The 72,089-nt window shown below is 44.2% G+C and overlaps 1 protein-coding gene across 1 annotated transcript; it reads right to left on the reverse strand.

Moving 5' to 3' along the window:
- Nucleotides 1–14,343: 14,343 nt before the first annotated feature.
- Nucleotides 14,344–59,674, reverse strand: Kdr (kinase insert domain receptor). Its single transcript, XM_021162949.3, is given in 31 exon segments — nucleotides 14,344–15,976; nucleotides 15,979–16,154; nucleotides 17,856–17,941; nucleotides 18,396–18,495; nucleotides 23,358–23,509; nucleotides 24,952–25,057; nucleotides 25,437–25,536; nucleotides 25,791–25,902; nucleotides 26,044–26,166; nucleotides 28,339–28,436; nucleotides 30,299–30,452; nucleotides 31,050–31,138; nucleotides 31,647–31,760; nucleotides 33,417–33,521; nucleotides 33,875–34,010; nucleotides 34,441–34,547; nucleotides 37,286–37,417; nucleotides 38,182–38,328; nucleotides 40,390–40,731; nucleotides 41,973–42,081; nucleotides 42,972–43,083; nucleotides 43,951–44,107; nucleotides 45,786–45,949; nucleotides 46,036–46,150; nucleotides 47,505–47,682; nucleotides 48,695–48,834; nucleotides 49,343–49,511; nucleotides 49,752–49,882; nucleotides 53,255–53,457; nucleotides 55,374–55,467; nucleotides 59,307–59,674. Coding segments are annotated over 31 exon segments (4,101 nt in total). The 5' UTR covers nucleotides 59,374–59,674; the 3' UTR covers nucleotides 14,344–15,893.
- Between the last annotated feature and the right edge of the window lie 12,415 nt (nucleotides 59,675–72,089).

The following is a 72,089-nucleotide window of genomic DNA, read 5'->3' on the forward strand; positions in this document are numbered from 1 at the left end:
GCAGTGCAGACATCTTTCTCTACTCAGTGTCCCTCCATCTCATAGCAAATACTTCCCATTTGATTGATCCCTACTTAGAGCATTCCTATCGATGCCTAGGCCTGATTAAGGTAAGCTCTTAGAAGCAGACCCTCATGGCATACAGACTCAGCACTATAAACTAGGGTTCTAGCTAACACAAGGATTGTACACATGAAATTGACAAAAGATTCCTATGTATGATTTTTTTTTAAAAATATGAGATATATAGTAACATGAGCAGCATGAAGATCAATGTGTACCAAAATAATAACCGCAAAGTTCATTCCCATCTTAATGCCCAAATCTCAAAAGATATTAATGGGTATTTGTTCTGATATTTGGCCTTAAGTTTCCGTGGGAATGTGCATATGTAAATGTCTATTTGAGTGTGTATGTATATTATGTCTGTAATCATGTTATAATCATAATGGATTTATATACTATAGAATTAATACAGACATGAATATATATTAAGATGTTCTCTATATACTTATATACAGTCGAGCAGCTATAAGCGTGGAGGTATAAGCAAGCGTCTTTGTGGTAGGACATAAAGTCCTCTGGGTGCATGCCCAGGAGGAGTATTGCTGGGTTACATGGTAGTTTCATTTTTATTTTTTCAGGAATCTCCATACTGATGCTTATAGTGGCTTCTCTAGTTCTTCCACCTGAGATGGACAAGGGGTCCTTCTTCCCACAGCCTCACCAAGAGCAGTAGTTCTGATTCCGTACAGTAGCTCTTCCAACTGGGATGAGATAGACTCTCAAAGTGGCTTTAATTTACACATCACCGATGCCTGAAGACATTGAACATAAAAAAACAAAAACAACCAACCAACAAACAAACAAACAAACAAACTGTCACTGGCCACTTATATTTCTTCTTTTGAGAGCACGACTGCTCAGACACTTGCTGTAGGCTGCCAGTCAAACATTAGACACCTTGCCCGAATAGCGCAGAATCCCTGTGGGAAGCCGGTCAGACCAGCCACACTCCTGACCATTTTCATGCCATTAAACAGCCAGTGAGTTAATAACTGCAGTGGTTTATCCCCGTGCCTCCCACTGCTTTGAGTTCTTTGCTCTACAAAGTTCCTGAGCCTGTAAGCTGCCTGTAAGCAAGAGGGGGCCCTTTATCAGAACACCTAAAGATCTCTTTGGAGTTGCTATTACGGCAATGCGGAGTAGCTGGCTCTCCTTAAGTGCTCCATATAGCTTCTACAGGGACACTATCTCTTGAGGGCTCTGGAAATGAGTGCCGTGGCATTTAGATTTCTGTCCATGTCTGCCTCATACCATTCCCACACACATGTTTTTAAATTTTTAATGCTGGGCTGTCTTAAATCACACAAAATGACAATTGATAAGATATGGAGCAAGCTGCCTTTCTTCCAGCATAGTCTGGCTGAGTCGGGCACTGCCTGCCCCACTCCTGTCTGGTCTCTGCCGGCTACAGAGTCTCTTGTTTTCCCACGGACTACACCAGCATCACCACCGTGTTAGATGAAGACGGCCAGGCCACACTGCACCTTTGTGCAGACCCAAAGCCAAATGATTCAGACCTAATTGTCACGGGCTCAGCAGGTCTCAGAGGCCAGCAGGAACCTAGCAGGAACTTTTAATTAAGTATCTGTTGAGAGACTCTTTTGTCATTTAAGGGAAATCATCAAAGCTGCTTCTTAGAAGGATTCGGGTTCTTGATGTTTTCTGTCACTTGCTAGTCGCTAGAAGTCCCAACCGGCCGCTGCAAGACAGCTATGGCGTTCCAGTTTTCAACTGCGCTACATGCAAGCTGAATTTGAAGGGTGGTCATTTCTAGTGTTTACAGATTTCTGACTGAGGGATGCCAGAAGGATCCCAGAAGGATCCCAGAAGAGAAAGAAAATGTCAACTGAGAAAAAGTCAGTTAGCTCAGTGTGCTGGCCGTCTACCCAGAAACACGCTGTGTCGTACAAGCTTGACGGCTCGGCCTTTCTACTGCAGGACAGGATCACTCGTGCAAAGGGAGGAGCCTTCAGACGTTCTAACTCAAAACACCCCAGGCTTTACTTATAACCATCTCTGTATTAGCCCATCATAACTGTAGTTAGGAAGTGGGTCAGAGGCTGGGAGTGAAGGGGGATTGTGGATATCACTGAAGTTTGTTTTATACATGTATGAAAGAGCCACAGCCATGCCCATTGCTTTATCCTAGGCACAAATACGCACATTCTATCCTGAGAGGACAGAGGCTACTTCATAAAATAAATCCCAAGATAGAATTATAAGTATGTCTCCCCACCAGTTCTGTTCTTTTGTCTTCTCAGAAAGTTTCCCAGCAGAGCTGGAGAGATGGCTCAGCAGTTAAGAACACTTGTTGCTCTGGCAGAGGACCTGAGTTTGGTTGCCAGCACCCACGCTATGGCTAACAACCATCTGTGATTGTGGTTACAGGGGATCAGATATTTTCTGGCCTCCTTGGGCATCGGGCATCTACATGGTACACACACACACACACACACACACACCAACACTTGGAAACTCCCAACTTTGGATAGATAATTAACCTGTCTAAATCTCAGTTTCCCTATCTTTACATTGCCAATAACCAAGCTTATAGAATGATGTCCAAGATGTATGACATCTTAGTTCTCGGTATGTGCACTCTTCTGGATACTTAGTGCTATTCCTAGAACAGAGTCATCTCTTAACAATACAGATTGCTTTTGTAGCTGTTATTTATATCAGATTAATACAAGTCATTTCTAAGCATGAAAGATGAGGGCGCACCATTACACTCTCTGCCTCCTGGCGGCTTTAACTGGCTTGTGAATCGATACCTTTAGCTGATTTGCTTATCACCCACTTGGTAGTTTTCTTTACCGGGAACATCTGGCCCTCCCAGGAAACCCACATCATCATGCCAAACCCCAAAGCCCACAGAAAAGGCGCCGAGTTGCACGCCGTATTTAGTCATAATACAACCTTCCAAAACCTCTCTCGCTGCGCAAACAAAAGACCCAAGTGCTGTTGGTCCTGCACAGCTGTGGCTGCCCCCGTCCCTGCTTCCTTGAAAGTTCAGTGTTTGCTGGAACACTGCAAACTCAGCTGCCTAATCCATCATCAGGTGCCATTCTAACAATCTAGCAGGAAAAGATACCTGCCCTCCACTCGGTGCCCCTGGGCAGACTCACAGTAATTTATGAGGCAGTGGAGTACCCCTTCCTTACGACTTAATATGCTTAACAGCTAATTACATCTGTGTAGGGATTACACTTTACATTGTCCAGCTTTATGGAAACAAACCCGGGCTTCCTCAGAGTCCCTGAAATGGCTTCTTATCTTGGGGAGTGAGATTCTTATCGGTGCCATATGTTCCAAGGCCTGGCCAGGTTCCCAATGACCCCAGGAAAGCCTTCTGGGGCCTAATCAGTCTCCAGGCCAGAGGGCTTAAAGCAGGGTCCCAACCTGAAATGAGGGAAAGAGGTCACAGCCAAGGGGGGGGGGGGATACTTCCCTGCCTTCTGTCCTCCATAAACCTGTCAAAGGCAGAGGATCTGGACCAAGAGGACCACACATCAGCTCCTTCCCCAAGTGGCCAGCTCCCCCTAGACCAACCTTCATGCAACATGGAGTTTTTAACATGAAAATCTGGGGGCAGGGGGGAGATAAGATACCTTTCACTAAATTAAAGTGAAGTCTTTGCCTCTCCAGGGGCTCTGTGAAAGGATTCTAGTGACTCTTTTGCTGGAAGAAAGTGGCTTTGGCTTTCTGGCTCAAAGTCACCTACACCTTTCTACCCAGAAAGAAATGAGTTGTAGCTACCAGCTTCTTTTTGCCGTATTGGCTGGCGAGCTAGTTCACCTCACACATATTTTCTCAAGGTTTGGGAGTTTCCCGGCCTTGGCAGCATGCCTTCACTTGGATTCTAACAATTCAGTCACACAACTTTCTTGAAGAAACTCTTGGGGTGGAGGCAGGGGTGCAAAGAGCAGGAAATGTCTCCCTGTGTAAAGAGTCTGAAACTGAGCGACATCACTGGGGCCTTCCAGGCTGTGACTCACAGGTCCACTTCCCTGCTCACCCCAGCCTGGATTCCAGTTCTTGGCCAGGATGTCTCAGCACCTCTTCCTGTCTCCATCCCACTCTGACCCCTAAACAAAGCCAAAGTCTGGAGTCCACTGTGAAGACTCAAGCGTTGTGTGTATACTTGGGCGTCATGTGGAGAAGCAGCTATTGTGAAAACAAACCCTGACTTCCCTGCCCTCAGAAGAACCCCATGCACCCTTCCAAGCATACACTTTGACCGCTCGAAATGGAGATCTTGGTTATTGAGTCTTTAGAAATGACAGGTAGGCTTGGCACATTCCTTCCCATTGATGTTTTCCTTGAGTTCTTATGTACAAAGCAGCAAAGCAGCACGGTCGTAGTAAACACTTTAAATGTATTCCTGCTTTGATCCTTACAGCAGCCTTAGGAGGTGTGCTCTACTATTACCTCCACTTTATGAATGAGGAGACTGAAGCTAAGAGAATTTGCACATGATTACACAGCTAGTAAACTACGGAGCCAGGATGCAAACACAGTCTGTCTCCCTCGAGGCAGATTCTTGGCCTCTGAGAGGATGTGTTCAAAGGCAGCTTGGGGGACTCTTAATCCAACCCTTATTCTTAATGCCTGCCCAACAGCTCTACTGAACACTCACCTCTTCTCCAGGGAGTGGAGCATCCGAAAGGCACAAAGGAAGGGTCGTGTGATGGTGAGACAGATGAGCCAGGCCCTGCCTCGGTCATGGTTTCTGCTGATCTGGCTTTGCCCTTTGAGAAGACAAAAGGAAGCTGGAAGAGTTCCATAGAACCTCTGTGTGTCCTGAAAGGGGGCCCTTGCACAGCCCTCCAATCTTCCCTAGTCGACTTCAAGTTTCTTAGTCATTTGTCATTTTGCAAGGCCCTGCTATTCTGCTGCCTCTGAACCTACTGCACCACCTGATAATTCTTTAATGTGGTTACACTTATTAATTGTCATAGTCCAAGTGGCTGGGTCTCATCAGCTTGGAGACCTTAGGACAACTCCTGCCTTGCTTCACATGACCATCTGGTTACGTAGTGTTGTGGTTTGAAAATGACTACAGGCATCTAAGGATATGCTGAGATGTGGAGAAATAGCCTTCCCCAGGGAAGGGCTACTTGATTATCCAATACCATGTGGTCAGTCCTGAGATCATAGTCATGCGAACAATATTATACAGACTGAGACTGTATGTATAAATTTAGGAGTGTGTGTGTGTGTGTGTAGAGGGGAAAAAGGTAGCAATTAAAAGGTAATAATTACAGAAATAAGTAGAAGCTGTGAATTTGAGAGAGAGAAGTGTGGGATACAGGGGTAAGGGAAAGGGAAGGCTGAAGAGAGGAGAAAGAAGGAGGAAGTGATTCAATTACATCTTAATTTCAGGAATAAACAATAAAAATGCAAAAAGTCACAGAAATCTTCAATAGAATTTACCATAAACCTTATAAATAACTCTTAAAAAATTGGGCTTATTGATAAATTTAATTTGATGAATTAATTACTCATAAAGTACACTGGCTGTTTAACAAAGAGATTTTTAAAAATTGATATGACTCATTTCTAAAAAAAATTGAAATTTTTTAACCAGTTTAAAGCTGTTTGTAAACCATTTTTCATCCAAATTTTATGAAGAGAAATTAGGTTAACTTTTTTTTTCCAGCTTTCAAATCCTGAACAGTAAAGCTCTTCAGAATTCTGAATCTATCACAGAGAGCCTGCCTGGATGATCCCTTAGATTGTTCTTTGTGCTACAAGAACTCTATGTAAGGTTTCAGAACAAATTCCCCCAGAGAGGAGAGAAGAAAAGAGAAAGAGAGGAAAGGAAGGAAGGAAGGAAGGAAGAAAGGTAGGGGAAGGAGAGAGAAGGAGGAAGAGGAGGAGGAAGAAGAAGAGGGAGAAGAGGAGAGGGAGGAGGAGGGGGAGGAGGATTCTACTGAGGTGCTTCATGCAGGGAGCCAATGGAAAGTGAACTATCGATCTTTGAGAACTATTATTTAATAAGATACAGATGCACCTAACTGTACTGTCAGCAACATCATCAAAAGAGCAAAAGAATAGGGGCAGGAGAGACCGGCTCAGTAGTTGAGAGCACTTGTTGCTCTTGCAGAGGACCTGGGTTCAGTTCTCAGCACCCACGTGGTAGCTCATAACCCCTCTGCAGCTCCAGTGACAGGGGATCTGATGCTCTCTTCTAGCCCTTAGGAGAGCATCAGGGACATGCATGGTACACAGACAGACAAACAAAACACTCATACATGTAAAGTCAAAACATGAAACAAAACATAGAAAAAGGAATATGAGAATATCTAACTTCTTCCTAACTAGCATACAGATTAATGGATTTGTCATTACATGTTTACATGTGACGATGTATCCTCCATCTTCAGTCTCTCCTCCGCTCAAACGGCGCCTCTTCTACTCTCATGTCTTAGGTTGTGCTTTTAAACCTAGATCCTGCAGACAAGAGTAAAGCATGCTACTTATCTCTCTGAGTCTAGATTATGCTTCTTAACATGATCTCCAGTTCCCCCCATTTTTCCTATAAACGACATCTTTATCCTTATCATATACCTTCCACCCATCAGTCGTGCACTACAGGCTTTACAGGAATGTTACCTAACCCCACCCAGAAGAAGTTTAGGCTAGAAGTAACTTATTCAAGACCACACATCTAGTTAACAGCACATGGTCTTCCTTGGATGTTACATGTTTGTTACAAGACTGAGCTGAGTGCCCACACTTAGTCACACCCCAGGGGACATATCTTATAGGTAGAGCTGACTTAAAGACAGTTATGTTTAAGCCAATGCATACTAACAAGATTCTTCATGGTACTGGGTCATCTCAACACCTGAACACAAACCCTTCATGTGGTGAGTTGATTTATCATTATAGGACAAGTCAGCTTACCATTTTCCATCAAGAGCAGAAATCCCGTCCTGGTTCTTCATGTGTCTCCGAGGTCATCTATAGATTGGATTCCTGACATAGCTTTGCCTACTGAGGTTTGAACCTTAACAGCCAATCTTCACTTGTAACCTGATGATACGCATACCTAATGGAAGGGTTCATTGTCAAAATTTAATGAGCTCAGACATGAGGTTCAATTCCTGGCATATGGCCAGTGGTCAACATGGCTCTGCCTTTGCATCTGCCTGCATTTGAGTGACAACCTGATGACATATCTATGAAATAAACACAATGAGGGTAAATCCATAACCTACAGTTACCCCCAAAGTTCAGTTACATCATGTCTAAATGTTCTCTAATATGTTTATCACTACTTTGAGTTAATATAGTTAGTCATTGGTTTTGTGTGCAGGTGTGTGGGCATGTGTACCACAGCATTTGTATGGAGGTCAGTTTGTGGGAGTCCATTCTCTCCTTCCAACATGTGGCCCCAGGGATGAGATTCAGGGTCAGCAGGCCTGACGGCAGGTGTCTTCACTTGTTAGACAAGCTTGTTGGATTCTTTGCTGTAACTTTTCATGTGAGCATTATTAGCAAATTCTCTAACATCTTACTTAGGAATGGATTTCAGTCCCTTTATCTTCATCCTCTGAGCTCTTAGCTGGCACAAAGGTCTATAGGCACAGACACCAGGCTGAGTGCTAATGAATTGGGTGGTAAGAGACAAAATAAAAAAATAAAAAAGAGAAGCATCCTTTTTGTTGTTGTTGTTTTTTCCTCTTTCTCTCTTTAGAACAGATTTTCAAGGTATTTTGCCCAGCCACATCAGACAGGACAGATGTGGTCTGATCTATAACATTTGAACGGAAGGAAAATTCAAGTTCACTATTGACCTCAGGTGTCTACTGCTTAAAGGACTTCCAAAGTGATTTATACACGAGTGTATTTCATTTTGTGAATCAGATGTATATAGGGAATGTTGCACACTCCCTCACAATACTTTGAAACAACCAAGGAGAAATTCTTATACGAAACCACTCCGGTTGAGTTTCTAGCAAAACTGATGACAGACATAGAACCTATTTTCTCCGTATTCTGAATTTTCATCTGCTGAAAAGGTTTTGAGTGCAAAACAGTATATTAAATACAGTGTTGTCTTACTGTAACATCAATTCCTACTGCGTTGCTACTCTGCCAACATGAGATTCTTCTCCGGTGCATATAGGACAGTGTCATCTTGCTTTACAGGTATAGTGCAAATTTGCAACAGAAGGTGAATCAGACAAAAGGAAAGTCGGTTTTTTCGGCCTCCAGTGGAAAGGGTCTTACCTCCTGTTTCCTGACTCTAAAATAAGTTTGGGTGCCTATGGTGACTGTGAATTGCAACATCATAGAAAACCCTGAACTCGGTCTGAAATGGGTGAATGGAGAGAGACTGAGCCAGTGAGCAGGCTATGCTCAGTCCATTAGGATAAGACATAAAGACACACATGGAACTCTAGAATAGAGCTGCCGTTCTCTCTATGGATCCTAACCCTTAACTCTTGCAGCTAAGGAGACAATGTTGACCCTTGCCTGTAGGATGTCTGTTTTCTAAGTCAGTCCTTGGTAACTACTATTGGAAACCCTTCATGAGGGTCCTTCTGTGTGTCGTGCCCAGCCCTTCCCTCCCTGATCTCTACTGTGATGTTTATGACTTGCTTTAAGACACTGTGATGATTAATCTTCTCAGCCTCATGGGCTTTAGAATCGCCTAGGAGACCAACCTCTGGGAAAGGCTTAACTAAAGAGGGACCCGCCTTGAATGTGAGCAGCAGCATCCATGAGGTCCAAGACTGAATCAGAAGTAGGATGCAAGCTGAGCAACACCTCTTCTCTCTCTCTCTCTCTCTCTCTCTCTCTCTCTCTCTCTCTCTCTCTCTCCTATGCCTTCTCCTTCATGCTAGATATATCATCAAACCAAAACACACTTCCTGCCTCCACTTACTTCTTCCCCGGCATTTTGCCAGAGCCATATGTAGAAATACCTGGTATGAGGAGCTGTCGCTTTAATGGGTTAGTAAAGCTTCCTCAGTGCCTAATGGCTGAAACATTGTGAGCCTTTTTATAGCTAGAGTCGAATGTAAGCAAAGCAACAAAATTTACTCATTTAAAGTTTAATGCTAAGGGCTGAGTTTGGAGCCCTTCTCTGAACTCAGAGAACTATGAGAAGCCTTGCCTTTCATCAATATATACTACAGGGTTGTTGCTATTGGTGCTACATCGGTACATGCTATAGCATGCTACTATTGGCCAGCGTCCCTGGTAACCAGGGAAGGGACAATGAGTGCTCACTGCTTCTCTTCTATCTAGCTTTACCCTTGGGGTTTCCTTCTCACTTATATTTTCTCTGTGGGATGTGCAGTGTCTCTCTCCAATTCCTGTTATCAGGATAAGATATTTTAGCTTAAAGACAGACAGACAGACAGACAGACAGACACACACACACACACACACTCACTCACAGCACCATGATCCTGTTACACCTATGCTCGCTCCTGAGCTGTGAGTCTGTGTTTCATGTTCTGTCAGCTGCACACAACTGCAGACCCCAACATTGTATATGATTCTTCAAACAAAAAAACTCAGCCCATCTTCCTGGGTTCCATCCCCTACTGCGGTTAGTAGGCACTCTTAAAGTTCATGTGTTAACACATGGTATGCACTCACTGATAAGTAGACATTAGCCCAGAAACTCAGAATACCCAAGATACAATTTGCAAAACACATGAAACTCAAGAAGAAGGAAGACCAAAGCACTGATACTTCGATCCTTCTTAGAAGGGGGAACAAAATACCCATGGAAGGAGTTACAGAGACAAAGTGTAGAGCAGAGACTGAAGGAATGACCATCCAAAGACTGCCCCACCTGGGGATCCATCCCATAAACAACCACCAAACCCAGACACTACTGCAGATGCCAATAAGATTTTGCTGACAGGAGCCTGATATAACTGCTTCCTGTGAGGTTATGCCAGTGCCTGACAAATACAGAAGTGGATGCTCACAGTCATCCATTGGATGGAGCACAGGGTCCCCAGTGAAGAAGCTAGAGAAAGCACCCAAGGAGCTGAAGGGGTCTGCAACCCTATAGGAGGAACAACAATATGAAGTAACCAGTACCCCCAGAACTCCCTGGGACTAAACCACTAATCAAAGAAAACACATGGAGGGACCCATGGCTACAGATGCATATGTAGTAGAGGATGTCCTCGTTGGCCATCAATGGAAGTAGAGGCCCTTGGTCCTGTGAAGGTTCTATGCCCCAGTACAGGGGAATTCCAGGGCCAGGAAGCAGGAGTGGGTGGGTTGGGGAGCAGGGGGAGGGGGATAGGGGATTTTCGTTGAGGAAACTAGGAAAGGGGATAGCATTTGAAATGTAAATAAAGAAAATATCTAATTAAAAAAAAGTTGATGTGTTAAAGGGGTGAGCACATAGCACTGCATTCCACAAAGTCACATGGTGGTGATAATTAGAGGTGAGACTTTTGGGGGCAATTGGATTAGAAGAAATCATGAGATTTAGGCTCCCAGGTGGCATCAATATGCTAAGAGGAGGTAGAAGGGAGGTGTTTGCTAGCCCACTCTCTCTGCCTTGCCTGGGATGTACCTGCATGACCACATCATGCATCAAAAAAGGCCTTCAGCAGAAGCCAGCACTTTGATATTAGACTTCCAAGCCCCTGCCTCATAAGCTAATATCTCTTCTTCATAAACTATGATGTCTGTGGTATTCCGCTGTAGTAACAGAAAATGGATAAGAGGTCCCCTAAAATATCTGCTATAAAAGGGGGGAAGGGCAGAATAAAACTGGGGCAAAAATAAAAGGGAAGAGGCCCAGATATCTGATACTCTTTCCCTTTTTCTTAGCAAGGTGTCTAACATTTGAAAAACCACACAAATGACGTGTAAGAAGACACTGTCATCAACAAATTCATCCATCCTGTGATGGAACATTCTCATAAAAGTAAGTTGGCCTAAAACATTAAGACACATACTGTATGTTTATTTCTTTATATTTAAACTTAAAACATAGACAAACAGCGAAACTGCCGAGGCTGGTGTTTTTGAGGTACCAAAAAGCTAGAAGTTCCCTATTATGGAGAAGAATCTTAGGCGTAACTCAGTGTCTTCTAAGGACATCTACTCGATGTTGTTGACAGTTTATTGCAGCCTTCGTGTTATCAGTAGTCCTGGCTCAAACACTTTCTCCTAATTCCCTGCCCTTATCTCTGAGCGAGACTTCTGGGCTGGAAATGGTGTGTCTTCCACGTCAGCTGCAGGACTGCAGGCCAACCTGGCTGGGGCCAAGCTCTTGTCTCCCCTGCCAGATTCCAGCACATTTCTCCATCCCAGTCAAAACGGAGTAAACAATTTTATTTTGCCTTGTTAATTTCTTTTACATGTAGGAAGAGTCTGCAATGCTCCGCAGGACTGGGCTTCAAGTTGCTGTCAATTTTTTTTTTTTTTACAAATTTTTGTCTACCTCCATCCCTTGGAGAAGCTTTGTTTGAAAGTACAATTTTAATTTTAGTATTAGTGTTAGTATTCATGCGGTGTGTGTTTGGTGTCTGTATCTGCTATCTGTGTATATGTCTTTGTCTGTGTAGATATAAGTGTACGGCGTGTATCTTCAGGTTTCCTTGGAGGCCAGAAGCCATCAGGCTTCTTGGAGCTGATGTTATCAGGTGTGAGTGCTGGCTTATCATATTTGGGTGCTGGGTCATCAAACCTGGGTCCTTTGAAAGAGCAACAAGCTCTTGGCCACCGAGCTAGCTTATCCCTCTAGCATGATTTTATAAACATGGAGTCTAAGCCCTTTTTGAGCTGTGCTTGCTGCCTAATGAAGAACGCAGACAGGCCCACTACTTCTAAACGAGGACAGTTGTGTTGGAAAAGTGTCCAGTTTTTCTAAAGATTTTCTAAGTTTGCCAACATTTTATCGCCCAAGGATGCATCTCCGACTCAGAGGCAGAGAGGAAGATGCTAAGGGAGACAGGAGAGCTCAGTTAAGTTACCTACTTCTAAGCATAACGCTATGGCTTTTTTTTTTCTTCTCTCTTTTCACTGCAGAGGACAAAAGAGTGTTCGTTGAGGAGGAGGCCTGACTAGGGACCAGAAGCTCAAACCTCCCCACAGCTCTCTCCTCTCCTGTGATGTTGTGGAATAGAAAGCTGGCTGCCAGGGGAGTGCAGGCACTAAGGGGGTGGTGGGCAGAGAAACGGAAGGTGAGCAGACAGAGGACACAAGGAAGAGGATGGAGTGAAGGGCATGAAGGAGAGAGAGCAGAAGCCTTGGGGGGTACAGGCAAAGCCGCGCTTCAACATACCAAATGCCTCCACTTAAAAATTTGAACCTAAGACCAAGCAAGAAGCACTCTAAAAAGCTACTGCCATGTCTTCAGTGCAGAGGCAGGAGAGGAGAGGAGACCCAGCTAACAGACATGTGGAAGACAGAGAGCTCGCAGAGGCCACACCCTACCTGTAATCATTCTGCATAGGGTGAGGAAGGCATTCCTCAGAAAGTGTGGAGTTTTGCTTGCATCCAAATTCCTGACATCAGAAACGACGCCAGAAGCCACTTTCAAGAGGCCAAACCTTTTTTTTTTTCCTCTGAAAGGGAAGAAAACTCTGTTTCCTCTGGGGTCTTCCCACCCTGACTAACCCAGGTTCTCTTTCCATTCATTTAGTGGAAGAGGCTGGATAAAAGGGAGGGCGAGGAGCTCCCTGCAAGGCCTGGTTCATGGGTCCCAGCAATGTCCCTGGCTGTTACGAACACACACACACACACACACATACATACACACATATATACACACATATATACATACACACAAATACACACACATACACACACACATACACACACATACACACACACACACATACACACACATACATACATACACACACATACACACAAATACACACACATACATACACACATATATACATACACACATACACACAAATACACACACATACACACACACACATAGACACACATACACACAAATACACACACATACACACACACATAGACACACATACACACACACATACACACACATACATACATACACACACATACACACAAATACACACACATACACACACATACATATACACACATACACACACATACATACACATACATACACACAAATACACACACATACACACACATACATATACACACATACACACACATACATACACACACATACACACACATACATATACACACACATACACACACACATAAACACATATATACATACACACACATACATATACACACACATACACACATATACACACACATAAACACATATACACATACACACACATACATATACACACACATACACACATATACACATACATATACACACACACACATAAACACATATACACATACACACACATACATACATACACACACAGACACACACATACACACACACACAGCTACTTTTTTCATCATAACATTGGGGAGAATGTCTTAGCAAGATAGTAGGGTTGAAAGAGTAATGAAATCTGGATATTTCTCCGACTGCAGGGAGAAGAGTCACACGTCATAAGTAGAACTGCCATGCTGACAGTCTGCTTGCAAAAAATAAAAAATTTAGACCTTGCTTTACTTTGTGTATGAAAAGAAACCTCTGGTGGATGAAAATCTAATAAAAAAAAACCCTAAATTTTGGTGTTACTTTAGATTTGAGGGGAAGTACTTAATAACAAAAGCAAATAAAACCCTGAAAGCTATTTTTTTAAAAAAAAAAAGATAGCCATATTTGATTAGATAAACATTTCAAACTCTTATATTTAAGAAAACATGTCAGTGAAGTCCAGACATGGTAGTGCATGCCTGCAATCTGCACTGTGGAGCTGGAGAGAATAGAACCGGAGCTCTGTGCTATCCTTAGCTACATAGGCAGATAGTGGCCAGCCTAGGCTGAAGACCCTGTCTCTCCCAAACACAAGAAAATCATGGTCAGCATTGCTAGAGGTGGAGACCCAGGCTAGCACCAGGGATTTGCTTTGCTCTTTGTATTCAGACAAAAGCAGTCCCTCAAAATGTCGATAATGGATCTTACACTCTGACTTTAGCTAGACAGTGAAGTGTCCCTGCATCTGCTCCTGGCCTCCAGCTCTGGCCGCTTGCTCCAGGATCTCACACCAGAGATCTGAGGTTCACTGGGAGGCCACACAACTACACATCCCATGGGCTCGGGATGTGACAAGGACGTGTTTCTGTATGAATTATGATTGTAACGAAGATGAGGCATGGAGCTGTTGTGATAAGATGATAACACTGGGTCTCTTTACTCAGAATACGTTTATTGGTTTATAAAGCATATAAACATTTGATGAAATTATTCCTCCTAAGAACAGAGAACAAGGACACATAGAACACACTCACATTATACCTGACTCCTCCTCCTCCTCCGTTTGAGATGAGAGAGACGGTAGGGTATATAGCTGCATATCCCCATGAAAGGATTCCTTCGAGTTTCTCAAAGTTTTGAACAAAACAACACCGGCTGCTGAGAGCATTGTAATCTCTGTCGTGCTACATAATACTGATACAAAAGGTGGGTAGTAAAAAGTTCATTATATATAATATAAAGTTTTAATATATTACATTTGTTCTACATAACAGACTATAAATAGATGTGCCATAGCATGTTTAACAGTCATTGCTCTCAGCTCTTCACACTATGGTACCAAATGAAAAGTATAGTTTCTTTTTTTTTTTTTTTTTTTTGAAAAAACATAAGCACACAGGCAGAAACCAGTAGACATAGTTTTATAGGTTAAAATTCTAAAGAATACAGTAGATGTTATCATAACCTTGGCTAAAAAGTAATTTCGAAATCTGGCTAGTGATTTTCTGGAGAGCGAACCAACCAGTTAAGATTTTTCTGCCATCAGGAAGCCACAAAGCTAAAATACTGAGGACTTGGGGGCCGGACAGGAGTGGAGATAGAGGAAGACCACCAGTCTGAGCCTTTACCGCCACCACTTGACAGAGAACCCTCAGACACTGCCACCAGGGCAGCCACGTGGGTATCAACCCAGCAGAAACCCTGAGTTTCTGTTCTGTTCTCACAGTTCTTCAGCCCGACAGGAGCCTCTGCCGAAGTTCCTCTCTTTTGGTGTTCTGAATTAAGGCACAGCCTGAGAGATGAGGAAGGAGCAAGCTGCATCATTTCCTTCCTGGGGCCAGGCCAGGAGACACGTAAGAGTCCGGAAGGAACTCTCATTAGGAGTAGGAAACGCCACAGGGAACTCGCCTGTAGCCCGACTGTGAAGAGCACGCAAACCTTCCAAAACCAAACTCCTACGGCCGCCTTTGCGTTTCCTGACAGGCCACAAGCCCACCTCCACCAGAGCCAGCACAATGCATCTGCAGGCTCCAACCGCTCTCCGAGCGAGCTTGCGCCTTCCTTCCTCCCAGTCCACATCCCACACTTAACACTTGGCTCATAGCCCACATCCTCCACAAAGCCTCCAAGGTAGACAGACTCGGCTCTGGGACATCTCACCCATCCTCAACACACAAAGCACTAGCATTGCCCATTCGATCCAGTTTCATAGAGGTGTCCGTTGTCTGGGTATGGTCACTTCTTGGAGGACAGAGCCACTGTTTGAACGTCTTTTGCTTTAACTGGTAGTGAGACCACAGCAGGGCACATTATATAGGACTTTTAAATGAATGGAAAAGAGAACAGAGTCAACACATTCTTGGGTCATGGGCATCTTCTCTGGAAATGCCCTGAGGACAAGCTCCTTGCAGTCTGAGGTCCCTCCTCCGAAATGAAAATCAAATGTGGCTACTTCCGGGTGGTGGAAAGAACAACACTTGAAAATCTAAGCAGCACCTCTCTCGTGATTTCCAGGAGTCGGGGGCGGGGCCGTGACAGGACCACTTCCTTTTAAACAGGAGGTGAGCGCAGTGTGGTCCCTGAGTCAGCGTGCACTGCAGCATCCACCATCTTTAAAAGTCCTGCCTCGTCGCTGGAGTACACGGTGGTGTCTGTGTCATCTGAGTGATACCCAGACTGGTAGCCACTGGTCTGGTTGGAGCCTTCCGAGGCCACAGACTCCCTGCTTTTACTGGGCATCATTCCACTGTAGAAGAAACAGCAAGCGAATGAATTGAAAAGGGAAGCCGGCTCATTTGCTTTACACACTCACCAAAGCCCCAGCTCAAGAGTAGAATCCCCCCCAGAGACACTAGCCCCTCTCTCTCATTCCCTAATCAGCCTCAGACAAGGTCTACACTCAGGTACTGACATGAGCTAGTAGTCGCAGATAAGTCCTCTTATTCGGGTCCAAGTCTTTCAAGCTTGAGGGGAGATAAAAGGCCGTTCTGCTGAGGTATGCAGAGCCCCCAACCAATGGAAGAGTTTTACAGCCTTGACGACTGACAAGTTTGTCTATAGGAGTGATAGGAGTCACAGGGTCTCTTTCATGATATTAAACGATATCGGAATGGTCTAAAAATTCATTTGTGGTTTTCCTGTTCAGTCACCTAGGGAGCTAAGTGGTCTGTAAAAGATGTTAATAAATTTGTAGAGGGAGAGAAAAAAAAAGCTAGTGTACAGTCAGGCCAGACATGTCAAAAACTGCTTCTTACTCATCCAAACCGCATTCTTTGGACAATCGGGGGTTCAGTCACTCAGCAGCAATTGGAGAATGTTTCCAGTGACATAGTAGTCATGTCAAAGCTAACAAACGTGGGCTGTGTGGACCGAAAAGCTCGGGCTTTGCCCTAGAAGGGGTCTTATTCTTCTTATTATTCATAATGAAAGCCACAGAGAGAGTCTGTTTACTCTGTGTTCAGATACGGTTTCATGTAAGTTCAAAGAACCACAAGTATGTTTCCCCTCCCGACCCTGCTCTTCACTTCCCACACCAAACCAGTTTGTGTCTCAAACAGTGGCATGACCCTGGCCACCTAATAGCTCTGAGTCACTATTGTTTGAGTCAATGAAAGAAGCATGTGGTTGGTGCCCATGCCTTCTTGCTGGGCCTTAAAGAAAACAGCAAAGTTTACTGTGGCTACTGTTGTTGTTGTATAGACATCACTCAAAAGCCCATGGGGAACCCCATCTCGTACAGCAGCTCTCTGATGTGTACATCAAATCTTGGGTTTCCCTACCTAGAATGAGCCTGCCAGCAAACAAATAACTACTCTTATCCCACTGTTCTTATAAACATAGATTTTCATAAAGATTTTTTTAATATTTAAATCAGGTACATTTATTCAAAGCCTGCATATACCTGTTGAGCCATAAGGAAGAATGGCACGAGTATATTTAATAGTTTTCCCCCAACTGAAAAGGAAGTGATTCAAAGAATCATATTTAAATATATTAAATAAGTGAATATGTATCTATTTACAGTATCATCTTTCTTAATTACAGATAAAGCCATTTAAGTACAGGTTTGACAGTCCATCAGAGTCTGCAAAGTCTTCACTCTTCAGGATCATGGTACCTGTTGACATCTTTGCAGTTTGGCCAGGGCCATCGAAGCCACAGGTCACTCTGCTGGCCTGTATCAGTCTGCTCAGAAGTCCCATAGCCTTCACAAATGTAGTCATTAGAAATTGGCCAAATACTCTAACTTGCTTCAGATTTTTCTTCAGACTCACCAATTTCATGGCTTAGTTTATTTTACTCCTTTATCAAATTGCTAATTTGGAATATTAATGTCATCAACCTCCAAAGGCACCAGAAGAGAAACCACATCTACACTGAAATGTCTTTATTATGCCCTTCCAAAAATACCTATTGAAATATTCTTCCTTAGTTGGCTGAGTCTTACCCAAAAGATGGAGATAATTTGTTCCTGTCTTCCAGAGTTTTCAGCTCTTCTGATGCAAGGACCATCCCACTGTCTGTCTGGCTGTCCTTTTAAGGAGACAGTGAAATGACACAGTGAGTGTGCACATGACCAGCTACTTTAAACTCCTTTCTCAATCCATCTAGCTGACAATAGGACTCAATGTCGTGCCAAAGAGGGTATGGCAGCCAGCGACTGTGTAAGCCACAAAGGAAGCAAATGCTTGGAGGAAGTAGACTTGGGCTAAGGAGAGAGGAAAGGTCAGGATGTTGGCGTCTCCTTCTCTCTGCACATCGACAACATTTGCACTTGAGTGAAGTTGGACGCATAGTTAGACTATCCTGAACCTTGGTCCAGGTGCCTTTCATATGGCAAAACTAAAGATCGACCTCCCCCACGGCACATATACTCAAGGACAGCCTTAATAAGGTTCCAAAACTCAAGTGCTTAGGCTAATATTTATCTAGCTAGTATTTCACCCCAAATATTATCTTTATGACTATTTTTAAAAGATGTACTTACATCTGGGATCACTTTTACTTCTGGTTCCTCCAATGGGATATCTTCAAATGTTTTTACACTCACTGGCCGGCTCTTTCGCTTACTGTTCTGGAGATAATGACTGCAAGAGAACAAATATTTATTTGTATTTGGGTGGTAGTATATTTGGATATGGATGCCTCAAGTGATACCTAAGTTCATTTATCTTTCAACCACAAGTTGAACAGCAACCTTCAAAACATCCTTTGGTAGAAGAAAAACAAAATTCAAAAAGAATATTTTTTCTGCTAGCACGCATGGAAGGCTTAATTTCCTGTGAAAGTCCATTTAAAAGTATAATAGAACTGAGAAGGGTAAAGGAGACCTGGGCCTTGGAATTGTGCTTCTGGGGCTCAGTGCTGAACTAAAGACAAGGGCAGTTGACTCAACAGCAGGGCACTGACTACATGGGATTCCTCAGGTGATCTCTTGATGTACTCCGGCATGCTTCCCTTTCTCTAGCCATCTCCAAAGAGAGGTGTTCTACACAGTATTCAGTATTATTCAGTATTCACAGGCCATCATGGGCAAGGGAAACACCTTTGGTATCCCTAGATGCTGGATACTGTGCTTGGCAGTGATCTCAAGTCAGCTTCTTTCTTCTACGTGAACTACAGATCTAAGGCACAGAGGGAGGTGGGCTGGGTCTTACCCAGGCACCCTTTTAGCCCACGTAGTTGCTTATTTCAGAAAAGGACAGTGGCTTCAGAGTCTCAAGACACTTTGCATAGCTTTAAGTCTAACCCTCAGTACAGGAATAGAGTCAAGCCTTTGCTGCTCCATTTTAAATGCTTGTAGGCAAGAGCTATTCTTCAGCAGCATGCAAGGACGGTAAATGTCAAGTTTGCTGTTCTTAGGAAGTGCAAAACCCTATCAACCAGCATTTGCCTCCCTCTTTTGAATTCCAGAAGATCTTCACAGAATGAGACTTGTCAGACAGCACATTACCACTCCCTGGGGCTTGGTCTTCCCTACCACTTGACATTGGGAGAGCCCAGAGATCCTATCAAAGCCTCCAGCAGCCCAATGGGAGATAAGAGAAGCCCCCTGTACAGGAAACATCCATGCAGACAATAAACATATTCTTCACTCTTGTCCCATGACAAGCAGCCTGCTGGCACAGCGCATAAATGCTGGGTCAGAGTTGAAGAATGGAACCTGAGCATCTCTTCCCTTCCCTAAGAGGTCATTTCCTCCCCACACAGAGGAGAGAATGAGGTTCTCAGTGATACCCCAACTCGGGAGAGTCCACAGGAAAGGAGACGGTCCAGGCAATGCAGGGAACAAGCAAAGCCTGCTTCCTGATAAGTCTGGTCTTTAAAAGCAGTGACTGCCAAAGCTGGTTAGCATCATGCCTAGTCACTCGTTCAGGAAGACCTTTGGGAATCTATCACCACTCAGACATTGAGCTGAATGCTCTTCAAACACTGCCTCACAGCATCTCACAGTAACCTCTCCAAAACCTACTTGTCCAAAATCATACAGCTTGAGCCTTAGGCTATAGTTGTGAGGGCCACTGAAAAAGTTTGGGCATGGGATTGGCATGATCAGATCTGCTTTCTAGACAGTTGGCTGTGAAAAGAAGAGAAGACCAGAGGCAGGGAAGCCTGGTAGGAGACTTCACACTTATGTAGAGGAGAATCTGAATAAAGAACAGGAATGTGCATAAGGTTTGGAGCAGTGCCTGGATTCCATAGGTATCCGAGGTGATAACCAGGCAGCATCAGGAGGCAGCGTGGGTATCACACAGCTACCTTAGAAGATCAGATCCTTACATTCTCTGCCCAATGATTTAAAGATGGAATTGGTCCTTCACAAGTGACCAAGTATTTCCTGGCATCTTTCCTTGCATCTGCTCCCCACAGTCTCTCAGACAGATCTCTTATTTCCCACTGAGAGACAAAGAAGCCCATACTCAGTGAGAGAAAGGCAGAACCAGGATTCACACTTAAGTTTGCAGGTTCTAAAGCCCCCATGGGGCTTTTTTCCCTCATCCCATTCCACACCGACTCTCTTGGAGTATCAGGGTGGAAAAGAAAGAAGAGAGTCAAAGACTCATCGCTCAAATCTTGATTAAGCACCTACTACATTCATAGCATTGTTCCCGTTCCCACTCATGCTTTGACCCTGGGGTGAGTCGGTGGGTGGAGTCAGTACCGAGTGTGGAGTAGATGAAAGGTGAAGAAAGAAGACTCCCATTTCAAGGAGTCAAGCATGATGGCCAAGTCAGGAGAGAGCCAGATAGCCAGCAGGCTCTCCCAGGCATTAGTCCATCATAGATATTCAATTACCACAAGCAATTAATCAAAATGAGGAAAATACTGTGTCTCAAAGCCTGGGCTCTGGGAGAGAACTGCAAAGACATCTCTGATAAACTGCTTGGAATGGAAGGTGAAACTCCCAGAGGAAATGACAGAGCAACCACAGATGGTCCACACACGGCCCTCTGAGAGAGACGAGCCCAGTAAATACAGACTTTCTTAAGAGAAGCACACTTGGGGCCAGGGATGATCCATGGTGGGGAGTTGGAGACAAAGTTAAGTCTAGACATAAGTGGCCCTCCCTACCCCCACTCCTCAGCCTCTTCTCAACATAACTGTTGAACAACTATTTTAAAAATAGTCTAAAGGGGCCACAAATCAAGAGGCTGTCTCCCACAGTGATGTCCCTGTCCAACTCTATTTATAATTCAGTGGACTTGAAAAGTATAAGAGGGGGAATCAAAGCGAGACTCAGCTTTTCTACTTGGCTGGAAGCGTGAAAACAGATAAAATATGCCCTGAGAGGTGTCTTAGCCTCAGTGGATTTTCCCCCAGAGAAGCTGAGCCACATGAGAGTCCCGCACTGCTGTGTGCAGTGTGCTCACTCCTCCAGTCTGCACTGTCTTTAATTCAGACCACTGTAAGGTGATGGAGGGCTTTATTACCATAAGAAGCAGCACAGGGGACTCGAGAGGCCATGCAAACAAACGCTTCCAATGTCTGTTTTGTTTTTCAGTTTACGGAGAGCTAAAAGAGAACCTAGTCTGGGAAGTCTCCTTCGAAACTCACAGGCAGAAAATCTGAGCCAAGCTTGGCTGGGCTTAAAGCACGGTGTCACGTCTGTCCACACTTCTAGGGGATAAATGTTAGCAGTCTCTTTTTAGACCCAGTTCACATTGGCACTCCTATTACCCAAACTTGACTTCATCATCTGCTTAGCGAAATATTCTATGAAGCCAGCAAGCCAAGTGCTCTGAACTCTGCTTGGTCACAGGACATGAGGAGGAGGACAGTGTGCTGTCGTCACACGGCTCTCTGGTTAAGGAGAAGGCAACGTAGCATGTCAGAGGAATGATCAAGCCCCAAGGCAGGCAAACCTGAACCAGGAAACTGCATACATGGAAGTTTCACTTCATGACTTTAGACTCTTCCCCTCTGAGAACCTCTCCTTGGAAGGAGGGAAAACGCAGCTAAATAAGAGACCAGAGGACATGGATTCATCTCAGAGCAGGATGGGAAGCAGCTCTCTTGAGAGCTGTCCTCTATGAAGTGCCTTCAAGTGCCTGACACTTAGAAATACATTATAGTATGCAAATTCCCCAAGCAGCGATTCACAAACAGCCATGTGTGTGTGTGTGTGTGTGTGTGTGTGTGTGTGTGTGTGTGTGTGTAGCAGGGGTTGGGTTGGGGAGTGATAGATGATTTGGGACTTGTTACACAGCTGCTAAAAGGCAGACCCAGGCCTCATATCTGGTTCTACCAAATCCTCTTGTCTACACCTTTAATCACACTATTTTGCACTGCCCAACGTGGGTAAGACTCATGTCAGTCTCCAACCTAGAAGATAGTGTCTATCTTGACTAAGTTCTCATACAGGCAAAACAACAACAAAAACAAAATCAAAACAAAACAAAATAAAAACACAAACCCTGAGAATATACAAAAAAAAATTCTTAAACAAACAAAAAAACCATCAACTCTTCTTATTATAAAGGGATGGTAGCTTCTGGTTGACATCTAAGTCTCAGTCTCTCTCTCCCTCTCCCTCTCTCTTTCTGTAGTGCAGGATTCCTGTCATGCAGGATTCCTCAGGGCAAAACATACTTAGGTCTCTCTAACCTCCAGGCAGCGCAGCACCTGGGCCAATGCCTCCCATGGGAAACAGCTGCCTGTTCCTCCTGCAGCTTGGGGACACTGAGGAAGACAAGTCTCTCCCATGCTGACAGGGGTTCTACCAGCAGCAGGACAATGCCCAAAGAAAAGGGACAATGCCAACTTGTCTTAGGCTTGGGAAAGACAATGCTAACATTGCATTGTGGGAAACCCCATCACCATGTGCCTCATGGGCAGGTATTAACTGAGAGCCTAGAGAGCTGCCTGGTCCACGGACCGGGACTGGACTGAGTGACATTTGTTTTCAATAAAGTCAAGCATCCCATTAGGTACACACAATGCTGCAACTCAGACTGGGGAGAGACTTCTGTGCTGTAGTTGCTGGCCCCATGCAGGACACAGCCTATGGCATGCTGCAGCTACACCATAGATCCTTCAGCAGGTTTCCTATTTGCGCAGAATCCTTTCCTGAGTCTCTCCTAAGCCATTTAATTCACCTTAATAAAAGTGTACATGGGGACAATTTTAATACAGATGTCTCAGTAACACAGCTCTCTTTCCCTCTCTCTTTCTTCTCAGAGATTAACGAACTGTGGCATTTTAGCTATTTGCTCCCACAAGGCTTAGAATTCTTAAAGGCAGGGCTGTGCCAGCAACATGGGCCACAGATGGGAGGTGGCTCGGCTCTCCAGACCTTTAGAGAACACTGCCCTCTGAATGTCAGAACTCCAGTTAGCCAGAAGTAGTATGGGACTGCCTAACCAAATGTCTTCCTCCCCCCCATCTCCTGAGCTGGCCTTGAAGCCCCCGCACCCCCTGCCTTGGAGGGGATGCTGGCTATCTCCAGTACCTGATTCCTGCTGTGTTGTCATAATGGAATTTGGGGTCGCACACTTCCTCTTCCTCCATACAGGAAACAGGTGAGGTAGGCAGGGAGAGTCCAGAATCCTCTTCCATGCTCAGTGTCTCTGACATTGGAAGAACAATATAGTCTTTGCCATCCTGAAACAATAAACACAGCATGCTATTGTTATGGCTGCTGTCCTTCAAGGGCCTTTTCATGAAAAACAAAGGGCTGGGGGGTGTTTTTGACTGTGCACTGCTTTCATATCTGAACACAAGACTTCAAGACTGTCTTGGAAGAGGCTTGACAGAAACAAAAGAGCACTTGAAAGGGATGTGTGGAAGAAGGTTAATAAAGGGACTAAGGAAGAATGGGATTAGTAAAGGGACAAGAGGCCATGGTTGCCATGAAGACAAAGCAGGCAATGGCTGTGGATTCCCTGTGAGAACACAAAGCCCAGGAATGAGTTCCCCACCAAGACCTCCACAGGAGCCAGGCCTTCAAAGCGCAGGGCCTCCAGTGGAGCCTCAACATTCCAAGGCAATGGAGAATCAGAAAGCAGTGAAGAGGAAAGCAACACAGAGCAGGATTATAGGAATTCTGGGCAAGGGTAATACAGGCCAATGGTATTTCTCAAGAGAAAGCACAAAACCAAGCTCTCGCATCTGACACACGTAAATGATTGGAAGGTTTGTTCATGAAAATGGATAATATCCTCGCGTGTTCAGAAGGACAAAGGAGTCCATTGGCCCTCACTGTATCAAGGGACGCCTAACAGAGACAACTAACTTTTTAGAGGGCAGAGCTCTGTTGTGGAGCTCTCTTTAGAGTGTGACATTTCACCAAGAGGGTGAAACCCAAGGTCATGGTTTCGCATAATTTTTTATGTTTGGTTTGTTTTGGCCTTGCCTGCAGACTTTACTAAAAATTATATGAAATGCCTTCCATGTCTGAAAGTCTGTAAGTACAGATTTGGCATTTTGTTTTGTTTTGCTTTGCTTTGCTTTGTTTGTTTGCTTGTTTGTTTGAGGTATTCTTTCTATGCTGCCCAAGTTGGCCTCAAACTGGTGGTTGCTTGGGACTATGTATGTATGTTTGGGATTATAATGTAATCCTAGAATGCTAGGATTACAGACATGCACGATCATACTCAGTAGATTTTTTTTTTAATTTTAGAAGAACGTGTGAAGAGATAACAAAAAAAATAAAGAGATAAAAATAAAGAGATAAAAAAAAAATCAGGAGGTGGGGACAGCAAGATGACTCAGTGTGTAAAAGCATCTTCAGCCAAGCCTGATGACGTGAGTTCTCCCCCCCCACCCCCTGGACCCGCATGGTAGAGGAGAGAACAGACTGCTGTAACTTATGAGAAGATGAGAGTTGTCTCTTCTCAAGCTTTGAATCAGGATCTCATCAGTCTAAAGAGCAATTAAGGCTTTTAGGAAGCATTATCGCTCAGAACTGGAAGAGAGAGGCTCCATTTTCAGTGGCTAAGAGAATAACGTAGTGCCGTGTGAACACCCAGGCCATACTCTGTTAGATCACAGACCCTAGACCTGAGGCCTGTTTGTAGAAGCTTCTCAAGTAGAGGGTGACAAACCTGCTGTGCATTTGCTTGCAGGAGATTTCCCAAATGCTCCACCAACTCTGAAAACGAGGGTCTCTGGTTGGGGTCCTCATGCCAGCAGTCCAGCATGGTCTGGTACCTGGACAAGCGAGACACCAGTTTCATTAACTTTGCCATCCTTCCAAGGGCTCATGGTCAAGATAAGTGCTTGAGTGAGAAGCAAAGGACTGAGATGCTACAGAGAGATGTGAAACTATGGGAGACACAGATGCCTGCACTCAGAGGTCCAACCGCCTATGGAAGGGTCTTTTTTATCATTGCTCTCTCAACCTTTAATAAAACCTCTCTGGAGAGGGTACCAAGTAATGCCATGATGGTGCTTGAGCTACCTAAGGAAGGTTCCAAAGACAGAGCTGAACAAACTAGGCCATGGCATAGACTCACACAATGGAAGGCCTCCTTGCCTCCTTAGTGGGAAGAGTTTGTAAGAAAAAAAAAGACGTTTTCCAGAGTCTTACATTTCTGGGGTAGTGTAGTCAGGAGCCCGCATTCTAGTTCCTTCTTTCAGTCTCCTACAAAATTCTTCATCAATCTTGACCCCAGGGTATGGGGAGGCACCTAGCATAAGATAAGAACAGAGCATTGTGGGGTTTGAATCTCTCACAAAAAACCAAAAAGCCTGATTCTTGTACATCCATATCACCAACATAGCTTTCTTGACTTTACCACCTACATCTTCTAAGAAATTCTACTTGACAGGAGGTAACAGACTGAGAGGAAATGACACACAAGGCTCAATGGTTACTATCATCCTATCATCGTACTTGTTCTCAAACCCCCACCCAGGAGGGGGTCAAAGAGAAGTGACTTACCTAAGGAAAATATTTCCCAGAGCAACACACCGAAAGACCACACGTCGCTCTGAATTGTGTATACTCTGTCAAAAATGGTTTCCGGGGCCATCCACTTCAAAGGGAGTCGGGCCTGAGGGGGGAAATATCGAGGCATGAGATCCCAAATTGGCAGGTTTCTAAAGGAAATAGTCCCCTCACTTCTAAACACAAATCCACACAAAGTTGGAATTCCACACCTGAATAGCCACAAGGTTCGCCTTTAGATACCTACATCTCCTTTTCTGACATAATCCGGGTCTTTATAAATGTCCCGGGCCAAGCCGAAGTCACAGATCTTAACCACATTCTTCTCCGATAGGAGAATGTTTCGTGCTGCCAGGTCCCTGTGGATACACTGTGAACAGAAGAATACGTGTGGTAAGTCACTACACAGCTAATCTCTTTCACAGCTGTTGTGACCTCACGCTTAACAACAACAAAAAAAAAGTCCCACATCAGAGAACCAAGTGATTAACAAGGACTAGGGTTGCATTTTATACCAACCCTAAGCGCCTGTGTGTTTCATTGAGACACACATCTGCTTATTCCATAAACAGTCTTGGCCGTTGGAGTTAAATGGCAAAGTTATAGTCTGATGGTGGACACAATATTAAAAAACGTGTCTCCGATCACATCCACACATCCTTTGGCTTGTGCCCTATCTGGCGAAGACTGGGTTAGACTAAGGGGATCCCAGGATAGACTGGTCTTGGATGGATGTATAAAAATCAGGAGCAAAGGTTCTCATTCACCAATGAGAATGCACTTTCTTAGCCTTCTCTTCCATTTGGTATGGAAGCTTGGCTGGATCTGGAGGCAGTACCCACTGGTACTCATCCTACTTCCAAAGTGTTCGATATTACAGTGAAGATGAACCCAGGCAAAGCTGGGCAACACAAGTGGAAGAAACCTCTGGATTCTCAGTTCCTCCAGTGGTCTCTTCTTTCTGTCCTCTAACTTGATCAGCCTGTCAACCACTAAGCAGCTATGTCTCTACGGTCAGAGCTCTCAGCCAAGAGCCTAAGTGCCACCAGAGAGGGAACACGAGCCCCAAGGAGCTTTAGATACAAATGAAAGGTGACACAAGAGTCCCTGGTCCACATGGGAGTGACCATAGAAGCTGGTAATCATTGCCTCTGCCTTATCCGGCACTCCAGGTCTGTACAGCACTCTCCCTCACACCAGAATATCCAGGATGGCATTGTCTAGTGTGACTCAGGAAAACTGGAGAGGCCCCAAGGTAGACAGCGCTCCTACTTGCTTTCAACCAAGGAGCTTCCTTTTCCAGCTGGACAACCAGGTAGTATTCAAAAAAGATCACCCGGTAGGTCCCAGAGAAAAGAAAGGACTCTGGCTCCATCCTCTCCAGTCACAGTATCAATTCCCCCTTCCTGCTGCTGAAAGGAACTACATGGCTCAGGAATGAACTTTGGCCTTTACAAAAATAACAATCTTTGAAAGAGACTCAAAGCCCTCCTCCTTGGGAAGATCCTGTAGGACCCTGGTTCTCTTCCCTTTCCTTGGAAAATAAACGTGCAAGAAATATTCAGCAGAGCTGTGTAAGATCCCAAGGTTCTGGAAGATGTGAGAAACACTAAACTTCAGAGAGGAGAGGGGTAAGGGGCCTTACAATGATAAGGAAAACAAAAGAAATATTAAAGCCTTCTGTTCCCTCAGGAACAGCAGCAAATACATTGCATCAACAGAGAGCTTCTCCTAAATATAATGTGAACCTTTCCTACTGAGTTCCCCACCCCCCACCTTCCCAAGGTCGCCAGGGACTTCCACTAACTGACTCCCACCTCTATGGTGTTTACAACAATATTTGTCACTTGTCACGTCCCACCTCAGCCTTTGTTTGGCCCACTTTCTAATTTTAGCTGTTTTAATCGTCCTCATCTGAAGCAGGGCCTTCCTGCCTTCTAATTACACAAATAACAAGTAACTTTTGGATGGATGGAGACGAATGTAAAACAAATTAAAAATAGATCCACTACACCAAGATATCTACAAGACTCCTCCCATCCCCTCTCCTAGGCCCTTGCTCAAATGTCACATCCTTAGTAAGTCTTCTCATCTACCTTGTTTAACATTGAAGTACACACGTGTTAGCATATGCACATACAAACACACCACTTCCGTATATTCTGCAAGCCCTTCCTGATTTATTTAATTCCACAACATCTATTCCCATTTAGCCTTCCATATTTGTTACTTGGGTATTGAATGTTTCATCAGTCACCAGCACTGTAAACACCGTGAAGAAGCAGAGCTGTCTTGGTTGGCTTGCCAGGAGGCTCTTAGAAGTCTACCCAGCATTTAGTAATTGGTCAATGAATATTAATTATATGAGTTAATTTCATGAAACCTCTAGCCACCTTTTATTAGCAGAAACGGAGCCTCCCTCAGTGGGACACTTAAAAAGACTCCTAAAAGTGGTGCATGATTTTCCAAACCAAACAAAGGGATGTCTGATTTCTAAGCCTGTGACCTGGAGAGAAGGTTTCCTTCCCCTGACCTGTCATACCTTCCTTGATGCCAAGAACTCCATGCCCTTAGCCACTTGGAAGCTGTAACAGATGAGATGCTCCAAGGTCAGGAAGTCCTTGTACAGTTCTTCAGAAGCTGTGAGAAGAGGCAAGAGGACAGAGATGAGTGCTCCCACCAAAGATGAGTGCTCCCACCTGTCCGTAGCTCTGCTTCTAAGTCAGCTACCATGATCCATTTAAGACCTGAGGGTTAATTTCAGGAACCAGAAACAGAACACCTGCCCATTCCCTAAGCCCCAAATTATTTGCCTCTATCAGACTCCTCGGGAAAATAATGTCTTCTCCGTTTTAGTCAAATGGAGCCACTAAACCAGAAGGCAGAGCAAAGGTGAAGTCGGTGCAGACAGCAGGGTGAGAAGAACGATTTTTTAAGGTCTGCTATCTCACGCTGCTGTTGTTCTTTTCCCATGAACCCAGAGGGGGGAAACAATAGCTCATATTAAGAACTCTAAAAATAAAACAACAATATTCAGGGTCATCAAATCTTTTCTCTCCAGGCTTTGTCCTGGAACAAAGACCAGAGTTCAAACTACAGTCTACAACAGAAAACTAAAAATACCAGAAAGAGATTTATTTCTCTCACTTTCAGACTTAAGACGTGTGGTAAGCACATGAAATCTGGCCCGTCGGGGGTTGGTGGGGGCTTTCCTCCAAGAAGAGGAGCGAGTGACAGCAGACATGAAAGATGAATTTACATAAGTTGGTAGTATGTATTACAGTCAACGGATACAAATAAACACTGGGGGGCTCCTGGAGATTTTGAAATGACCTCCTAGCTTAGGCCAGAGGAGATAAGGCTTACTGTCTCCTTCCTGGACACAAGACCAGAGTAAACACAAACTTATTTGTCATAACAGCCTTATTAGTATTAATAAGGATGAGACTTCTTCCTTGGGCGAGGTTTACAGGGCTCTGGAGGAGCAGTGAAGGCCTTTTCATTTCCCAGATACAGAAATGGAGGCAAAGTCCAGGCCTGCAATTCCAAGCCATTTCACCTCAGCTCCTTTCAATTCCTTGGGTCTCCAGCTCACCGGCTACCACTTGTAAGCAAGAGGGTATATGAGCCACTTGATTGTAGACTCCATGACATAAGGCCTACACAACTTTCCCATGCCCCTCTAGCCCAAGCCCTAGCCACCAGATGCCTACACAGCTTCTAACAATATGTTAGGTTAAGGTTTATCAGTAGGCTTATGGCAAGGGAAACAGAAATGGGGGTGGTTCGCCTAAACTCACGCTCCCAAGAGCACTAGACAACAGGCATCCCTGACTTTGTCTATACAGTTGGGCCTGCTCCTCCTGAGTCAAGCAGACATACAGTGAGTGTGTCCTCGAGCTGACTGAAGTATGGGAGGTGATGTTGAGGTCCAGCTCCACCCATCAGTAACACTAAAATATTACTGGGATCACAACAACCAAGGGAGACAAGTCTAAAGCATGGCTGGAAGCGAGATTGTTAAGAAGCCAGCTGGAGTGTAGAGGAAACAACAGATGTGTCCTAACCCGCCTTGGTGAAGGTCAGGTAGAGAGAACTGAAGGGGTCTCTGTGTGCTGCTAAGGCACACTACCTACTAGGTCTGGACCACTTATGACAACCAAGACTAGCTAAGCACTAGAAAGCTCCCTTCCCCTTCCAGAGCATAGCAATGAGCCTCTACTGCCAATACATTCTGATCCAGTATCGAACCAGAGTATTGATTTGTTTACTAGTGACAGGTTAGCCCATCAAGTTACCTAGGCTCCTCAGGATAACCCCGTTTTGCCTCCCAATGGAGTTCACTGTCTATTTAGGGATTTCAGGCTTTAGTTAAGCTTGCCTGGACACTGCCTAGGAATTCAGATTTCTTTCAAACACGAAGCTTTTCCCTGTTTCTAAATAGCTTGTCCTCATTGCTTCCTACGAGAATGTGTGTTAGGCATGGGCAGCAAAGCAGGTACCTTCTTCTTCCTCTACATCACTGAGTGATTTCTCCTCCACAAAGCCTGAACTGGCGGAGCTCTGGCTGCTGGTGATGCTGTCCAAACGTCGTTTCAGATCCACGGAGAGCTCCCCAACATAGTCCTTGCCCTGGCGGAAGCGTGCCCCTTTGCTCTGGAAAAGAACGGAATGTGCAAATTCCTTGAATACAAAATGGGTCTCTAGTGCTTTGCAAGGTTACAAACAATTAAAATTATTAAAAAACAAGCAAGACAACTCTAGGAGTCTATGGTCTCGGAGTTGAATTGGGTGGGAAGGGAGGGAGGGGAGGCAAGGTTTAACAGTATTCCCTCTGTAATGCGAAGGTCCTTCTTCAGCATCCAGTAGTAAGTACTTCGTGTTCAGGAATATTCAAACACACTGCCATTAGTGCCCTCTTTACAGAGAGATGTACCCTCCATAGCGCCAAATAGGGCTGGGGGGGGGGGACTGAAGAGACCCACTATAATCCAAGTGTTCCCTCTGCCCCATCCTTACCCTAATTAAATCTAGCACTATAATAATGGGTCAAGAGATTTAAAGTCCCAAAAATAAAATATTAAAAGTACTAATAAATAAAATATTAGGAGCATACAATCCCTAGAAAATAAAAGAGGAAGTTAAGACAACCAATGAACTATGCAAAGAATTTTAACTAAAGACACACGCGTACCACTCTGAGTTTTTCTCTGCTTTACAACATGGCCAGTGCTCAGGTAGAAGACAGCCTACCTTATAGGGAACAAATTCATTTCTCTTGCCCCGTAAGTAAGTTGATAGGTTTCCAAACTTGCAGAATTCCACAATCACCATGAGAGGCCCTGCAAATGACAGAGTGTGTTGAGAAAGGAAAAATGTATTCCACGAACATTTCTCACTGTGTGCCCAGCATACCGATAAGCCCAAAACTGCACACTAGAAGAAGGCTACCTATAACCTTCCATTACAACAGGGCTGTAGAACTCATCCAACACCAACTCCCTCCTATTGAAACTATTTCTTTTCAAAAGGACAATTCTACACGTGTAATCAAAACAGCAGCAATCAGCTGAGATGGCTGCGGGGAGGGAGAAAATGGAGATGACTTGAGAGTCTCCTTTTGAGGTCTGGGATGTTAATCTAACACTTACTATACAAGCACCAAACCATAGCCCCATGATGAGACCATTCTTTAATTCAAAGGACTCTGTAGAATCATTTGATTACAGTGCCCGCCACATTTCTGTGAGACACAGCACATTCAGGAGTCTGCAAAGCATCGCTTCCTTCAGATGCTAACAGAGAGCTGTAAGTCACACTCGGGCAAGCGAAGTCAGAGCAGGTACTCACCTCCCGGCTTGGTGCAGGCGCCTAGGAGGTTCACCACATTGAGATGGTGACCAATGTGGATGAGGATCTTGAGCTCAGACATGAGGGCTCGATGCTCGCTGTGTGTGGCTCCTTCTGCAGATTCAGAATACAGATGAAAACTATTAAGTATGCCCATTGTCACAGGATGATGGCTGCATTTAACTGTGCAACTCACTCTCCCTGGGTAGCACAGCTACAGCTAACTAGGAGAGCAACTACGTGCCTTGAAAAGTCAAATGGAAAGTTGATTCTTAATTAGAGATCAAAGCTTTACTTGAAGCAAACCCCGAATGACTGATGTTTAAAGGACTCTCAGGAGAAGTTTCCTGTAAAGTCGTGAACATATCTGCAATGGAGTCACATCCAGAGTGGCTTTCTAGACAAAACCTGAATTTTCTATTTCATATTTAGTAGGCTGTATAGGGCCTGATCATTTCAGTGCCTCCTGACAGGAAAACAATCCCATACATTAAATAGGCTCAGATCTAGGGACCTCTGAGTTGGCTGGGCCAGTAAAGAAAGACACTTTCCACTAAGCCTAACAACTGAGTTCAAACCCTGGGGCCTACACAGTGGAAGGAGAGAACCGATTCCTGCAAGTTATCCTCTGACTACCATATATATACTGTGGTTTGAATATTTTCTCTCTCTCTCTCTCTCTCTCTCTCTCTCTCTCTCTCTCTCTCTCTCTCTCTCTCTCTCCTTCCATGCCTCTCTTTCACGTGTGCACACACACACACACTCACACACACACACATACACACACACACACACACACTCACACACATAAATGAACATGGTAAATTTGCTCAGGTCCATACTGATACTCCAGTTGCTTTGTACCAGATAAGTAACACAGCAAAGAGCAGCATACAGCAAGGCTGTTTGCCCTTCAGCCTAACAGGGGCTAAGACTGCACTGATGCTGTATGGGTGGCTGCACTTCCCTTTCACAGGCAGACACGGTTCCCACCTCGGGGCCTAATGGCCAATCTCTCTCTCTCTCTCTCTCTCTCTCTCTCTCTCTCTCTCTCTCTCTCTCTCTCTCTGTGTGTGTGTGTGTGTGTCTCTCTCTCTCTCTCTCTGTCTCTCTCTCTCTCTCTCCACCCCCCTCCCCACATCCTTAGCCTCTAGATAGAAAATGTAAGTAGAGGCAGAGAGCTTTGAAAGGTGCAAGACCTACTGGCAAAGGGCATGAGCAGCGGCTTCTCCGTCCATGGAAGCAGTCACAAATGGAGCAGAAGATCTACCTACATTGCCTTCCCTTGTCGGAATGTCAGACTGTGGCTTCATTATGAAAAGATGCTGATTTCTAAAAGGATACCCACATGCCTATCTGTTTGCATAGCCACTCTTACCTTGCAAAGCATCTTCATAGATGAAGTCTGTTGGCCTATTCTAATTCTAGAGAACATTATAGTTTTGCATTCTGCTATTTTCACTGATAGCAAACGCCTCTCCTCATTTCTGAAGCGTTTATAATCATCTCACATAATAATACACTGAGGAACAATTTATTAGAACCAGATATTGCCCCTCCTCCGTGTAACCAGGATCACTAAATAGAATTGTGCAAGTTAGCCCTTGTTTTGAGGTCATGAGGCTCCAAAGGAGAAAACTGTTTTCAATTTGTGCAAAGACAATATAAGCCAGGGGCTTAAAGCCTACCTAGGCAAAGGGCCACTGACACAAGACTCATGTTTAGTGAGGGACAAAACAGAAAGAGAAACATAACGATTTTCCCTTTTACCTTTCAACATCTTGACGGCTACTGTTTTGCAAGTCGCTGTCTTGTCGATTCCAAAAGCATCTGCCTCAATCACTTGGCCGAAGGCACCGCGGCCAAGAGGTTTTCCTAGAACCAATGACAGTGGTATTATAAAATACACTTTGATTGTCACCCTGTCAAAAGACATATGAAGATTCCAATTGGTCAAGAGGATGGTGCATCCCAGTTAGACCCACAGAGCACTTTCCTCCTTTGTTCTGGTTTTTCCATTTGCTTTTCAAAATGCCCTGCTTTGGATGGTTGCACAGGCTCCTTACTACTAGAAAGCTAAATGGATGATTACCCAAAGTCAAGAGATAAAATTAATATTTATAAATCAGAATACATCATCTAAATAGACCCGACCTGTCATTGTCTTAACCGAGAGCTAGATAAGCGGGTAGAAACCTATATCAAGTTAATAGCAGTTGACAACTCACCTAGTTTCAGCCGGTCCCTGGGGAATTCCCACTTGCTGGCATCATAAGGCAAGCGTTCACAGCGCTCATCCAAGGGCAATTCATCTGGATCCATGACAATAGACAAGTAGCCTGTCTTCAGTTCCCCTTCATTGGCCTGGAAAGCATAAATCCTCCCTGTCATACACACAGCCTCTTGTTTGGTTGTTGTTTTGTATGCATATTGTTGTTTAATAAGGGCCTCATTCATGATAATCTCATTTTCCAATAAAACTCATGGTGTTTGAGAGCGCTCCTATTATAATCCTCCTTTTAGTGCCACTTCAGTTTCCAAAAATGAGTTCAGAATAAGGTTTCTAAATCTTAATTACAGTGGACAGTCCAAACCTTTCACCCCTCTGGTGGCTCCCATCAATTAATGCCCACAGTCCACCCAAAGAAAATGGACAAGAATGTTATTGTATTGAGGTAAAAATGTGCCCATTGAGCCAATAACAATGGGAAGAAGCTGCTGAAAGAAGCCCAGTCAGCTTCCATTAATCACAAAAACCAAGACACAAGGGACAGGAGGGAAATTATGTTGTTACCCGCTTAACGGTCCGTAGGACAATGACAAGAAGGAGCCAGAAGAACATGGCAATCACTGCAGTGCCGACGAGGATAATGACTTCCAAGTTGGTCTTTTCCTGGGCACCTGGAAGACACGTTTGAGTGATCAACAGCTGGAAATCTATAGCCTATGGTAGAAGGTGACAAAGGAAGACATGAAGGGAGAAAAGGCAGGACCTCATGTCACCCACTTTTAAGACTCCTAGGGACCAATAGCTCCTTAAGCTGGATAGAGTTCGTACTTTTAAAGAACAACAGAAACACACCACTCATGAAGATATCCAGCAATGAACCACAGGTGTTTACGTGTCTTAAGAGATACATATAGGATGTGTCTGGCGAGAGAACTCTAAGGAAAAAATATACTTCTATTCGTGGGTACTTGAGTCTGGTTTTGTGCTGAGAGTCAACATCTTTGCTTATGTGGCATGGGAAAATTGATTGTTTAGGAATCTACACAAGGAGATAAGTAAAACTCTTTGCCCAGACAGCTACTTGTGACCACATACCTACTATGCGCTGGTCACTTTCAATATATTGCCCTTCTTTACTTTTTCAGTAACTTTCAGTTTTCAGATGAAGAAATATGGTTTGAAAGATTAAGCTACTTGTCTGTGAGATATAGAAACTTGGTGGGCTGTTCAAGGGTTATACTGGATTTGTTCAAATTGAGCTGACCATCCTGTCCCTATGTGGCAGAAGCCTGAAAGAGGAGAAGAGAGAGGAAGACAGGGAAGGGAAGAATAGGTGGGGTAGGGACACAGAGAGAAAGAGAGGGAGAGACAGACAGACAGACAGACAGAGACACAGGCAGACAGAAAGACAAACACAGAGACCGACAGATAGACAGACAGAGACATACACAGAGAGACAGACAGAGACAGAGAGCACCAAGATAAAGGCCTTATGTGTGGAGGGAGCAAGGGAAAGGCTAGCAAGTAAGGCTGTAGGTTGCTCTCCAGAACACATTCCAAGTGGAGAGATACGGGCAGGAGGCTCACAGCACCAAATGCTTAGCACCAGGTGATTAAGAGACAACAATTATCACTTAGGGTCTCAGTCTCTCCTCTCACACTGTGCAGTGTCAGTTGAAATGAGCCTCAAGCTGGGAGGCTTGAAGCCAGAAGCCAGAAGACAAGCAATTAATTAGTTGGCAAAATAAGAGTTACCAGTTGGGAGTGAGCTCTGAGTGCATCTGTAAGTGGATTTGGTTTCTCTGATGTTTCCAGAGAAGTAATGGTTCTACCTGTATGTAAAGGCTTAAAGGCCTACTCATGTAAGAGACAGAAGACAGGTCAAAGATTCAATGGTCTCAATCAGTTTATGTGTGAATAGTCTCATATTAACATCTGACAGATGGACTTCTATAGAAGCATTCAATGTCTACCCTCTCCTCTCCTCTCCTCCCCTCCCCTCCTTTCCCCTCCCCTCCTTTCCCCTCCCCTCCTTTCCCCTCCCCTCCCCTCCCCTCCCCTTCTCTCTCTCTCTCTCTCTCTCTCTCTCTCTCTCTCTCTCTCTCTCTCTCTCTCTCTCTCTCCCTCTCTCTCTTTCCTATCTCCAGGTAAGTCTCCATAGTATCTATGCCACTGTGCCCACATAGGCATGATAACCTAATGCAGATGGCTAGTGGGTGGAGGCAGAGTACCAGAGAGAACTGGTGGGTGCATCCTCCCTGGGGTTGGCACCAAGCCATGAACCACTTTGGTAGTGACAGAACTAACATGCACTTTGGCATCTCCAGTTGCAGGTGCAGTTTATAGAATCCTAACCATCTTAGAGATTTGAGAGCATGCTAGTGGCTCTAGTTGCAGTACTGGACATGGTGAGTTGGACAGATGAAAGGGGCCAACATTTAGACTTGGAGATGTTAGAATTCTGCCAAACCTACCTCTCTAACCACCCTGAGTCACCCCCTTGCACACCACTCTTTCACTCACACAATAGAGTCACATTGTTCCCTTAGTGTATTACAAAAACAAGATCCAGGAACACTCTTCTGAAGATGAAATGTTCTGACACAGAATACTGACTGAAAAACAAAGGTTAGATTTCATATCGATCATACACACACACACAACACACACATACACACACACACACACGCATGCACACACACACAGCCAGGGGGAACGAAGTTTCCTTTCATATTTCAATTATAACCCCGGATTTTCCACATCATAAAAGCAATCACCTATTAATCATCTATTGTTTATGAGTGAATCTTATCTCTGCTCTGGGAAAAATCCTGAACCTTTGATCCTTGTCACTAGTTGAATAGCAATGCCCAACACCAAATCTATTTTTTCCCCAAGTATATATTGAAGTGTCGTTTCTGTAAGTTAACCATTCAAACAAAGTGAGAATCGAGAACAGAAGGGCATTTCTTACTCATGGCTAATAGTTTTCTCACAGCGAGAACTACGTGGACAGAAAATATGGTACAGACTGAAGCGCGTGCTAATTTTGCTTTCTGGTTAAAAGGACGCAGAGCCATTGAAGACAGATTACAAAGAACATGTGGAGAAACTGTAACTCAGACCTCACAGACAAGTAAGATCTAAAATTTTCTGAGCACCGACCCCTAATTTCATGTGACAGATCCCAGTCAAAAAAGGTAGATACACTGAAAAATATTGTGTAAAACTGCCTTCAGGCTATGTACACTTGTGTGACACTTAAATGAACATCTCAGAGACGAGGCTTAACAACCACGAGTGTCACCATGAGTCACCCACAAGGCATCCTACTCAAAGTATGTGCAGCTATGTCCAAAGCGATCTAATTGCCAGAGACCATCTGATGAGACTATGACATCACACCGACCTTCTATTATGAAGAGTGTCTCCGCTCTTGCACAGCCAAGGACATTGCAGGCCTGGCAGGTGTAGAGGCCTCCATCCTCCTTCCTCACCCTGCGGATAGTCAGGTTCCGGTTCCCATCTCTCAGTACAATGCCTAAAGGAAGAAGGAAATTCTTGCTTTATTTCTGATGGGATGCTTTGTCCATGGCATTAAAAATAAAGACTAGTTGCTGCCCTTTATCTCAGACCATTACCTAACTCTAAAGAGGTGCACAGCGTTGACTACTGACTGCTCTCCCATGGGATCTACATGCAAACTCAACTGGACTCCAAACAAGCTGCTTGTGACTCTGAAATGAGCCAGACCCTGTACCCACATTTGTGTGTTCCACGGGAGGGCATGCAAGTGTATAGAGGCCAGAGGTCAATGTGAGGTGGCTGCTTTATTGCTTTCTGCCTTATTCTTTGGCGACAGGCTCTCTCTCTCTCTCTCTCTCTCTCTCTCTCTCTCTCTCTCTCTCTCTCTCTCTCTTCTCTCTCTCTCCTTTCTCTCCTCTCTCTCTCTCTCTCTCTCTCTCTCTCTCTCTCTCTCTCTCTCTCTCTCTCTCTCTGAATCTGGAGCTTGATGACTCAGCTAGACTGGCAAATGAACTCCAAGGAGGCATTTGCCTTCCCATCCCCCCACCCTGCCCCTTAATACTGAGATTCCAGAAGGATGCTGAGTCTAGCTTTCTACCTGGCTTCTAGAGATGAGAATGCTGTGGTGCTTGTGCTAGTGTGGCAAGCATTTCACTGAGTCATTTTTTTTGCCTTCTGTCTACCTTGAAACAAGCCAATAAGTGATAGAAGTCATACCTAGCATCCATCAGAAAAATAGACAAGAGAAATAGACAAGAGAAATAGACAAGTTCCACTCACCTGAATCTTCTACCAGGGTCTCATTGTCTTTGAACCATGTAATGTGTGGGGTAGGATTTCCAGATGCTGGGCAAGTCACTTCGATGGTCTCGCCAATGGTTGTCGTCTGATTCTCCAGATTTCCAGTGATCATGGGTGCCATGCGCTCTGTGCACATAAAAGGAAAATTGTAGAGCCCACGGTTCAAACAGCTTTCATGTCCTGTGACTATTAAACGGTTCTAAACCTCATAAGCAGGAGCCCATTAATAAAGCAAGCTCAAACTACACCGAACTTGGCAAACAGCAACCTTGTTGGATGAGTGAAGTCAAACAAAATAAGAAAGGACACTTCAGACAGACACAGAAGCTTTTAAATATTCACATTAGCCACCCCACATGCAAATCACACAATACTTGGGAATCTTTGGGGATTGTTTTATTCAGGTTAGAGGATTTATTTTCCTCCAATTCCACAAGGCTTTCCCTAAGAGTAACTTCTTCTCTGGAAAGTTGTACCCTCTAAGAGTAAAATTCACGTTTTCCCTTAGGAAAGGCAAAACTTCAGGACAATTATGTAAGGAGTGACTTACATAACTTTGGATAACTATATCATTTCTAATATTTACTGTCAGTCACATATAATGAGAGCCACGCCATTAGCCTTATTTTTATGTGATGTGATTGCAGTCCAGGTTAAGCACCTTACCCAAGCCCCTATAACTAAGTAAATGGTTGAGATAATAATAGAATCTGATGGGCCTAAAAGTCCTGCATGGTTTCCACTAAAACACAAACCAAACAATAATATCCTACGAAAAGCCAAGGCCATTTGTCTACATGGACAGCAAAGCATGAGCTTTCCCATGCTCCTGAAAATCACCCAACTGCAGTAGAAACATTGATGAACATCAGAAAGAATCGTGTTGAGAGAATCCCCTTCCACACTTAGCAGAACGTGGTCATTTCCACCATGTACTATATATATCAGAGTTTAAACAAGTGCACTTGGCTCTGGCCTACTTCCAAGAACAGAGTTTTGGAAACAACAGAGGCATCCTTATAGACGCATACCCACTGACTGTGATGGGAAACTTCCTGGTCATGGCTAAGCCCAGAGCTCCCTTCTCAGCACTTTCTAAACTCTCCCTCATCTGGATCAGCTACTGTTTCCCTGATATAACGGGTCCTATGTGTGGTGTAATCTCTAGGGTCTTGGGAACAACTTCACTCAGAAACATCTGTCCTTCTGTCCCCAAGTTTTTTAATAACAATCATATGTTAGCATCTATTTTCAAACACCCCTTCAGATAAGCCAAAGCACTCAAAAATGATATTCATGTAAAATGTTGATGTAGATTAGTTAGCCTGGGCAGTTCACCTTTCTCACACTATAAACCAGAGAAGATGCACATCACAAGAACTTCAGAGAGCACAACAAAGAAAGGAGAAAATGGCAGGAAAAAAGCACAGAGATATAAACTCACCTAAACTCACCAGATATCCTCAGAGCAGAGATTGCCCAGGTTTTGTGCAAAGTACAAGGTTAGACAAGACAGGCTAGCATCCCCACAGGAAATGTGAAAGTGTTTTTTTTTTCTAATCCCAAACTTAACTCACTGAACTTCACCTACTGCAGACCACATAGGCTACCAGAGAAGTACAGGCAATGAGTGTGGCACCCCTTCCGTGGAATCTTCTAGATCTTAAATTTAGACCTTCATCACACTTTTCATGAAGCAGGTATCCCACTGACCACCTTGTATGTGCCAGTGTGTTCTATGACTAAAATTACGGCAGTAAGCAAGCAAAGATCAATTTTTATCCCCAGGAGTTGGAGACCCCACAATGGTACGATCACCCGGTATTTGCCTATAGTCCCATCCTCTCCTTCTGGGTCATCACTTTGAGCTTCTGACCCTCTCTTTGCTAATAGTATTACACACATGTGCTAACTTTAATCATTTGAATGTCCAAGGATGCCACAGGAAGTTCTCTGGATTTAAGCTAATCCCTTGCACATACTAGTAGTGACATCATCTTAAACACTAGAAAGAGTCAAGCTGTCTTCTAATTTTAATGTATTACCTCACCACTGTTAGCTTTGCTCTGCTTCCAGGAGTGTGCCAGCCTACTAAAAAAGCTCCCAGAGGCCTGTACTATGCACACAACACTCAAACACACTACATTTAAGGCATTGCAATTCTGTCACCCAGGGATGCCTCCATACCTAGGATGATGAGCTGTTTGACCAGGCAATGTCTTTTCTTGGTCTTCTTATCTTGAGCAGAGCAGACATAGTCGCCTTGGTCCTGCAGAGAGGCATTCTGGAATGCCACAATCAAGATGTCATTTGTGCTGTTAGAAAACATGGTGCCATTCAGTTTCCAAAGAGCATCCAAGTTCTTGCAAACTGGTGTGAGTGATTCGCCCATGTGGACGGATGTTGCCTGTGAGCCAAGCTTGTACCACGTGAGGTTCTCAAACGTATTTCTGTCTGCAGTGCACAACAGAGACACACTCTCCTGCTCAGTTGGCTGGGCAGCAGGTTGCACAGTAATTTCAGGACCCCCTGAAATGTAAAGCCATAGTTAGTGGATAGTGACTTAAGTTGGTGTATGACACAATTGTCTTCTTGCTGCTATGATGAACTAAGAAACAGCTCTTGCAGTCCCAAGTCATTACTACAAAGACAGAGCCAGATTAGACAATTCATTTTGCAAAATGTATTATTTGGGAATGTGAAATTAATTTTCCCCAAGTATTCCCTGCATTTGACTTTGAGTTCTGGATATGGTTTCCAAGATGAAAAAAAAAAAAGCCCAACAAAACAAAACAAAAAGATTAAAGCAGGGCATTTAATCACCACATGGAATCTTTAATGATGCCTTCTTATTAATACATGATATGAAAACTACATTTATTATAAGTAATTAGCTCAGACTAAAATATCTGAGCCAGTACAATCAGCTCAAATTTACCCATAAAACTAGGCTGCAGTGACAAACTCTGGAGTGTAGAAAAGCAGAGGCCAGTGACTTAACATCATTTCCATACTCTAGAAGCCCAGGCCCGGGTACTGTTCTATCACAAGCCCACGGATAACTTCACGAACCCCAGCAAGTCATGAATCACACTGACTGGCAAGCAAGACAAGCCACGCCTGTATTGGCTGGTTTGGGGTGTCAACTTGACACAGGCTGGAGTTATCACAGAGAAAGGAGCTTCAGCTGGGGAAGTGCCTCCATGAGATCCAGCTGTGGGGCATTTTCTCAATGAGTGATCAAAGAGGGAGGGCCCCTTGTGGGTGATACCATCCCTGAGCTGGCAGTTCTTGGGTTCTATAAGAGGGCAGGCTGAGCAAGCCAGGGGAAGCAAGCCAGTAAAAAAACATCCCTCCATGGCCTCTCTGCATCAGCTCTTGCTTCCTGCCCTGCTTGAGTTCTAGTCTTGACTTCCTTTGGTGATGAACAGCAGTATGGAAGTGTATGCTGAATAAACCCTTTCCTCCCCAACTTGCTTCTTGGTCATGATGTTTGTGAAGGAATAGAAACCCTGACTAAGACAACACCCAACATGGGACTTGCGGCTTAAAGCACAAGTGGAAACCTTCTCTGACCAGTGATAGGATAGCACATGAACTCTCACACGAGCCCAGGGCCTGCATGAGCAGCTTTAACGTCTTACCGTCAAGTCCTAGCTACACACCACGCCACTTGCACAAATTCCAAAGACAACCGAGGTCCTCACAACTTATTAGCACCCACTTTCTGAGGGTGCCCCGCCCCACCCTCTAAAGAGGTCTCTACTCACTGATCACATGGAAGGAGATGACCCTCTCTCCTCGTCCCGCTTTGTTGACGGCTTCACATTTGTACAACGCTGACACGTTGGCAGCTTGGATGACCAGCGTACTTACAGTCTGTGAACGTACAAGACCCAAGCCATGAACAATGCAGGCTGAATATGTGTGCGCACGCAAACACACACACACACACACACACACACACACACAGACTGACTATTCATCAGCACCCACAGCTGCTAAGAACTGCCTTTGCCATTCATGGTACCACCCTGCCCATCGGCAAAGGTAAACAGCTCTAACCAGGCAGTTAGACAGGGGTTGCAAAAGTGCTTTGGAAATCCTCGAGGATTCACTTTAATGAATAAACATAACTGACACTTTTCCTTTATCATGTGCATAGAGTCAGAATTACTTTTCAACAAGTGAATACACTAAATGGTATTATGTGCTTCGTTTCTCTTCCATGAACTGCTAGTAAGCTATGGGTACCGTGGGGTTTTCCCTTCTCCTTTTACATAAGTAGATATTAATTGTGCAAAATAGCAGGCTTTGTTAGGACATTTTTATACATGTATATAATAGATTATATCCACTCCCAGTGATTTTGTCTTCCCCACCCCACAGTCCAAATGATCTCTCTCCTCTTCCCAAATAGTCTTCTCTACTTCTGTTGTGTTTTATTTTATCTTGACTCGTATGTAAGAAAATCATATGTGTCAAACTTACTTTGTCAAACTTACTTTGCTTCATTTGATGATCTCATCTTTCTGCAAATGGCATAAGTTTGTTCCTCTTTAAGATTGGAGGTGTGTGTGTGTGTGTGTAACTCACACTTTCTTGATCTACCTAGGTGGACTCTGTAACTTGGATGTTATAGATGACATCACACATACTGGTTATTAACCTCCAATATACCTTTGATATACCTTTGCATGTTATTGTACCGCCTTCTATTCAGAGGTAAGGATTAGAGAGAGAATCAAAATCAAAAAGTTTAAGCTCACTTTGTTTTTTCCTTCAATCAGGGCATATTGGTTTTTGGTGACTTCGATCTTGTTTCCCCCCTGGAAATCCTCCACGTGTCTCCATTCTTTACAAGCATACGGGCTTGTTTGGCTGGAAGAGGGAGAAAGCACAGCAAGAAAGCACAGCATGTCAAGATTTGACTTCTCTCTCATTCAGGAGTACCGGAAAGGGTCAGCCTCTGGTTATCACGTTCCTAGTGATAACTCTCGACACACGCGAACACTTCGCAGAACTTGGCGCCAATTAAAAATAGATGCCTACACACAACAGTGCTAAGGTCCTGAGGATACAGGAGGGAAGCAGCTATTCTGGGAACAAGTCTCCATTCATAAATTGGATCGACAAGACAATTCAAGCTCACTTAGTTCAAAGGAAGGTAAGGAAACTTGGAAGCCATTGGGGCTTCTTAAAAGTCACCTCTCTGGGACTGACTGCGGGCTTTTGTTTAGGAAATGGCCAGCAGTGGAGGAAGAAACTTGGGTTTGCTATTTCAAAAACAACAACAGGAAGTGGAATGCTTAGGGTGGTAGGTTGAAGGTGGTGGCTGTTGTTTTCCCTAAGGATGTCTGCACTTGTGGTAGACCTTGATAAGCCTGGGCCTGAGACTCTTGAGGCCTGGGCTAGGTTTATCACTGCCTCGCATCCACCAGCACTTCCTCTGAGAGATGGACATTCCCACAGATAAGGAGGAGCAGTGTGGTCCTCTGCAGTCCACAGACAGAAGATGATCCGATGATTGGCATCTAGCAAATGCAGCAAGTAGTATCCCTTTGGAAAGGAGCCCACCAGGGCTAACTAAGGAGAAAGAGCATAGTGGGGTATGGGGAATGAGTCCAAGTACCATTGAAAGGGTGACCTCCTTGGAGACAGCCTTCCAGGTTTCGATGGAACCCTGGCATGGCTTGGCAAGAAGGGACGCATGATGGCAAGCGAAACAGAGTCCACAGCCCCACTCACCCGGGCCTGTAGGAGCAGGCTTCTTCTAGCTGCCAGTACCATTGGATGTGGTGCAGTGGAGGGTTGGCGTAGACTGTGCATGTCAATGTCTGCATGGTCCCATATTGGTAGGAATCCATAGGAGAGATCAAGGCTTTCTCACCGATCTGGGGTGGGACTGGAGATAGATAGAAAAGACAACCTGTGAACTGCCCGATTGCTTTGAGGAATAAAGGGGATTTCAGCAACCAGATCTGCCTTATATACTCATATGATTTTGCTTCTGCTTGCTTTTCTGTAGGACATCTAGACTTGGAGACAGAAGACCTGAACTCTTAGGCTCTCATAACCCTAAAACCCTGATAAGCCAAGTGACTTCAGGCCAGCTATACATTCCCATGCCACACTCTCTCATTCTTATATGAGAGATGTTGTTCTCCATGCCCTACAGTCCAGCAAGAAGGGGGTGAGAGGGTACAGAGAGAAAGCAGTTGGAATGATGCAGCAAAGACATTTATTGTATGCCCAGTCTTGCTGAGGTGCTCCCCGCTGACTTTCAGTTCTCGTTATCATGGCTATGGCTTTCACTTTACACATGAGAGGAAATGGGAAAATATTAAAAGATTTGCCCAAGGGCATCATATATAGCAGTTCATATATAGCAAGATCCTGGACAAAGGTAGACACGGGCTTTGGAGCAGAAGCTTGGCTTCTGTATGTACCGCGCACAGCAAGGGAAATGCTAGGGTGTACTGAAAGTGGTGACTTGGTGAAGTGGAGCGATGGGGTTGCCCCCTGTCTGCCTCTCTGTCTTTGCTGCCCGATTATTTTCTTCTTTTCCCTGTATTTAATCAGCTTCTGCCATCCTCCCCTCTCTTGCAATCCCCTTTATCCATGCTGCTTCTAAGCAGTCTTCCCAGAGCCTGTTATCTTTAAAAAATACTCCCTAGAGGAAAAAAGAAATGAAACCATGCTCAGAAAAACACACAGAGGAGGATCGAGACGCGTGGGCAGTACGTTCCTGGACTGAGACAACTGCTTGACGTTTTAATGTGTGGTGCCAGTAAGAAGGACAAAGAGTTACACCCGCAGCATGCCTCTGCGTTTGGAGCAAAATATTAATCTATTTACGGGGGGAGAAAAGTGCTGTAGTCAAATAATCTAGTTAAATCCTGGATACTCTTGTCTCTCCCATCAGAGAAGACAATAGCCATTAGCCTATGAAGATTCTAAGGAAGTCCTGTAAGAAAGACACTTTAAGTCAGTCCGGTACCTGCTACACTTACCTGAACTCAAATACTTAATTATAACATTCAGTCTGGGAAAGTAAAGTTTAAAACACTCTTAAATCAAAAGCTTACAGTCTTTCCTGACCTCTGACTGTGGACAGCAAGTTATTCAGTGATCCTGGACTCCACAGGTCTCCTGTGTGGAGTTCTGCCACGCATCTGCATCAAAGCATCTAAATCTTCAGACTAAAACATCACACAAAACACGAGGAGGGTCTCCTAAGTCTTCATTCTATATAGCTTTGTAGACAGGAGCAACAGGAGCTCACAAAGCTTTGAGTGAGCCCAGAGGCATTTGGTTAGGGGGTACCATCTCCTCTCACCTTGCAGGTGACCACCAACAGAACCTTCACATGAGTTATCAAGGAAGCATGGCCCACAGGATGGCAGACCACATCTCATTTCAAATCCACCTCCCTGGGTCATTTCTCATTTTCTTAATGCACTGGCCCCGTTAATGATGCAGATGACATAACAGGAGACAATAGAATGATGGGAGATGAGTGAAGATGCACTCTTTCTCTTCTTTAGCAAACTTTTGACAGAGGAGACACTGAATGGACTCACCATTCACAACCAGAGAGACCATGTGGCTCTGTTTCTCCATTGAAATGGGGTTGGTGAGGATGACCGTGTAGTTTCCTGCATCTCTTTCAGTCACTTCCATGATGGTGAGTTCATCGCCAACAATCATTGTGTAGTTGGACTCAATGGGCCTTCCATTTCTGTACCTAAGGGAGACAATCACAGGAGGTAGTGCAATAGAAGGATTTGACCTCATGCGTATCAATGCTTTGCTTTTATTTCCAGTAGTTACCATTTGATATCAGGAGCTGGATAACTGAGATACTTCACAGGGATTCGGACTTGGCTGCCCACTGTGACTTCCACCAAAGATTTCATCCCGCTACCAAAAGCAATAAAAGGTTTTGCTAGAAGAAAATGAAAGCAGTGGTTCTCATAAATGCCAAGTTACTGTAAATGTCCCTTTGGTTTGGATTTTTAATCATGTATGTACCGCCATCCTGAGAGTCCCCACACTATCCACAACAGTCACATTTCAGCTCACACACACACACATTCTAGGGTTTGTCAGCATTGTCAACTCACTAGTGCTCTCTCATGAGCCTTGAGCATTCTATCCTCCACACAGCCTTCACTACCACCACTGACCCCCACTCCCAGACCAGTGCCCATACCTTACCCTCGGCGCCCATGACACCCTCTACCCAACTCTGCATGTTGATTGTCCCAACACTCCTCAGACCTTCTCTCTTTACAAATCCCCTCTTCTGTCTAGTCTCAGAAGAGGGGATTTAAAGCATCAGTTCCAAATACAAACTTTCAGCCCCAGCCTGACTTCTCTGGGTACCAGGTTTACATATATCCAACATCTCCACCTGGATGTTTAATGGGCATCACCAAAGGAACACACTCAATGCTGTTCTCCATAGCCCATCCAGTCCCCTTCATTTAGTGATGCCACTGTTCAGTTGCTTGTGTTAAAGCTCAAATCATCTCTACTTTTTCACTGACAATGAATCAACCAGTAAGTACTTCTGGTTACACCTCATAATATACCCAAGATCCTTTTTCTTCTTATTCACCCCCACCAACACAGACACACACACACACATATCCTTGTCCAAGTCTTCCACCATCTCTCACCTGGATTCGAACTATCAACCTCCTAACTGTACTCCCCTCTTCTCCCTTCACTTCCTTACAGTAGCTTGATGATAGACCACTTGCCTAGCGTGTGCAAGACTTTTACATCGCAAACACGTGAATTACAAGGTAATCCTATAGAGGCACAAGTTAGAGCTCTAGTATGCACAAATTATCTTAACTGAGACATTTACATGAATGATAGGGTATAACTGAAAAATTGGGTGATTCATCTAAAGCTACACAGAAAGCACTGAATCTGGGTTTCCCCAATTTGGGAAGTTCATGCTTATTTAACTAAGCCCCTTAGCCTTCCTTATGGTAAACTAAAGTCTTTAAAAACATGCCCTCATATTTGCTAACACTCCACTTACAATAATAATGATAATCTCAGAAACGGCCATAACAAATAGGACCTAGTGAGCACTTACCATTTTAAAGTTGAGATTTTGAATCCAAGTCCCTGACTCTAAAGGTATGCTGTTGATCGCTAGGTCTTGTGCCCTCATTAACAAGAACTCAAAAGTACCTTGTAAATGAACAAGGTACTAACCTACATTGCTGTAAGACATCTCTCTCCCCCAGGCACAGTGTATTATCAAGAAGATGGTCGCTTACTGTGAACTCGGACAAATGTTCTATTTCTCTTGATCATCCGTCCACTGGATGCTACACAGGTGTATTCCCCTTGGTCACTCTTGGTCACACTTTCTATTGTCAAGGTGCTCAAAAACATCTTCGCCACAGTCCCAGGAAAGGGTTTCACATCCCGGTTTACAATCTTCTTATGATGAGGCTGAGAAGCAAAAACAGAGTCTAGTAAATGTTCACGTCCCAGCAGAGCACTGTCCAATAGCTCCTAAAGACCCACGGAACCAAACCCTGTCCCCTGGTGAACACAACTATTAATAATAGAGACTATAAACACCACATGCATACTGGGATTCAGGCGAAATGAGTGAAAGTTGAAAAAGGTGAAGTTGAGGAAGGATGCTGAGGCCTTCTTCACCTAATGAGAATGAGGTGTGTGTAGAGTGTGGAATCAAATACAACTGGTTAAAGAGAAATGTGACCTAGGTCACCTCTTAAAGGGAAAAATAGATCAAGGGCTTTAGAGAACATAGAAGTAGAGTAATGTCAAAAGATTAAGACCCTGGTCAGGACCGACATGCACAGGACAACTGCAGCAGTGTGGGCTGGGTCTCCCAGCATAACACCTTTTCATGGGTGCTATGCAGTCTGTCATTGTCCTATATGAAAGTGTGGATGCACTAGAGTGTGTGTGTGTGTGTGTCTGTATGTGAGTTGTTTGTGTGAGTGTGTGTGTTTGTATGTTTGTGTATGTGTCAGGTGTGTGTGTGCATGTATGAGTGTGTGTACATGTATTTGTATGTATGAGTGCATGTGTTTGTATGTCTGAGTGTGTGTGTGTGTTTGTATGTCTGAGTGTGTGTATGTGTATTTTTTGTTTGTTTGTTTGTTTGTTTGGAGACAGGGTTTCTCTGTGTAGTCCTGGCTGTCCTGGAACTCATTTTGTAGACCAGGCTGGCCTTGAACTCAGAAATCTGCCTGCCTCTGCCTCCCAAGTGCACCACCATCACCCAGTGTTATGTGTATTTGTATGTATGAGTGTGTATGTTTGTATGTATGAGTGTGTGTGTATGTATAAGTGTATATAAGTTGTGTGTGTTGTGTGTGTGTTTTAAAGTCTTAATAGTTTATCTGACCAGAGAGGACCCTATATCTCTTATGAAACCTTCCTTAGGACTTATCATCCAAGTACTCAGGCTTTGAGTTGTCAGCGTTACCTTTGAAGGTGGCGAGTGCCAGCTGAAGTCAAGCCCCACATTGAGCTCCGTTCTTGCTGTACAATTTAAGACAAGTTTTTCTCCGGCAGATAGCTCAATTTCATGAGGGGGGCTCAGAATCACATCATAAATCCTATATCCTGGAGCAAGCAAATGATAAAAACAGAAGGTAAGATGGAAAAGAAATCTAGGACTCGGCCCACATCTTTTAAGTGGCGCAGAGCGTGTGACATCATTTTCCTCGGGGACCACACTGCTTCTTGATGGCTTTCGGAAGGCGGTTTATAGTGATTTACAAATCTCTATCTTCAGCATTTCAAAAATGCTGTAGTAACCCAGGGAATAATAAAGTCTAGATACAATGAAAAGGCCTGGTGCCAAGCTGTGCTCTCAATATTGAATTTTCACAAAATGAGCTCCTCTACTGGAACTGTTTTCATCCTTGGTCTTGACAAGAGAGGAGAAGCCCCGGTTACAATGGTTTGCTGGTGAAGAAGAGTATTAGGAAAAAGCTAACCGTAATCTGCGCTAGAATCCTTTTCCATATCTCTTGCCTTTTACCCTACACCTTGCTCGCCAGGATACTCACGTAGAAAGCCACTCTTTATTGTATGATATTAATAATATGGAAAGGAGACATCCACTTACCTACAACCACAACTATGTACATGATAGACTGATAGGTTTCGTCATTGATCTTTGCCTCACAGAAGACCATGCCGGCATAGCTGATCATGGAACTGGGGAGAGTAAAGCCTATCTCGCTGTCCCAGGAAATTCTGTTTCCATCCGGAACAAATCTCTTTTCTGGATACCTCTGATTAGCAAACAGAGAGACAACAAATATTTAACCCAGCACTGTCCAAATTCAATGGCCAATGAAGGACCATATTACTTTCAAGAACCTAAGTTGGTTTGACTTTTAATGTGCTGTTGACCCTCCCTATGGGATCTTTGCAATTCACTGTTGGCATGGTATTGAAAGTGGGAAGCTCATCTCCAAAAAAGGCTTACAGCTATGGAAATGGATGCAGTGACTGAAAACGAGGTAACTCACAGCGCAAAGGGACACGTTGAGGTTTGAAATCGACCCTCGGCACGGGATCACCACAGTTTTGTTCTTGTTCTCGGTGATGTACACGATGCCATGCTGGTCACTGACAGAGGCGATGAATGGTGACCTGTAATCTAGAAGAAGAGGGAATTCTCCTAGTGAATTATTAGCAGGAAAGTTAAGTAGTCTTTGGGTCCATGAACTCTAACTGAATGACAGAATGGCTGTCATTGACAACTTGCATGAATGTGGACATCCACAGGCTAGGCTGCACATAGCTATCTGGCTCTAAAGATGTGATCAAGGAGGCCAGAGAAACACATACACACAGACACAGAAACAGACAGACAGAGAGACACAGACAGACAGACAGAGAGAAAGTGAAGGAAGACACCAACAAAGTAACTTAGCTTCTTCCACATGGAATATTACCAGGTAGAATCTATTTTAATAGTCCATGCTTTAATAGATTTTTTTTTTCCGAGACAGGGTTTCTCTGTATAGCCCTGGCTGTCCTGGATCTCACTCTGTAGACCAGGCTGGCCTCTGCCTCCCAAGTGCTGGGATTAAAGGCGTGTGCCACCACCGCCTGGCCTAATAGATTATTTTTACATAAAATAAAATATTTCATTTAAGACCATACACTTAAACTCTGAGTTTTATGATGATAAAAGTTCATGGTTTTCCATTAGGAAAGTAATGTAAATGACAAAAAAAAAAAAAAAAAAAAGGATCTTTAAACTAAGAGAAAATAACAATGATTTGATTGTTTTGATTTCAGATGATTCAGTAATTCAGAAGAATGGTCTTTATAATAATCTTAAGTCTGTGAGGACTGTAGATAAGAGTCTTTATAAAGCAATATTTCATAGCCACTACATTTAGTTCAAGATTTAGCACTTATTCACATCTATGACAATAAGTATTAGGAAAAACACAATTCCAAAGATTGAGATGAAAGCCAGAGAGGTTTTGATATCTTTCAGACGCCATTCACACAGTTTTAATACATGTCTGGGAGTAACTTCATCCCCTAGAGACAGAACATATGGTCTGGAGCCGCTGCTACTTGAAATCGCAGAGATAACACCTCACCTCCTAACCCCCACCCCTCTGATCAAGCCTTTTCAGAGGTGAAGAAAGAGTTAATGAAACCAAGGGGAAGAAGAGTAACTAACTCCTTTCAACAGCAAAAGCCTGATTTCCTTCCCAGCTGGAAAGCAGAGAGATGCGGCTAGCTTCACTCCCCACATGCCATCACCATTATCCTGCACAGCCAAGGCCAGCTTCCTGGCTCCATCCACCACTAGATGGGTCAGAGGACTGAGGAAGTAAGAGGGGATGCTAAAGACCTATCCACTGGGAATACTACATTCAATGCTTTCTTTCCTGTTGTTAAATTTCATGAGCAAACTCTTGAATAGCTCAACTCTGAAACCTAAGCTGAGGCAGGAGCAGAATTTTATGGTATATCCAGAGGCACCAAGGATACAAGCAGACGGTGCTAGAAACCAGCGCTTGTTACTCCTGCCTCTCCTCCATGGACATGGTAATGGAATAGTTCATGACTTGCTTCATTCAAAGCAAGCCTTGAGAAGCTAAATTCACCTCTTGACTTAAGACTAAAGCTATGCCGTAAGCTATTTCAGTAACCCTAAAGGGGAAGTAAACAAAAGAATACCAAACAACCACGCAGCCTCCCAAAATAAAACATTTATTGTAAGCCACGAAATGACTTTTCTCATGTCTCCAGGTTTCCTGACTCGGGGAGAAGGAAGTATCGAGATACTGGAGGAGAAGCTCATCTTGAAGCATTTCCAGACAGGCTGAGAGCAGGAAATCCTTGCAGTCTTCTGAGAGAGCCACGTCTCCCAAGACTGTGAGATCAAAAGGAGCCAGGCATTCTCCAAGGTCTGAGCCTTGCCTCCCTCAGCTCTGCAGAGTGAGGAGGGGAGGCACAGAACTCTGTGGTATACTTGGCTTACCCGGAGCAAAAAGAATAGACAATCACTGAGCAGCTCAAGAGCATCGTGGGATATTTGGATATGGCCTCTGGTCTTCCATACACTGACCCTACTGAATGGAAGTGTAGATATGCAAGGGTGGTTGGTGCCCCGGTAAAGATCCTTCCTGCCTGGTGAGTGGCTTTCAGGAAATAAAAAAACCTTAAAGTCATTTTCACCTGTCTCAAATTCCCGGAGACGTAAGGGTACATACAGATGAATAAATGAAATACTTTTATAGATCCATCCTTCTCTGAAAGAAATATAACATTGTATGCCTGTGTCAAATATAATGCAACTCAGGGCTGGAGAGATGGCCTAGCAAATGGGAGCACTGGCTGCTCCTGCAGAGGATCTGGGTTCAGTGCCTAGCACTCACGTGGTGGCTCTGTAACTGCAGGTCCAGGGGATCCAATCCCCACTTCTGACCTTCACGGATAGCATGCACAAACTACACATACATACATGCAAAACTCTCTTTCACACAAAAAAAAAAAAGAAAGAAAGAAATTTAAAAAAAGAGTGACAAAGAAACCTTTACATTCCTGAGAAGCAGATGCTGTTACAGGCAGTGAAGAGAGGTTTGGTTTTTTTTTTTTTTTTCACAAGAAAAGGTGGTGTGCAATTTTTAGAATGTAAAAGAGCTCCTATTCATCCCGTAAACATGGAGTACATGTTACGTTGTAGTTTTTATTATATGGATGCTAAGTTACAAACCTTGATTGCATCACAAAACGAACTTTTTTATGTAAGACAAAAGCTAAGTTCCTTTGACATAAAACTAAAGGTGTCCTGTAAATCAGTTCTAGATCTTTAGCCCTGAAAGGGAAAGTCTATGAAGGAAACCCAAGCAGCTAGCCATCACCTCAAAGTAAGAAATTTGCTATGTCCATGAAGACTGTTCATATCTCCCTGGAGTTGGTCCCAAGCCCTCTCAGTTCACACACGCAAAGACAAGACAGTGTTGTGCTTTGCACATGGGTATGTGAATTTATTTTAATAAAGTGGTAATGTGAAAAGGAAAGATCTTATGGGGGAGGGAGAAAGAAAAAAGAAAAAAAAAAAAAAACAGCCTCTAGAGTCCTTGGCGATTTCCCTATGCATTCCTGTAAAAACCTCCTCCCTGCTCCAGATAACCTATCTCACCACAGAAACCTCTCTATTATTCACCTCCAAGCCTCCGCATTTTCAAAGATCCCAGAGTCTCAAAGAGCAGAAGACATTTTAGGCGTCTCCATAGCTCGTGTCGGGTCCCAAGGAATCACAGAGCAAGGTAGAAAATGAAGCAGGGCTGTCCTAGCCAGAGAAGAGACGAGCAGCTCCAACCAAAACCCAGACTTCTGGTGAGTCCTTCCCTAAGGAAGCCTGGCAGAGAAGCTCCGAGATTTCTAGGGGCAAGCATCTTTTCCAACAAGCCTCTTACTGGACTCAACTCTTCTTGACTCTATCGCATTTACGACATTGGAAGCAGACGGGGGAAGTACATTCTGGCCCACCACTTACCTCGAACATAGACATAAACAGTGGAGGCTATGTCGGCATCCCGATACGAGCACTTGTAGGCTCCAGTATCATTTCCAACCACTCTGGGAATGGTGAGTGTCTTGCAGAAGATACTGTCACCACCGCCGCATTCAGTCACCAATACCCTTTCCTCAGAATCACGCTGAGCATTGGGCCAAAGCCAGTCCAGGTCCCGCTGTCCCCTGAAAAAGTATTCCAGGAAGATATCAATGGTACACTCCATGCCACGGGGCTATGTTTCAGAGAGGCTATGCGTAAGAGAATGAAGGTTTGGTTTTTCACATGCATATAAACTAATCAATAGTCACCTTCAAGATGATAGATGCTGGTGGCAGACAGTCTACAAGGACATGCCACCAAAGATCTCACACTCTGTTTCAGAAATCACCCACGTGGTTATGAGTTTTCTGTTAGCTCATTCATTCATTCATTCATGCAGTCATTCAATAAATATTTTAAGCAATATATGATTGCTAAGCATTATTAAGGACAGAGGACAACTTTGAAGGGACCAAGGATATCATGCTCAGTGGTAGAGTAGTTGCCCAGTGTACACCAGGAAGCAAAAAACTCAGTGCCTTTCTGGAACCTAACTCTAATCGAGGGAGACAGACAATTTAAAAGTACAAGTTGTTGCATAAACGGTGGTGATTTGATACTGTGAAGGAAAATATAAAAGAGGCAAAGGAATTGGACCGAGCTGGCCCTATGCACATCGGGAGGAATAGCATTCCAGGTAGCACCAGTAAGTGTGAAGGACAGACAGGACCCAGGGCACATCTGAAGCATTGAAGAACAGCAACAAAGCTGAAGTCCCTATGTGGGTATAAGCAAGGGAGAGTAAGAATTTAGGACACAGAGAGAAGAAGCACACAGTGCCTTATGAGGGCCACACCAAACAGACTTCTATAGCTTCCAGTCTCCGGAAGGCAGTCAATACAAATAAAACAATGTGACCCACTGAGCCATCATCCAAAGAGCTTAGCACTCACATGAAGTGACAGGATCGTCTGTGCCCGAGCACTCCAGGGTTTTTTTCAGAACTTAAGAAATGTTCCCAGCGTTCCCCAGAGGGAGATCTTAAGTGGGCTTTGTGTCTGAGAATAGGGGGAGGAAACTCTCTGGAAATGCCATGACTTAATGAAGATAAACAGCTCCTGCTGTAGCTTTCTGGGTTTGCTTTCCCCCAAAGACTGGGCATTGGTGACTTTTGTAGACCTTAGATATGAGGCCTGGGTTCTCTCCACATGCAATGATCTACACTAGCCCTGAGTTGTTCTGTGGGTCTCTTGATATTCTTCAAATATGAGGCAACTGCCACAAGCTGCTAGGGCTCTTTTTGCCACCAAGCACTCTCCTCAGATGGCACTATGGCCTAGGCTCATTACTGTCCCCAGCAAAACACACTGCCCTGCAGACGGGTCTTTCATGAATGACCATACTCCCAGCTACACCTCCTCTAAGTTCCTTTCTTGTCTCTCAGTGGAAAAGCAAAACTCAAGGTCCTCTTCTTGCCAAAAGTTCTGTTTCTCACTTTATCCAGCATCAACACTGTGACGTCTTGCTGGCAAGAGGGAAAGAGGCCTAGAACATCAAGCCAGACTATGAAGGTCATGGTCTGAACAGGACATATGGTCAGGAATATTATTGGGTAGATATTAAATTACTAATACAGGCAGAATTTCATTTGTAGAAAACAGCTAAAAAAAAAATGTCCAGAAGCCATTCTGGGTGACTTGAACATGGATAGAATTTTAGCTCTATTCATAAGGATATCTCCTTTGCTTTACTAACTTATCAATAGTTGTGAATGTCAATTACATGCTAGTTTTAGGCACATCTTCTCATGCATGCATGCATATTCCTGTGTATGTTACATTTGTGTAAAATGTTTGTGCATGTGGCTCAGCAAAAGAGTACAGAGGTTTGAAAAGACTTTTTCCATTGTTTCATTATTAAATAGGTTCTTAGAAGTCTCATGATTTATAAACAATTGTAACAATACTATTATACTTCTGCAATAGTGGAAATTGTTGTGACCTCAGTAAACAATGAGTCCTTTCACACAGGAAAGCTGGCTCAAAAAAGGATTCCTTACCTGCAAGTAATCTGAAGGGTTGTATTTGCCAAAATTGTCAGTATGTCTTTTTGTGTGCTGAGCTTGGGGGGATGGAGGGAATCGCCAGGCAAACCTAGAAACAAATTAGAAAAGAGTTGGATCCAATAGGAAAGCCCTTCCATAAACAATGCACACTCCAAGTTTTAAAAGGCCTCTTCAGCAATTCATTGTATAAAGGTGGGATTGACTTTGTCCCAGTCCCAGTTAAAGTTCACAAGCTCTGTCATAACAGGAAGAATGGGCAGATGGTCACAAACCTACACAACAGCTCTGCAATTCACGGCACCAGGGTGGAGTTCCTGTTTTCCTCCGTTGCCAACTTCAAGGTCTTACAAAAGGATACGGGACATTGAAACCTGGTGAACCTCCATCTGATGATTTCAGGCCCTTGGGAAAGGGCCCACTGACATTTCTTGTAAAGCATAGGATGCACAGATCTGACTAAATTGCTGATTAATGAAAACTCCCTGGAGACATCTCTCTACAGCTCGTCTCCATACCCCTGAAAGGGACAGGAGCCACTGTGACCCCGTCCCATTGTCTTTTATCATGCTGTGTACCAGACTTCCTTTGGTATCTGAGCTACAGAAGCTGAGGCAGTGGCTTCTAAAGACAGCACATTTAAGTGGAGGAAAAGGAATTGGGGAAGAGAAATATCTCCCAAGTTCATGCATACATGCATATTCATAAACTCAGAGCAAAACTAAAAATAGTGTAAGTCTAATGAGCAATAGATAGGGGGTCCCAACTCATTAATCAAAGCTCTGAGCTCATACCAATACAAAGCTGGAGACATAAGACACTTGTTACCTAACTGATTGAAATGCAAAAAAGCATCTTGAGAGATACATACCACTGCAGGTCATTACACAGCAAGATAACTAGTTTTCAGTCAACTAACCCATAACATGCAACCGGCTGCTTTAAAAGCATGAAAAAACAGACGTTGCCCACTATGTTAAAGGACACCAAGATCTTCTAGCTCTTAGCTTAAAACGTGAGCTACCTAGTGTGGTGCACACACCTGTAAGCCCAGCATTCTGATGAGTGAGACGAATGGACCGCAAGTTCAAGGCTAGCCTGAGCCACACAGTGAGACTCTGTCTCAGAAGAGAAGAATAACTAATTAATAGCAGGCAGGCATCCAGGCTTTCTAATTCACACTGACTAAGAACAGATGACTCCTAAGACCTCAGCTGGCATTGATGTTGTTGGGCAAATAAGTGAACGTGAACGAAGATGAAGCCATGTCAATAAAGTATTAGCAAAGAGCCAAGGCAAATAGCCAATGCCGTGACACTGTGGCCCTCTGAGAACAGCCAGAGACAGCTGTCCACTGGCTACCTACACAGATGTGCAATAGTCTACAGCCATGCCACCCTGAATACACCCAACCTAATAGGATGTACATATGTTGCTGATACAACTATAGATTTAGTAATTAATGACATATTTTTAAAACATTGGTAATTAAATGACATTAATGAATCTCAGAAGCTAGTTGGCATTGTTAAGGACTTGTGTTTGGGCCATGATTTTAAACTTTACAGTGTGTTTATTCCTAGACCAACAAATTATGCATTTTAAATGGCATTTAAAGTGACTGGATCACAGATGCTCTTGGTCTGCCCTGAGACAGCTATAGAACTGGGTAGTCATATTCAATTAGTCGGCATAATATTTGTCAATATGAAATAAGTCACTGTCCCTAACATAGGCAAGCAGTTAAAATGTTCTTAAACAAGCCTTTCAATAATGGAATCTTACTTTGTTTGAGAAGAAGCAGGAAATGGAAAAACAATTTGTTTGATAAGTAGATTCTAACCATGAGTGAGAAACATTAACCTGCAAACGATCACTGGATACGCTCATCTGATGGACTCACTAGTCAGGCAGATGTGTGAGGGAAATGTAGTGGTAACTAATCATCAACTGCGCCCACGGCACCACCACAGTAAATGACCTTTATTCTTCAGTGCCAGGAAGCGAGTGCAGAGCCTCAGCGCTCTACCGCTGATCTACATGCAAGAGCCACGAAGAGCTTCTCAACTGTCTCTGTAATAACATACAGCCATAGATTCTCTTAGAGTGCAGGCATGTTGGCTATGCTCATCTTTAAAGAATGCCCCATTCCTAAGACATCAAACACAGCACCACAGTATCCTAGGGATATGTCTGCAATCAAATCCAGTCAATGAGGTTATCAATAACTGGAGATTTACATCAGTGACTAATGCTAACCCACCGCCTTTATTAAACCTCATTCATTTTCATCGGCAAGTTTGGGTTCTGTGCTTTAGAAAGCTCATTCTGACTGCAAGAGGTACATATGCTACTATACAATAAAAGCCCTTTTATGTTCAAATCCGATAACCAACATTAATTAATTTGTGCACTGTTATCCTTCCCGCTCAAAGACCAGAAGGAAAAACAACAGCGGCTCTGTCTCTAGACTTCGATGGCACCAATTATAGCCCAATCCAATTAAGCAAGTCACACACTCCAAAAGGGCAACCTCCATCTTATTCAGAGAACGGGATACTGTTAAGCTGCTACACTAGGAATTCTCTGGGCTTTAAAGCAGCTTGCTTCTCTATGGAACCCAGGGCAAGCACATGTTCCAGGCTGTCTTTCTCTTCCCAGAAAAGGGGAGAGTGCAGCCTTCTCAGGAACAAGAGGGCACTCGTGATGGAGCTAGCCTGATGAACCAAGTCATTATGAGGAAAACTCAATAGCTGTAGACAGGCAATCTTGGTGCCTTATGTGTCAGTGCCAATGCTTTTAAGCCATTCGATTCTCTTAGGGTGCAAGGAATGTTTCTGCAGAATTGACTTCTTTTTTCCTGATTCTCCATTCTCCAATGGGTGGATATTGGAAATCTGCAAACTGTGGCTTCAAAAAGGAAATGACAGAGAAATAGAGGAGGAAGAGGAAGAGGGAAAGGGAAGGGAGGGGAAGGGAAGGGAAGGGAAGGGAAGGGAAGGGAAGGGAAGGGAAGGGAAGGGAAGGGAAGGGAAGGGAAGGGAAGGGAAGGGAAGGGAAGGGAAGGGAAGGGAAGGGAAGGGAAGGGAAGGGAAGGGAAGGGAAGGGAAGGGAAGGGAAGGGAAGGGAAGGGAAGGGAAGGGAAGGGAAGGGAAGGGAAGGGAAATTATTGCACAAAAGCCCAAGAGCGAGTGTGTGCCTAACCTTGAAGCAGAGGGCATTTTAAAACAAGAAAAGTGACCTATAACTAGGTGCCAAGCTCAAGAGTTTCTGAAACTTTCAGAGTTTACCCCAGGACCAACGCTTTGGAGTAGTAAGTGGAGAGTTAGTTAGTTTAATACACCTGGAGAAGCTGTCACAGAAGAGAAAGCCGCGCGTCTTCCACCTACCAGCAAAAATAGCATTCTGCATCAAAGAAAGTTGAGGGAGGAAAGTGTTGCTCTGTGAAGAGACCTCACCTCACATAGTCCGTGCGCTTACACGCTGGAGCTAAAGGGGAGCAGAGCCAGAGGCGGATTCCCTGCTCCACTCTAGGGCGGTGGGCAACAGCACGGGGTGGTTGATGCCAGTCGGGCCGCTCGGCTTGAGCTGGCTTCCCAGCGTTTGACCGGCTGTTCCTGCCAGTGGGAGCATCTCCTGCCCCGGCTCAAGGCTCCTTTCCACTCCTGCCTACCTAGCGCCAGGGGCTGTGTCAGCTCCGCAGGACACGCTCCAACCGATGCCCGGGGGGGGGGGGGGGGAGTGAGTAGAATCCTGGCTGAGTCATTTCGGAAGAGTCTTTGAACCTCAGTTTCCCCATTGGTAAGTGAAAGAACACCCAAGGGAGGGTCTCTAGAGCTCTCCCAGTTAGGTCGTCTTCTCTTCTATTCCCACTCTCCGCCCGCCCGCACCCTACTTCTCCGCCTTACTACTAAAGAGTGGGCTCCTTACCCACAGAGGCGGCTCGGGTCTCCACGCAGAACCACAGAGCGACAGCTAGCAGCGCCTTGCTCTCCATCCTGCACCTCGCGCTGGGCACAGAGCCCAGTTCTCAGGCACAGACTCCTTCTCCGTCCCTGGCCCTCAAAGAAGTAAGTCACAGAGGCGGTATGCGCCCCCGCAGCGCAAGACCGGGGAGAGCGCGGAGCACCGGCGCCCTGGCTCCAGCCGCGGCTGCAGCGGTGTCCGCGGAATCGGGTCAGCCAGGTTATCCCGGCTGCGGGACACAGTCTGGGCTTTCAGTCCTGCCGGGTAGCGGTCCGCGCGATCTAAGGAAACACAGCTTACTCTCTTGGGGTCCTGAGGACTCAGTGCAGAAAGAGAGCGCCGGCTAAACACTAGCGAATGGAGGCGGGGTCATTACCGGGAGGGGTGGGGACTCACTGCGTCCGGCCACGCCCCCCACTGGATACCAGGTTTGGGTTTCCCGGTTTCCCACGCCCACTCCCCCACTACCCCGGAACTGTGCCGGGCGGCAAGTCGCATCCGAGAGCAAATCTGGACGCAGCTCGGTTTCTGGTGGAAGTAAAATGTAGCCAGTAATGGGCTCTGAGACACTTGCTTCCCCCAGCAACCCGGAAAGCATCACCAGAAACACGAGGCCCACTGCGCCCTCATTAGGAGCCTGCAAGTGCAGAACTCTCTTCACCGCTGCAGCTGAGAGTCTCAAGGGACCAAAAATCCGCCCGCAGGTGGGAGCATAAAGACACGAACCCCTGAACCTAGATGTACTCGTGGCACCAACTTGCAGTGAGTTGGTCAGTACTTGGAAGTTTTGTTTTATGGTGCTTTGGCCACCGCATCCCCCGCCCCGTCTGAATGTTTTAATTAGAAGATAGGCGCTTATCCAGGTTGCCAACGCCTCTACTGTTTTCTTGTCCATCTGGCAACTTTAAATCGTCCGAAGTTACCTGATTAGCCCTAGAAGACATTTCGGTTGTGAACTCCTGCCTGGCTCGGTCCAGAAAACCCATAGCAAGGAGATGCAGGGAGCTGGCAGTGGTCAGGGCTCCAGGGCAGATGCACAGAGAAGAGCTCCCGGTCCTTCTCCAGTGGCTGCTAGAGTGCTTTTGTCCACCCAGTTCTATGACCACCACGGTCCCCTACAGTAACTTTGGCCAGGCCCCTTTACAGAGCTCACCTTTCAGCCAAGATATGCTTGGGGGAAGAGAAGGGAGAGTTTCTTGCCAGAGGCGCCAGTGTAGGAGCAAAGAGGAAACCCGTCCGGTGTGAACAGTCCCAACCCCCCCCGCCCCCCCCCCCAGCTATGCAGACTTCAGGTAGCGACTAGAGAGGAACGGCAACCTTCACCCCTCTCGTTTTCTTTCCATTCCTTTCCTTCCACGCCTGCGAAATGAAAACAAATATCTTGTGACATGTTTTACTCCTGGCAAAAACCAAAAGCATTTAGAATGATAGTTTAAAGGACAGCCTTTCAGCCAGACAGAGATAAGATTATTGTCTCTACATCGGATCTAAACTACACTGATGTGCACAATTAATGATGTAACGTGATGCTTTTCTTTAAAAAAAAATAAGGGGGAGGGGGGGACAGGGATGCTCCTTTATCACGTGCCTAAGCCTGAAGTATGGTGCCAGAAGCAGGTGGCAAACCCAGGAGGGTTTTTAAAAATCCAGGTTCACTATAAAAAACATTTCAACACATAGTGAATCTATATAATAAAATTATACTTGAAGATCATGGGAATGTTTGGTGTGGGCATCCTCATTTAGCAGAGGCATTGCCTGGTCTGCTCACATTTAGCTTTGTGTATACTCAGCTCCTCACGAATGAAAACTCCGTATGAAGGCTGTTTGGTGTACCTATGGACAACATTCTGAAAGGTTCTGCCCTGTTCTTTTTATCGGTGTTCCACTGGGTGTGTGTCCTCTTATCTAAGAGGTATTTACTTGTGAACAGGGTAGAATGTTTAAGGAAACTTCTCTTGCAGAGAGTAAAACAAACTCAAACAAACCTCAGCAAAAGAGCCAGGGAGGGCTGTCAGATTTGGGTAGAGGGAGAGACGATGGATCCTGGATAGGAGAAGGTAGGTCTTCTCCATCCCGGTGGCCAGACAATGCTTCTCTCGAAGCCTTATTTACAATTCTGGACACTTCCCCTTGTATGTTTTACTTAAGAAGACAGTGTCTCCTCTAATACAAACCAGAACCTGCAGGCCCATGGTAATCGCCCCATTTAGAATTCTTAGAGGAAGCGATGCATCTTTGATTGGCTATGGCACCCAACTTTAACAGGGTCTCAGTGAAATCAGCCTCCTATACTCCCTCCACACACATAGGGAAATACTTTACACTTGTTTTGGGCCTTTTTTTTTTTTTTTAAAGACAAGATTTGTTTTAAAAAGGAAGAAGAAAAGAAAAGGCAAAAAGAGAAGGAAGGAGAGGGATATGGTTCAGTTTGTGAAGTTTCAGTGCAAGCATGAAAACCTGCGTTTGAACTTCCAAACTCACATTTAAAAAGCCAGATGTGGTGCCAAAGCTGTTATTCCAGCGCTGGGGAAGGAGAGATCCGAGGATCCCCAAGGCCCGCCAGCCCAAACTGAGATGAATCAGCTAGTGACCCTCAGGCCAGTGAGAGGCAGTGTCTCCCAGCTGAAGCTCTTGAGAAATGATACTCAAATATACCTCTGGCAGGACCATCAAAACTGGACCTTCACAGAGCATGAGTGGGTGTGCGTGCGCGTGCACACACACACACACACACACACACACACACACGCACACACACTTGTTCAATAGCATTCTCTATTTGACACAGACATAGATGAGCAGTAGGAAATGTTATGAGAAGTCCCCAGAAAGATCCCACTTTATAAATTCCAGGAAGTGCTCGCCCACCGCAAAGGTAGGTGGGAAAGAAGACATCTTTGCTTCTTACATGTTTTTCAAAATAAATAAATAAGTTCACTTTCACAACTACAGTGTGGCACACTACCCTTCCTTTTCTAGTGGCTGCTGTGGTTTCGGTCATTGCCACCAGTCAGTCACATGCTTGCATGGCACTTCCCCATGTTTGCTTCGTGTGTTTTTCTTAAGTTTCTGTTTAGCAGAGCACGTGACTACGTCGATGGCAAGGTGGGCTCAGTTTATAATCTGAGCGCACTCACGACTCTCAGACTTGGCTAGCCCTCGTGCATTGTTCCCTTCTCATCATCGGACTTCTTTCCATTCCCAAGTTTATTTTACTCTGTGTATGGCTTGTGTCTTTAGGAGGAAAAAAAGGCTCAGTTACCTGGAAGTCAGACTCACTTCGCGTGTTCTGTCAGAGTTCAACTCTACTTGACAGTGTGATGAGTGTTTTAATGACTTTCCATTCTTTATGTGAAGCAGACCAAGTTGGTCTCGTCCCTTGCTACCTGCAAAGGAAGAACCTTGGTACTAGGGATCTATGTACCCATGTACTTTCCTATAGTTACTTGGAACTTTTCAAAAAAAAAAAAAAAAGATAAATTGAAATTTTAAAGTAGAGTCTGAGAGATACCTCTGCATTATGGGTGCTCGCTGTCTTTCCACAGGACTCGAGTTTGGTTCCGAGCACCCACAGTGGGCGTCTCACGGCCCATTCCTACAGCTCTGGAGAATCTGTTGCCTTGGTTTCCATGAAAACACACACACACACAATTACACATACACACATATGCTTACCGACATACATATACACACAATTGCTTAAAATAAAATCTTTTTTAAATCAAATAGGTAAAAGATACAGGGAAATTAATTGAAAGTCCACATTGCACCAGAGAAGGGGGCCAGAAAACAGGAGTAGCCAACATTTGAGCAGACACAGTCTGAAAGCTGAACTCCATCTTTGCCTCATCCTTAAGACAGCCATGAAGGTAGCAAGCCCTATCAGCAGACTTGGGGGCAATGAAAACAATTATTCTTGATGGTAAGAGAATGTTCTCCCTCCCTACTTAGATCTGTGCAAAAGGAAAAAGACAGTTACATCGATTTTCTAAGATCCTTTTTTCCCCTCCCCCCCCGAATCATTTTTTAAGATTTATTTATGTAAGTGTGTATTTTGCTTTTATGTTTGTATGTAGACCGCACGTGTGCCTGGTGTTTTCAGACAGAAGAGGGGGTCAGATCTCCTAGAACTGGAGTTACAGATGGTTGTGAGCCACCATGTGGGTGCTGGGAACTGGCTCCAGGGCCTGTGTAGGGATAAGTATTCTTAACAGCTGAGCCATCTCTCCAGCTCCATCTGGCAGATTTTGTTTTCTGCTAGGAGTGCCAATGAAAGTCAAGGGGCCACATTGTAAATGAATAACAAGCAAGTCCATTTAGGAGCACTCTTGATGTGATGGGCATATTCCTTGGTTCATCTATTTACTGCTCAAAATAACTGAATAGAAAATGTAACATTCTCATAGTGTGGGGGAGGGAGTTTAGATGGTTTAAGTAGCTTCCCAATATTTCACAGTTCTAAGTTGCTAAATAAGATTTGTAAAAATAGATGTTAAGCACCCAAGACCTTCAAGCTCACAGTTTTTGACTGGTGACCAATCTCATCCGAGGATAAGGCCAGGTGCATTGAATCAATGCCTGAGGCTGCCTCCTACCTCCCTGCAAGCTTTTCCGTTTCAGTGATAAAACACCACGAACAAAGAAACCTATAGAAGAGAGTTCCTTGAGGTTACCTTTCCAGAGGGCTAGGAGTCTATCATGGCGGGCAGGCATGGCATCGGGAGCAGGAATCTCACAGTGTCAGATACAGCACAATGCAGAGAGAGAACAAGGTAGTAGATGAGGGTTTATAGTCTCAAAGCTTCTATCATGCTTCCTCCTGCCAGGCTGTGCCTCCCAACCTCCCTACAAAAGCTCTCCCAACTGGGAACTAAGTATTCAAATATCTGAGCCCACAGGGGAAATTCTTGTACAAATCACTACATTCCCATAAATGATCTATTTTTCTAGAAAAATGGTGTGCCAAAAGGATGTTAAGGGAGGGGGGACTCTGAGATGCTAACTAAGAAAGAAAGACAAGTTATCAGACTCCTTCCATCCAGGGAAACACGCTCATGTTAGATGTACCTCTTCTATGTAATCTTTAAACCACCAGTCTTCCTCACAAATAGAGGTTTGATCTCTAGAAAACGTGCATGTCTTTTAAAAAACATGCCCTTAGTCATCGTGGACATCTTTCATTATGGAGATAAAGCATGAGACCCAAGTAATGAGCTTGTCCTTCCTTCCTTCCTTCCTTCCTTCCTTCCTTCCTTCCTTCCTTCCTTCCTTCCTTTCTTCCTTCCTTCCTCCCTCCCTCTCTCCCTCCCTCCCTCCCTTCCTTCCTTTCTCTCTTTCTTTCTCTCTTTTCTTTCTTCCTTCCTTTTTTCTACCTTTCTTCCTTCCCTCATCCTTCCTTTTCTTTTCCGTTTATTATTTTATTTCATATGTATGGATCAATCATTTGCTTGCATGTATGTCTATGAACCAAGTGTGTAGTTGATGCCCATGGAGGCCAGAAGAGTTCATCAGATCCCCTGGAACTGAAGTCACGGATGATTGTGAGCCACCTCTGAGTGCCAGGACTTGAACCTAGGTCCTCTGCAAGAACAGCCGTTGCTCTAAACTGTTGAGCCATCTCTCCATCTAGCTTCCTGGAACTCTCCAGTAAAACCCAGCCAAGGAATTAATTAAATTTAAAGGGGTGGCAATTAATACATAGTAAAAATGGTAAAGGGGATAATGATGAATGTTAATAAAATCCATTATGAATGTCTTAATTAAACAGATATTATAAAGATAGTATGGGGTGGGGCTAGCAAGATGGCTCAACAAATAGAAGCTCTTGCTATGAAGCCCGACAACTGAGTTTGAGGCCAGGAACTCACACGGTAGAAGGAGAGAACTGACTCCTACAGGTTGTCCCTGACTTCCACCTGTGGACTGGGCCATGAATGTCTGCACACAGAAAAAAATCAGTAAATGGGAGAAGAGGCAAGTGAGATGACTCAAGGAGAACCTGATGCTCTTGAGATGACCCAGACTCAGTTCTCTGCACCCACAAGATGGTTCATGCCTCCAGTCCTAGGGGACCCAATGCTCCCTTCTGATCTCTATGGGCAGCAGAAATGTCTGCGATGCACTATGACTGTGTAGGCAAAACACTCGTACACATAAAATTTTAAAAAAATTAAAAATGCTTCCTGAAAAATGAATAAGTAAGTGTATAAAAGAAAAACTCAGGATATTAAAATTATATGTATTAGGTAATCCTCTCCCACTGAAGCCAGATAAGACAGGGGGTACCTCCTGCTTCTCAGAGGTGAAGGAGAGATGGGGAGGGGTAAGAGGCAGTGGAGAGAGTTAATCGGAGGAGGGGGGTGTCTGCGATCAGGATATAAAGTAAATAAATGGAAAAATAAAATTATGTCCAACTTTTAAAAAGTTATATGTACTAGCCATGTAAAATGGACTTCATATGCTCACTTGTAAATTCACATTTAAATAATGGTCATATATAATAGGTATAACCAGTCATGTACTAAATGTATACATTATCTTAGGCAATTTGATATAGACTATTTGGTTAGTCACAGAACCAGAGAATTACTCTCCTTTTTCTGTTTGCTCAGCACTTGTGCGACAGGCTTAGGCAAAATTTTCAACAGCAGAGAATAGGTCAGATTCGGCCCTTATTGCTAGTGTGCAGATCCTCTGCGATGTGTTAGTAACGTTGAGAGTGTTTTTCCTCGCTTCTGCTTCTGGTGTGCCTCGTTTCTCCTGCATCTCCTCCCATTCTGAATCACATGTCTCTGGTGCCCACCCACCACAACTTTAATGATACCAGCCTGTTGAAGTATGTAAAACTATCCAATGTCAACAAAGATACAGAGTGACTGTCATTGGTAATAAGGGGAAGACTGGCAGGTCTTATTTTAAATGAGAAAGAAAAACAGTCTTGTAAGATTTGTATGGAGTATGTAAGAAATGTGATTTGCATCTCTTGCCTCTGCCATGTGCAGATTGCAACCATTTTCCAATGTGTTACCCATCTTCCTTCTTAAAGCTTATCAGGTCTTCAAAGGACTGAATTGTACACAAACTTATCTTCTATATTCTAGAGCGGAAACCCGTTATTAACCTCTGCCCAGTATGTCTGCAGCATCTGTCTCAGCATCTGGCTGCTTTTGGAGTCACACCTTGGTTGAGATCTTATCCAACTAGTACCCTTCACTGTCTTGGCTCTTTAGCTCTACCATAAAGACAGGATTTGCCAGATACATCTTGCTTACCCCACACCACCCCTTATAAGAAGAGTGTACGTGCCTGTAGGTTACCCATATGCTGTGATTTGGATGTGAAATGTCCCCTGTTAGGCTCATGTGTTTGAACCCTTGGTCCTCAGCTGATGGCACTATTTGGGAACACTGTGGAGACTGTAGGAAGTGAAGCATCACTGAAGAGAGTGGATCACTAGATTGGAGCTACTCCATAGCCTCCTCCTTCCCATTCACTTCCTGATGCAAGGAGTGCAGCCAGGCGTCCCGAGGTCTTCCTTGCCATGAAACTATATCTCCTTGGAGCTGTAGGCCAGAACAAACCTGTTCTCTCACAAGTTCACGCACAGATGTATAAAGCAATACCGTGTGAAGGCCATGCAGGGATGTGCACGGTGACTAAGCCAGTCTAGTAGTTTGCAATAGTGTTGATGCTTTTTCAGAATAAAGGCAATGCTTTTCAGTAACGTTGCTTGCCCAGCACTGAGAGCTCTTCAATGGCATCACAAAGTTTTGTGTCTCTTGCATATAAATTTAGGCTCCAGATTTCCCAAAATGTTGGCTCACAGTCCCTTGAGACACAAATAAAAAATTCTCCGTGAGCATTGTTTCGGAACGTTCATTTCTAACGTATCACTGCCTCCATGCACGTGATAAGCCAAACCACTCATCGAGGGATGCCTCACAGAGAGAAATGCTCAAATAAAGGGGAAAATACGACTTTGGTTGTATTTGATAATCAGCCAAAAGTAGGTCAGGCTGGGCCTAGGCAGATGAAAGGCTCCAGGGAGTCATTTCATGCATCTGACTGCACAACACAAATAGAAGCTCCAGATGCAGAATGCACAGACCTTGTAGGAAGATGCTGCATGAAAAGCGCTGGGCAGGAAAAATGGTCTTTGGCATGGACTCTACCTTCACCACCACATTTCCACATCCTAAGAACCTTGACCTTGCTACTCCTCAAAGCTTCCTCAGTGCCTTAGGAAAGTCCTCAAAGGAGAAGGTATCTTTCTTCATCCTCTCTCCTCAAATACAGCCACTTCTCCATCTTCATGCCACCCTGCCTATCCTCAGCATGGATCTCATTGTCCATCTGCTTCTGGAGTTACCTCTTATGTGCTGCCTATCCAGCCAGCACTCCTCCTCGCTGGCTTTGGCTCTTTAACTCAACCGTGAGGACAGGATTCACCAGATACATCTTGTTCATCACCTTAGTTAGGCTCAGACAAGACTTTCCCAGGGAACACATTCGCCTGTGTCTTTATCCTCAGGATGTGGATAACCGGCAAGCGAGGCTGGCCAACTCTGAGTCCTCTCATAACTCATGTTTTAGTCTCTGATCCTTGCTAGACATCCTCATGGCTGTATTTCTCCAGATTCGGGCTTTTGCTTTCTCCTTCAGCCTTCCCAAGCTCCGCATCCCTCTATATAGCCTCCAGGGATGGAACTCAGATCTTCAGGCTGGCAGAGCAAGTGGCTTTACCTACAGACCCATCCCACCAACCCCTAAGTTACTTTTGTTGTGTTTTGAGACAGGGTCTCAGTATGTATTCCTGGCTGTCCTGGAACACACTCTGTAAACCAGGCTGGCTTTGAACTCACAGAGATCCCCCTGCTTCTGCCTCTGGAGTGCTGACATTAAAGGCATATTCCACCATGTCCAGCTTACTTTTAAACAGAAAGATCACAGTGATTTATCAACACCAGAAATTTACACTTAAAAAAGTTCTACTCAGACACTAGACACACTGTTACTGGTGTTATATTAATTTGTTAGATATTTATTGTTTTGTTTCATTTTTAAATGTATTCAATTATTTATGATTTATTAGATGATCTATTTACTAACATTAATCCAAGGCTTCCCTATCCTGGCTAGGGATTTCCTAGGCTGAAGAGCTTTGTAAAATACCAGTTCCGGATACCTTTAAATTAAAATCTCCAGGGGAAAAAAAAAAAAAGCTTGGTGAGGAGGTTTTGCTTGGTTGCTTTCTAATGTGATTCTATGACATCATACAAAAGTCTTGTTCCAAAGGGGGAGGGGAAGAATGATCCTTCCAGAACTTGGGTGTGAGTACATAATCCTTACAGACTTATTTATTGGTTCTAGAAGCGCAGAGAATTTTCTAGTAAGTGCCAAAAACACACGAGAAGTTTTTAAAACCTAACTCTGAAGAACAAAATCATTTATTCTTTGAGAAAGTTAAAGCTACTGTTTCTTTTAAATAGATTTTGAAAAATCTATTTAATGGGAGTTCTGAGTGAATTTGAATGTGTCTGCTATGATTCATGGTAACATCTTCAAAGAAAACCGCTTGGGTCTGAAAGCATCTTCAAATACTTCACATTCCTACTCAGTATTTACTGCACAGAATGTTCCCAGTTACAACTGGAAAAAAAATGTCAAGGAAGTACAAAATCAACAGCCTGGAAACACCAATACATTCATGATAGAAAATTACAGCTTCCGTGTCTTCCTTCAAACAGAGGATGCGACTTCAGTGGTTAGGGCAGTAACTCGCCACATTCCTCTCTGCTGTATTTCTTATTAAATTCTGTTATGACAGAAAGAACTGCTTGAAAGTCGGCGTAGGAGGAAGACACTAAAACTGAATCTCAAGTAAGAAACATCATGTCAATTGGTTGCTCTGATCCACGGATGGTGCCGAGCACAGTATAATGGGTGTGTTTGCCCTCTCTAGCCCTTAACCCCACGAGTCAAATGCCGATAAAGAGGGGACTGCATGTCGATGTCTATCACATGTAGTTAAGACCCTTTGGGATCTAGAATAAGGGCTCTAAACGATAACCATCCATAACATTCTTTGTGAGCTTGCATTTGAAAAGATGAAAAGTGTATATGTATGTTTGCATATAGAATACACACTCAATATTTACCCATCTGCATCTTAGAGTGTTCATTCTTCAGAGAGAAAAATAAGATGACTCAAATCTTCTTCAAGCATCACTTCAGATGTTTGATACACATAAGACTAGAAAGAAAATGTTAACAATCAAACATGAAGTTGTAATTACTCCTAAAAACTAGAGTAGGAAATGAGAAAGAAGGGAGGGTTTTGTTTAATCGTCTATACTATTTTATATTTTTAAGTATTCTCATTGATACTCTAAAACATAATGTACTAAATTTGTGTTGATAAATTTTAAATTTTCAAAAAGGCAGGAGAGGCCAGGGGGTCCCCTCTGTAGGTGCTTTTCTGAACTTCTCATTTGCACGGGGGGGGGGGGGGGTTGAGGGAATCTGAAGTGATAAATTTGCCAGCCCTCTGCAGGTGTGTTTGACTAACCTGCCACTCACAGATCACATGTGGCCACATGTCACCAATAAAATAAATAAATAAACTTACAACATTATGAGGAATTTTTCTGCTTGCAATTTTCACTATAATTAGATTACATTGTTCCCAAACAACAACAACAACACATTATAGATGACCAGTGAATGTCACATTGCAGTGTTAAAAGGCTTGACACAATGTCACAGGACCTAGAAGTGGTGCTACTGTATGGTCTTGGCTTTATCCTAGATTTAACAGTGGTGGAAAAGCAAAATTATGAAAAAATAATCTGAAATTGTCAAAACCAGTCCCCATCCCTTAAAAAAGAAAAGAAAAAAAAAAAGAAAAAGAAGGAAGGAAAAAGAGAAAGAGAGAAAGAGAAAAAAAGAGACGTCTTCCGCTGTTACCTTGACCGGCCTCGAATGCTCTATAAAGAACAGACTGGTCTGAACTGGCCAACATCAACTGCTTCCCAAGTGCCGCAATTAAAGCCATGTGTCAGCATACCTGACCCAAATAAATGCACTTCTAACACTAGACTGGGAAGCTCCTGCTTTCCAAAATCATTTCTCATCTAGTCCTCACTTTCCCCTCACAAGAGTGCTCTGAGGCTCAGAGACCTCAAGCATCTTGGACAGGAAGCTGTGTCCATAGAGGAGGAGCCCGGCGTTCCAGGCCATGCTTTCTTGCCTTCCCAAGCCTGAGCCTTACGTGGACATAAAATGCATGGAACGACTGGGGAATCCAGACACCCACTAGGACTCAGTCAGAGTTGGTGATATTCCCACCGCCATAATTCTTTGTAAAACTCTCTTTCTACAATGTCCCTTGAGATTTCACCCCGTGTGCCAAAACCCATGTCTGCCAAGCTCCTTGTGATAAATACTTCTCCATGTTGGGCTTCTTCTGAAACTGATGCTGTCCAATGGCCTCGAGTTTCTCAGGAGTTCTGCCTCTAAGGAAATCTCAGATGTTTCTGCTACACCCTCTGCCTCCATTTTCCAATATTTCCCAAAATTTATCCTTAACCCCTCACTGCAAGCCTGTCCAACGATGAAATTCTTTTGCTAACAGTTTCTTCAATATTAATTATGATTTCTTTAACTCACTTCTCAAAGTCTTAGCCTCTTCTGAATACCCCATTAGAATTGGGGTATTCTGAATACACCAACAAACAAAAATACTTGCTATGAGAATATCTCACTTGTAGGTTCCAAAGCCCATGGTAGCTTCCTATTACTGCATAACAAATTACTCCCAAACCCAGTGGCTTGGACAACAGGAATGTATTCTCTTAGCACTTCTTTGGAACCATAGTATAAGAGCAGTTTCCTTGGGTGGCTCGGGTTGGGGGTCATGAGTTAGAGTGTTGTCAGCACAGAATGCAATCATGTGACAGCATGACCGAGACTGAAGCCATTTCTACTGTGACTCACTCACGTGGCTACCAGCAGGACTCCCCTCCTCACTGAAGGCTGGGAGTGTCTATTGAGTTACTCATGACCTCATGACATGAGAGTTGCCCGTCCCAGAGCGAGTGACCCAACATACCAAGACGGAAGCTACAGTGTGACTCGTGGCCTAGAATCTCAAGGCATACTATGTCTGCATACATTAAAAAAAAAAAAAACATGAACACTTAAACATTTTCTTTTCACTCTGTCATATCATGTTACATTTGTTAATATTTTAACGTGGTACTAACCTTGCATTCTTGCTCTAAGTCACACATGAGTGTGATGTGCTCTTTTTGTTCTACATAGGGATGTATTTGATTTGTTAATTGTTGACAAAATATTTTTAAAATCTGTGTTCTTGTGTTTGCAGTGAGGGCTGGTTAAGGATTATTTCGCTCACAGGTCATAGCGCATCATCAGGGGAAGACATAGCAGGAACTCTGGGTGGGAAACTACAGGCAGGAGCTGAAGCAGAGACCATGGAGGAATGCCTCTTTCTGGCTCTCTCTCTCCATGACTTATTCAGCCTGCTTTTCCTCTACCATCCAGGACCACCTGCCCAGGGGTAACACTGTACCCAAAGGGGTGGACACTCCCAGATCAATCATTAACCAAAAAAACACCCTGCAGGCCATCAAATGGAGGAATTTTATCAATTGAGGTTTCTATTTCCAGATAACCTCAGCTGTGTCGAGTTGACAAAAACTAGCCAGGACAAATGGCACAGGT

Source organism: Mus caroli, unplaced genomic scaffold (genome assembly GCF_978045245.1).
Source record: "Mus caroli unplaced genomic scaffold, Mus_caroli_1 scaffold_4, whole genome shotgun sequence".
NCBI lineage: Eukaryota > Metazoa > Chordata > Mammalia > Rodentia > Muridae > Mus > Mus caroli.